A 72,089-nucleotide genomic window follows, 5' to 3' on the forward strand; every position below is an offset into this window, starting at 1 on the left:
GCTGCTGACCTTTTGGAAATCCTAGTAGTGGCCAGACTGGCTTGGCTTACAGCAACTGGATGTGATGGCTCTTTTAAAGGAAGGACTTTAAGAAGAGAAAGGGCCAGTGGCAGTGACATTTTTTTGTGTGTGGAAGCTGGGTAACAAGGGAGTTTGGAAGCTATCAGGGAAAGGAGAGGAAGGGAGAAGGGAAGTGTGGCTTTAACGCAGAACCAGAGCTTGTGTTATAAACAAACATCTCTTTTTCCAAAATCAGAACTTGGACAAGCAAAATAACTGTTCAGTTGTAATTAGCAACCATATTGATAATTCTGGGGTTTTATATCATTTCAGATTCTACCTGAGAGGAACATTCATATGTGATCAATTTTTGTGTGCATCTGTGCACACACACAGTGTTTATTCTAAATATTTGGAAATAACCCATATATAATAATATGAATATTTAGCCTATTAAAATTTTTAATTAACAATGATACCCCATTTTCCAACATTCTTTATAAACGAGAGTACATCTTCCTTGGGCTTGTTGCCTCCATCAAATGGACTTTTTTTTTTTTTTTTTTTAAACCATAATGTCAGCCAACTATAATTTCTCCCTTATTCTGATTTCCTGTAGTACTGTTACTTAATGTGCACTCCATGGGCCACCTGCATCAGAATCACTGATGATTGCAGGTTCCTGGGCCACGTTCTACAGGCAGTAGAGCAGAGTTTACTAGTTGGCTATCCCAACATCATTGTCCCTTTCCTCTTCAGTAACGTGATCCTAAGTTACTTGGGACTAGCAATACCCCTATTAAAATACTATATTTCCTGGCCATGTGAAGAAGTTCTGACCAATCAAATAAAAGGAGATATGTTGTGTAGGAATTTCGGGAAGATACCTAAAAAGGGAAGGAGTATACATTTCCTTTTCCCCTTTGTCTTGCTGACAGCCTGGAAGTGGATACCATGGCTAGAGAACAGAAGTCATTCTAGATTATGAGGTGTCTTTGTGGATGGAAGCCAGCCACCTAAGGTGGTGAAGCAGAAAGAAACAACTTTGGGTCCCTGTAGTGCCACCATATCAGGCTTGGACAGTCTGCCCCCAGAGCAAATAAGCTGCTAGCTTATTCAAGCAGTTCAAGTTATTTTAGATTTTTCTCTTGTACGCACATGACCTAATCCCACTTGCTAAATCTCCTGACTTAAAATCTCTGAGAGGATCTTGAAAATCTGCATTTTTGATAACTGCCTAGGATAATTCTTGGACACAATCTAATTTAGGAACAACTGCCATGGTGTACATGATCTATAAATAATTTTATAATTATTTCTTGGAGACAGAGCAGAGACACAGATTGTGTACATGATACCTCTGTATATATTCTCTAGGGTATAGTACCATAACAAATAGTAGGAAATATTCCATCAAAGCCTACAGAATGGATGAATTGGTAACAGAAGTCTTCTTCCCCTCCCCCCCCATTTTATTCCTTTAGCTACCAGACAAAATGTTTCTTAATTGTGGACAGCCTTGAGAAACACCTCAAGATAATTTTTCTATTACTTTGAAAGTTCTAAGTATATTCTGAACCACAACACGATGAGCAGCAGTTTGCAGTGACAGTATAGTTTCTCAAATGTGGTGGCTATTCTGTCTCTGGAGTCCTTTCCAGAGTTTGATACCAGAATAGCAGGTGGCGTACCCAGTCCTTCAATACTGCTAGCCTTGTGGGAAGTTAAACAAAATCTAGTCCTACACACAAAGCAATTAAATGCTCACCATATTGCTTTTATGATATCTTTTTTTATATATCAATGTATATTTCTGTAGAGAAATATGCACATACATTACTTTACAAACAAATAAGCTTCCAACTTCCTAGGTACTACATGTTTTTCAACATTATGGCCATTAATAACTGTGATAATTACACCAATAAAAATGCCAGTTACTTGAATGAGAAGTTGTTTGTGGTGCTCATTATCAAAAATGATACACGTTGATTATCTACGGGATTCTTACTATGAATTTTGGAAATAACCCACTTGCATAGTTCAGCACATTGGTTATCCAACATTTCCAATATGGAACTATCTTTTGTACCGCACAACATCTCCACCTAGTGATTCTTTAAGGATCCTACAGCAACTCTTAGAAATTGTTAGCTGTTTTAACTTTTCAGACGAATATATTAATTTGTAACACCATTGCAGCTAGCTCAACCTTAAACATATTTGTATTGTTAAATTAACTTTAGCCTAAAGCTGTCTTTCTCCTATTTTAAGTTCGGCCAAAAGGTTTCTGCTTACATAGTGAACTGTAACCTAACTGGATGTGGAAACAGACTGTAACCTACTCCTGTAACAAGCAGCCAAGTCTCAGCCAATCACAGCGGCCATACTTCAACCACTGACAGGTGGCCAACTGTTCAAACCCTGTTCAAATAAGGCTAACTCGGAGCTGTAACCAATCCGGCTGTTTCAGTACCTCACTTCCTTTTTCTGTATGTCACTTTCCTTTCTCTGTACACAAATTCTCGCCAACCACGTGGCAGCGAGGGACTTGCTCTAAACCTATTCTGGTTCTTGGCTCAATTAAACGCTGTTAAGTTTAACTTGTCCAAAAGTTTTTCTTTTAACAGTATTTAGAATTAATTACTGGGAAATGAGAAGGCACCAACACGAAGAAAGTAGGAAATCTTTTCTCAGAGAAAAGAGCAGCAACAAATAGTAATCAATATAACAATTACTGCTCTTGCAGTCGTGAGGCAGAGAACTGACGACCTGTCAAAAACAAACAAACAAAAATCTAGGTTTTCTAGTGGCTTTATTTTGAATGCAAACACCCTATGTAAAACAAGATTAGTATTCATTGATTGAAGGGCAGAGAGTTTAGGAAAGAGAATTTGTTGAGCTTCCAGTGTGCACCTAGTATTATGTCAACTGTTCTACTTGTTTCTGGACATATTTGGAGACAGTATAGCATAGCGGTTATGTCTTCAGGTTTCAGAGACAAACTGCAGCCACTCACTTGCTGTATAACTTTGCTCTGTGTCTCAGTTTCCCCATCTGTAAAGTGGAGCTAGTATCTTTGCTAAAGTTGCTGTGAGAATTAAACGAACTAATGTACAAAAATCCCTTACAATTGTTTCTGGCACATACAAGTGCTCAATATTTGCTAATATTATTTATCATTTAATCCTCACAATCCCCATTTTAAATGTGGGCTCAGAGAAGTTAAGTAATTTGCACAAGGTATCACAACCACAAAAATCATAAAGTAAGGATTTAAACCCAGGTCTGTCTGGCTCCAAAATTCCTGCTAATTCCTCACTGTTGGAATAGGTTTAAAAAAATATTTAATTTATTTAGTTTAACAAAGAAAATTTAAATTGGTAGACATTCATTAGTTCCTTGAACATATGGAGAAAACAAACCAACTGAAATCACAAGTTAATGTGGAAGAAATCACCTTGAGATAGAAAATAAGGGGACCTGTGTCACCCAGGTGATTATTCTGGGTGTCAAGTTCCTCGTTTGTTAAGGAAGTCACATGATGTAGGTTCTTCCCAGTTCTAATATTCTATTAGTCTATCTATGGCTAGATGATATTACACATAGATACAGAGTTGTCTCCTAAAGGCATTGTTTTCTTTATCTACATTTAATCCCTAGTTGTCTCCAAGGGAAACAAAATTCAGTACGTGTACACAATGACAAAAAATTGTATTCTTGGCCAGGCGTGGTGGCTCCTGCCTGTAATCCTAGCACTCTGGGAGGCCGAGGTGGGAGGATCGCTTGAGCTCAGGAGTTTGAGACCAGCCTCGGCAAGAGTGAGACCTCATCTCTAAAAAAACAGGAAAAATTAGCAGGTCGTGGTGGCGGGCTCCTGTAGTCCCGGCAACTGTATTGCTTAAGCCCAAGAGTTTGAGGTTGCTGTGAGCCCGGCTGACGCCAGGGCACTTTAGCCCAGGCAACAGAATGAGACTGTCTCAAAAAAAAAAAAAAAAAAAAAAAAAAAAAAAGGAAAGAAAAGAAAAGAGAATAAAATAAAATAAATTGTATTCTTGAAAGTTGGTTTTACATAAGCATAGACCCAGGATCAGTAGTTTCACCACCACTAAATTTCCCCCCAAGCTGGTTACCGGTAGAGTCAAGCCCATTATTAGTCTCCTAATTCAACCCATTCCCTTAGGCATTTAAACCATTTAACCTTTGTACTTCTATGCAAATCTGTCTTTTAGCTTTATAAGCTACTCCACCTCCTGACCTTGTTTTAAAAGGTCCGCAGTTAGGATATATGACTGTTTTGCGTCATTTTAACTTTAAAACTCTGTAAAATAAGAAAAAGAACCTTTACTATGCATTTATGTTTTTTCCGTAACAAATAAAAGAAGTTCAATTACAGCCCTTGTTTTTAAACGCCCTAACACAGAACGCAGTGCCTTCATTTAGTAGTGCTCCAAGACCATCCACACCCTAAAAATCGCTCTGCTTGCCTTAATTGGTTAAAGTGTCTGTCATTCCAAACGCTTTGACACTCCACCGCCAGCCAACTTTGGTTTTAAACTTTGGTCCCGCCCCCTCCCCATGGGCTCCTCCCCGGGGCTGATTACTGATTGGCCGAGGTGCCACTCCTCGTGGGGCTGTCTAGGCTGCCGCGCGCGGTGCCCACTGGGAGCCGAGCCCAGGCGCGAGGACCAGCGCGAGCTCCTCCAGGTGGGCTCCCCTCCCCCCTGCGGCGACCCCCTGCTCCGACTGACTGGTCCCCGAAACGGTGACGGCGGCGGTTTGTGGTCGTTGGTCGCAAGGATTTAGAACCAACATTTGAAGACCCAAAGGGGTGAGGATGGGTTGGGGGCAGAGGGGTCACTGCCAAACCGCCGCTAACGGCTGGAAACCCTGCCTCCTGGCCGAAAATAACCTTGTCTGGCTCGCTGTTAGGCCAAATACGCAGGGAGGACCCACGCCCCGCTGGAGGCGGTGTCTGCGGGGCTCGCCCCTCTTCTTTCCGCAGCTCCGTCTAACAGCGGGAGGGCAAGTGTCAGAGACGCAGCTTCCCGGCCCCAGGGAACATCTTTGTGACAGCGCCCTCGCCAGACCCCCTGGCCCCGCGTGGTCTCAGCCACTTGGCCCCAGCTGCCCGTCCCGTCGGGGGCCGGCTCTTTCCGCCCCGCGGCGCCCTGCCCTCTTTCCGTCTTATTTCCGCTCTTCCCCGCCGCCTTCCGGCCGCTTCCCACCTGTTGCCTTCCATGTTCTTTCCCTGACACTCTCTCGCCGTCGACTGCCACAGGTAAAAGGTCGCCCGCTGGCCTTCCGGCCCTCTGGCCGTTGTTGCGCCCTCGCATCCCCGCTAGAGGCTTTGGGACCATGCCTGGGGCGTCCCGACTGCTGGGTGAGATTGAGCAGGCTCAGGGTAGTTTGGTTGAGTTCTAGCTGGGTGAGATTTAGCAGTATCCTCGTCGTTTTTATTGAGTTCGAACCGGGGACGAGCCTCGAACTTTCCTCTGTCTTTGACTCCTCTCCTCTTTCTCCCCCACGTCCTGTCTTTTGTGTTGGGCTTTGAACAGTGGACGGCTGCGGATGCGCAGGAAAGATAACTGACCCTCGCTCCCCCGAGACACGAGGCAGGCTGCCATGGACGGTAATACACGCGGTGGTTCCATCTTTGTTTTCTGACGTCTGCTAGTTTTAATTGCTATTTTTAAAATGTTTCTTTGTGGTACTGGAAAGACCACAGACCACAGAACCTGGAGTCAGGAGACCCGGGATTTAATCCTGGCGTTGATACTTAACTCTGAGATGCTTTGTGAAGTCTCTTGATTTATTTGGCCAACAGTTTCCTCCTATGTAAATTTTGTTTAGCTAATATTGAAGTTCCTTCCAGCTTTACCGCTTTTTACAATACTGATAAATTCTCTGTAACCTATATATTGTATGGTAATTTCTAATGTGGGCTAATATCAAAGAGGCAGTATCAGTAGGAACTTTTAAATTCTTGTCTTCTCTTATGATTCTGTCCCATTTTGTGTTAGAGAATGGCGTTACTACCAGGAAACAGGGTATGCTGCATGTATAAGTAGACCGACATACAAAGAATATATTCACGGGTCGGTAGAATTTTGCTTATTTAAATAATGGGAAGATATTTTTTAGAATCACCATGATGTATAGTTGAGTTTGACAAACTTCCTTTTAGAGCCTTTCGGAATTAAATCTCCTTATGGGCTCTAATGATAGACTTGTTCCAGAGTACACATTTAAAACATTCTATTTTAAAATTTGTTTGCAACTGTGTGCCGTGTCAGACATAAAGATGACTATTACCGCTGTAATTGCAGAATATTAACAATGCCTCATTTTCTGCTTTAATTGCTAATTTTCACTTAAGAGGGTAGAGTATTGGACTTGATTATTGGACAAAAATTATAATACATATCAACACAAAATAAAAACGTATATTACTGGATATGAGGAAAGAATTAATAACAAGAACATACCCAAGGTATGGATTGAAATCAAGCCTCATATGTTTAATGGTGTTATTTTTGTTGTTAGGAAACTTAAATATTTCAGTTTAAGGAGGGTTGGTCAATACAAATCAAATAATTGGTGTGAAAATTGTCTAGATTTACATATTAATGCTGGATATTGTTTTCCATTTTATTTTACCTGATGGTTGATGAGACAAGAAAATGAAGGAAGAAAATGTGATCTCTATGTTCAAACTGATAATGGATTCCAAAAATAATAGTTTATAGAAGACCTTATGTCAGGAATAGTAGGGCACTTAACTTGGACAACAATATGTGGATATCTTATTCTAAATTGAAGGAGCATATATGCTTTTATGTTCAGAGCAATATTTAAAAAATTTATTAGTTGCACATTATTTTTCAAATCTTCAATTTTTAAGTCATTCTAAATTTAAACTTGCCCTCTAGAGCAATACTAGGTCAATACTAGGTGTGTTGAAACACCTAGTACTAAAATGTTATACATTATATATTTAACTTCTAGCAAAATGTGCTCTCATTTTTGGTAAAAATAATTTAAAAAGGAATTGAACTGATCTATCTATACACTTTTATTTTGAAATAGTTTTAGATATTCACACACTTTTGATTAATTCTTCTCATTTTGCAACCATGTTATTATAGTGCAGTCTGTCACTAAAATGAATTGCTGCTGAAAAACCTCCATTGACCTGGCAACCATGGTTTCATTGTACCATACTCAATAACAACTGAACTAACAAATCAGGAGTTTAATACCATGTAATTTAAGGAATGCCATAAAGATCTAATGTGCCTCTATAAAGGTATTTGATATCTTAAGATTTATTTTTTATTATTTTTAAAACCCATGGTAAAAATGACACAATGGTCACTTTCACAACTTTATATATTTTTATAATTTGGAAGATGAAGTTTCAATTAAAGTAATTTGAATACAGCTAAAACAAATTCTTTTTGATAAATGATGTTCACATATTTTGCTAAAATTGTGTTTGTCATTTTTTCATTAATATATTTTCTATTTTTGAAAGGCAAATACAAATTTGAAAATGTATATTTTTGTTAATTATTAAGGTATTTAAACTTAAAAGATAGCACTTAAAGGCTTGATTCAAATTGTTACTTGAATATCTATCCTGTGACTGGCTATGCTGTCTTGGCCTTTTATTTCATAGCTTAGTAAGGTTTTTGTATTCATTTGTTTATTTTTTTTTGAAACACCTAGAGAGGAATCTTTAAAAGTTCAAAGTTTAGGAAAAAAAATTTGTGAAAGCTAGAGTTAAATATGGTACAGGTTTTAATCTGTCATTCTTTTTGCGTAAACCATGTATGTCATTCTCATGGTCAGGACCTGTCCTTCTTTTAGTCTCTAGAATTCTTTTGGTCTTCTAGAAGGGTAAGGAAAAAATATAGATGTGATTTTTGGAATGTGATTCCACACCTGAAGGTGGCAGAGGACCAGCTGAGCCTGGAAGCCTTGGTGTGTTAGCTTTGTCATAATGTATAAGACTGCTGTGCTTCCTTGGACATTTAGTTAACTCTCAGATTGATTCTGGAATGTTTTAGAATGAGTATAATGTATGCTTATTTTAGATTTGATTATAATTCTCTAAGATTCTTGAATTCTGACTCTTTTGGAATTATACTTTGGTTAAATTAATATGTTAAAGTTAGGTATTTTTAAACTTTCTTAATTGCGAATTATACATGTGTATATGTTTGGAAGTGTTAAGAACACATTCTTGGCTGGGTGAAGTGGCTTACTCCTGTAATCCGAGCACTCTAGGATGCTGAGGTGGGAGGATAGCTTGAGTTCAGGAGTTCGAGACCAGCCTGAGCAAGAGCGAGACCCTGTCTCTACTGAAAATAGAAAAAATTAGCTGGGCAACAAAAAATAGAAATAAAAAATTAGCCAAGCAGGTGGTGAGCGCCTGCAGTCCCAGCTACTCAGGAGGCTGAGGCAGGAGGACCACTTGAGCCCAGCAGTTTGAGGTTGCTGTGAGCTAGGCTGACGCCCTGGCACTCTATCCAGGGTGACTGAGCGAGACTCTGTCTAAAAAAAAAAAAAAAAAAAAAAAACAAAACACAAAACAACACATTCCTTTCTAAAGAGAGTAAGGAATTGATGATTCTCTGGTGTGTCTTCTGTAATTTCAAGATTTTTTTTTTGTTTTGTTTTTTGTTTGTTTGTTTAAGACAGAATCTTGCTCTGTTGCACAGGCTAGAGTGCAGTGGCATGAACATAGCTCACTGCAGCCTCAAACTCCTGGGCTCAAGTGATCCTCCTGCCTTAGCCTCCCGAGTAGCTGGGGCTACAGGTGTGCACCCCTATGCCTGGCTAATTTTTTCTATCGTTTTTTTAGAGACAGGGTCTTGCTCAGGCTGGTCTTGAACTCCTGACCTCAAGCAATCCTCCCGCCTTGGCGTCCCAGAGTGCTAGGGTTATAGATGTGAGCCACTGTGCGTGGCCAAGTTTTTATAATATTTTGATTTCTTGAAATGTACAAAGTATAGCATATTGTTTCTAGTAATACCCTAGAGAAAACAGTCTTTTTTTTTTGTTTTTTTTGAGACAGAGTCTCGCTCTGTTGCCCGGGCTAGAGGTGCTATGGCATCAGCCTAGCTCACAGCAACCTCAGATTCCCAGGCTCAAGCAATCCTTCTGCCTCAGCCTCCCAAATAGTTGGGACTACAGGAATGTGCCACCATGCCTGGCTAATTTTTTCTATATATTTTTAGTTGTCCAGATAATTTCTTTCTATTTTTTTTTTTTTTTTTTAGTAGAGATGGGGGGGTCTTGCTCTTGCTCAGACTGGTCTCGAACTCCTGACCTCGAGTGATCCTCCCACCTCAGCATTCCAGAGTGCTAGGATTACAAAGAGTCCTTAATGTGTGGACTGGCCTATTATTTTAACATGAGACCCAAGGTAAGTTCTTTAAAAATAAATCTTTAGAGACATGGATTAACCCCCAAAATATGTCTGTCAGGTAATTCTAGGGTGGGTTGGGTTGCAGAAATCAGCTATTTAGAGCTAGCTATGAATTGTAGTAAAAAATAAAGTTGTTTATTCTACATTTTGGATAAAAGGGGAGCCTATTTGTTGCCTTTATAGGCAATAAGCAGCATATGTAAGGTACCGTATAAAACTACTCTTGTTTTTTTCTTTTTCTTGTAGCATATCAAAGAAATGTAAATCTCACCTTCCTTATTCTCCACATTGTATCAATGTGATCTTTAGTGTGGTGTGCCAATATGATGTCCTGTGGGATGCTGAGATCATCAAAGTCCCTCTAGACTGAATTATGGAAGGGAGCCATAATTTCTGAGGCAACGTGAGACTGCAGTGTTTGAGCCCCAGGTCTTTCCAATAACTAGTTTTGAGACTTTAAGGGAATCTCTGTCTTATTTGCTCTTGGTTTTCTCATGCACATTAATAGAGGTGGTTTAAGGTCCGCTTGAAGTCCTAATGTGGTGTTTTGTGGTTTTTTTTTTTTTTTTTTTTTTCACTACAAAATCTTCAGTGATGGTATAATAGCAAAACCTAGAGTAAAATCAATCTTGAATGGAGAAAGGGAGTTATATATGTAGTTTAAAATGCTTTTAACTTTAAAGGAATGCTAACAGAAAAACATAGCATTTTTTAAAAGACAAAATGCTGAAAGTTACTTTATCTTATTAAGGTTCTGGTGATCAAAAATTAACTTATTTCTTTTATCTATTAATAATACTTTGTTTTAGTTATTGGATTTGATGACACATAATTTAGATTTGTCTTTGAAGTATAGTGCAAGGTATACAGCTAGCTGGTAATACAGACTTAAGACTTTTCCCTTGATAAGAATTCTTTCCTATTTTCTAATTCTGCCATTTAATAACAGTGTGAGGCCAGTAAATTAGAAGAATCAAAAAATGATATAAAGAGAAGTGAGGTAATACCTGTCATGTTGAAATGAGCAAGAAAGGAGAAATTGAGGGAAAGTTGAATAGCGTTTTACCTTTTCTGGAGATGGGTCTTTATAATGTAGCTTTATTATTAGGTCATTAAATATGAAATGTCTGATTTCAAATAAAAAATTTAGTTTGTTATATCTCAGATAAAAAGCAGTATAATTAATCAAAATATGCACCTAAACTATCGACACAGTTTGGCCATTTTAACAGTAGCTTATGCCAGCAGTGAAGAAGCCTGGAGAGCGAGTCGCCATGAAGTCATGAAAAACGTTTTCCACAGCTTGTTGAGAAATGAGTATTTTTCCTTGTGGGAAGTGGTCTGAAGTCTGGAAGAAGTGGTAGTCAGCTGGTGCAAGGTCTGGTGAATATGGTGGATGACAGAGTGTTTCCAAGTTCAGCTTCTATAGTTTGAGCAGCATTGTTTTTTGTGGCATGTGGTCTTGTAATGGGATTGGCCTGTCTTTGTTGACCAATATCAGCTGCTTTATTGTAAGCATCCTCATCATTTCATCCCATTGGTTGCAGTAGACATCGCTATAATGGATTGACCAGATTTCATGAAGCTGTAGTAGATAATACCAGTGTTGTAGCACCGAACAGACACCATTAGTTTTTTTGATGAGTGTTTGGTTTTGGACTGTGTTTTGGCACTTCATCTTTATCCCACCATTGTGCTGAATGCTTGGGATTGTCAAAAAGAATCTATTTTCATCACATGTAACAGTATGCTATAGAGATGGTTTGCCTTTATGTTGTGACAGCAAAGAAGGGCAAGCTTCAAGATGATTTCGCTTCTGGTGCTTGTTTAATTCACGCAGTACCCATCTATCCAGCTTCTTTACCTTGCCCATTTGTTTCAAATGGTCCAATATTGTTGGAATAATGATATCAAACCTTGCTGCTAATTCTTGTGTAGATTGAGATGGATTCGCTTCCACTACAGCTTTCAGCTCATCATTATCCATCTTGGTCTCAAGTCACCCATATGGCTCATTTTCAAGATTAAAATCACCAGAACAGAACTTCTCAAACCATTGATGTACTGTGTGTTCATTAGCCACATCCTTCCCAAACACATCGTTGATCTTTTGAGCTGTCTGTACTGCCTTGGTTCGAGGACAGAACTCATATTCAAAAATAACACAAATTTTGGACTTACCCATGGTTTCACAAAAATTTCTCTAAAAAAAATTTGAAAGCTAATCACAAGCCAAAATATGTGTTTGAAAGAATGAGGATGTACCTTCACAGTAAAACAAAACAAAACAAAACAAAACAAGTGTCAAAGTGAAATATATCAGAGGTATCAACTGTCAAACTTAATACTTAAAGAAATCGGACATTCCATGCTTAGTAACCTAATATTTAAAAAATAGTTTCTTCAGAATATCACATAACACCTGTTCTTCAAATGTAAATACATTTTAAAATGAATTCCCAGGGCCCCAGTTGTATTGATGGGTGGATATTCTTTGTCATTACAAGGATGACAGAATGTTGACTCTTTTAGGCAATGCAGAATCCTATTAATACTCAGTGATCAGACTAGGTCAGTTTTTTAGGTGTTTTCTGGTTATATTTGGACAGATAGCTCTTAATTAAGTTTGCAAATATGAAAAGAAAAGTTCCATCTTGGAAATAAATTAGGCCATTTCATGGATTGGATGCAAGTGGGTAAAAGATCAGAGGGGAGGTACAAAGGACTGTCAGGTTGAATCTAATAAGATGAAATTCAGTTGATTCTAAAATCTAGTTGTGCTATATATATATAGGCCAGGGCAGATTTGGAGTTTTTGGTGACATTATGCTTAATTTGAACTAACAATATAATGCAGCTGTGTAGAACACTAATATGGTCTTTGTACTGGTAGACTTTTCAATTTTGGCCACTACACTTTTAGAGAAAAAAGAGACAGAATAGTGAGAGAACATGGAACTGTGTCATATAAGAAACAGTTAAAATAGCGTTTTCCAGACAGTTCTGTAGAAAGTTATAGGTATGCCAAGGAAAATTAGGGTAACGTGCTGAAATAAGTTTGGGGAACACTTGAGTTAAAGCTGGAAAGTGTGTGTGTGTGTGTGTGTGTGTGTGTATGTATGTGTTCGAGACAGGGTCTTGCTGTGTCTCCTAGGCTAGAGTGCAGTGGCATCATCATAGCTCACTGCCTCAAACTCCTGGGTTCAAGTGATCCTCCTGCCTCAGCTTCCCTAGTAGCTGGGACTACAGGTGCATACCACCATGCCTGGCTAATTTTTCTATTTTTTTATAGAGATAGAGTATGGAGTCTTGCTCTTGCTCAGAGCTGCTCTGGATCTCCTGGCCTCAAGTGATCCTCCTGCCTAGGTCTTCCAAAGTGCTAGGATTACAGGTGTGAGTCACTGCATCCAGCCAGAAAATTTTTTTAACTGAAACTTTTTCTGCCTTTAAATATGGTGATGTTCATTATAATACTTTTAAGGGAGAGGTATAGTGATTTTTCAGACATATGTAGACATGGAACACATTTTTGAGATTTGTTAATAGCTCCTCGAATAATGTTCTAAGGGATGCCAGTTTAAGAAATGTTGAGTTAAAGGAACTGGTAACATTTAACCTGGAAAAGAGGAGAACTATCTTTTGAATCATCTTTCAAATGTAATTATATGAAAGAAGCAGGTTCAGATTGGCCAGAAGGATAAAATCAGGATCAATAAGTGAAAGTTACTGGGAAAGAGATTGTGATGTATTATAAGAAAGAACTTAAAGATTTATCTAAAGATAAGTTGCTCTAGAGGATAGTGAGTTCTTTGTAAGAATTAAGAATAAGATGGATGCTGTTTTTCAGCAATGTTATAAATATCAAGTGAGTGGTTGAATTAGATGATTTTAAGGTCTCATAAATCTGAAATTATTTTTATTAAGGGTTTTCCAAAAAGTTTTTGTTGATAGACTTTCCCCTCTAACTTTTGGTTTGTTTTTTAATCATGGTATAGTTTTTCAAAAGAATCATGAATAATTGATTCTATGTTATATTTAAAAAAAAACTGTCGTGAAAGAAATCTGTATTCAGGGACTGATGTTGTTATTTATAAGTTACATGACCTCAGGTAAATCATATCATTTCTTGGAGATCTCAGTTTTTTAAATATGTAAAATGAGGATAATATAAAGTATAGGTTAGAAACCCAACCTTTGGGCAGACAGATCTCTGGTTTGACTATCTGTATCTACCTTATCAATTTATTAGCACTATGATTTTATCTCACTTAGTTTCAGTTTGTTTATTTTTAAAATGGAAAAGAATAATATACGATTATTATTCAAACCAAAAGCTAAAGACTAAATGAGATAATGTATATAAAGTGCTTGTCATTGTGTGTGGTATTTAATATACCAAATAAGTAAATGCAGAAATAAACATAAAATGGAATTCCACAAATTAGGAAAGTAAAGGTCAGAGTTGTAAAGTAATTTGTCAAAGGTCTCTTGACCAAGAACTAGAATTCAGGTCTTCTCTCACCCAGTTCTCTTACTTTTAGTTAAATCGTGATGTCCCTGTTTCCCTATCTCATTCATTGAACATTCATCATATGCTGGAGAGTCTACATGGTACTAGGGAGTCAGAAATAAAAGACTAGACTCTTCTCAGAGTTTGGGGTTGGGGAGGGAGGTGGAGGTGGAGGGGATTGACCATCATAGCACTCTGAGAGGGGTTCCATGATATTAGTACATACAAAGGAATACCTAATTTAGAATTGAGAGGGAGAATCAAGGAGGGTTTTCCTGGAGATAATTAGGAGTGGAAAAGGCCAAGAAACTAGGGAAGGACTGTGGGGACAATTTATGTAAAGTCTGGTGTATGAGAAAATGGCATATTTGAGAATTTTCAAATAGGTAAGTATTGTTGGCATATAATAGGAAATGAAGTTGGAGGGCCAGATCATGAAATGACCCTTAGGGCTTTCAAAAGATTTTAAGGACAGTGGGAAACCCTGAAAGAATTTTTTATTTTTAATGCAGGTAGCACATGCTCTTGATATTCAGAGAAAAGTGAGAAGTGAAGATTCTTTGACTCATCATTCCTACTCATCAATGATAACTGTTATTAAAGTTCCTTATAAATTGTTCCAAAATTTTTATATGCCTCTACAAACATCTATGAATGTGTACATATATATCAAAAACAATATGTACACAGTAGGTATGATAGTAAATGTATTGTTCTCTAGCTCGCTCTTTCTCATGATTGCTTGAAGGTTTTTTCCATATCAGTACACATGAATCTATGACATTCCTTAATAGCTGCTTAATATTCCATTGGATAGTTATACCATAATTTTTGATTCAGGCCTCTATTGGTGGACAATGAGATATTTTGAGATTGTTGCTTTTTATATACATTTCAGTGAACATGCAACTATATAGGTTAAATTATTAGTAATTGAATTATGAGGTATAATGTGCACTTTAGATTTTGATAACTTGTCAGATTTCCCTCTAAAAAGATATGCATACCTGCCAACACTGTATGAGGTCTTTAGTTTTTCCCGAGTTTTCTGTTGGTCTCTTTATCTAACAAATAATTATTGAGTGCCTACCATGTGTCAAGCACTGTGGCGGGTACCAGGGACAGTGTTCAAGTCAGAAGTTGTCTGTGCCCTCCTGCAGCCCAGAGTTTGAACGATAGGAAGTCTTCAGGTGTCTTGTTTGGTCAGTTGCATTTTTATAATATAATTGAATTAATTTTTATTTTTTAAATATTGAGAAATTTTACATAAAAATCTCTAGATTCCTGGCTTCCCTTGAAAAATTGGAAAATTTGGCATAATAGGACAAGGTGGATTTCTTTATGGTATTAGTTTGCTAGACTTGAGTAGCCACTGCCTTTTTCAGATGGTGCATTGGGCTTTCTATTAATGGAAAAGCACAGTTTATACCACTTCTGATGGTCTTGTACTTGGCCTCAACTCTTAACATTTCTTGTCAGGGTCTTGGAGGCATTTGAGTTGGTTTAGTAGATATTCAAACTTAACATGTCCCAAACTGAACTCTGATCCTACCCTGAAAACCTGTTCCACTCAGCCTTCCTCATCTCTCTTGTCATTGCTCAGGCCAAAGCTTTTGTATCATCCTTTACTTCTCTGTTTAGTTCATAATCCATATCCAATATGTCAGAAAATTCTGTTGGATATACCTTCAAAATATATCTCAAGGCAGACTACTTATCCCTTCCACCTCAACTTCTCTGGTCCATGCCACCCTCATCTGTCAACATGGATTCTCATAGTAGTCTTCTAGTTGGTCCCCCTGCTTCCACCTTTGCCCTACTGACCTCTCAACACAATAGCCAGACTATCCTTTCAAAGTGAAGGATCATATATTACTCCTGTGCTCAGAATCTATAATAGCTCCTTATTTAACAGAGAATAAAAACTAAAGTCCTTAAGTTACCTAATGTACAAGGTGCACCTTACACATGCCAAGTACACTTCATTCGTAAGGCTTTTGTCTTGGTTTTTCCATTTTTGTGTGTGGTTCTTCTCAGCTAGCTGCACGGACAGGTTCCTTAATTCTTTGTTCAAAGGTTACCTTCTCATTGAGGCCTACACTGACTATCCTGTTTAAAATTATACCCTGTCTTCTCCTGCCAAACCTGCTACTGTCCCAAGTGCCCTATGCCTGTCCCTTTTTTCCCCTATAGTACTCTTACCTTATTGCATTTTATATTAATATTATTTACTTATTATTACTCTTAAACCTACTCCATATCATATTATTTACTTATTTTTTATCACCAATTATTTTTTTCTTCACTAGAGTATAAACTGTGTAAAGGAGGAATTTTAGTGTTTTATTTACTAATGCATCCCAGACATCTCGAGGAATAGTGTCTTGGGACACAGTTGGTGCTTACTAAATATTGAACAAATGAATGAATTTCAGTTTGCAGTCCCTGCTCTGCAGTTTGTGTTTTTCTTACCGTTTCATTAGATATTAAATACATTTCTAGTGCTTATGTGTAAAGGACTGTGTTAAGCCCTTTATTCTGATCCTCTGGATCCTTGTACCTTGTGAGGTAGAAACTGCTATTATCCACTTGTAGACAAGTAAATGGAGTCATTGAAGGGTTAAATAATTTGCCCAACATCCCCGCTTAGTAAAGAGAAGAACTGGGATTCAGATTTAGCCAATCTGGTACATGAGTCTGCTCTAAACTATGACACTGTGCTACTCTTTTTATTTTAAGGAAATTAGCCTTTTATCCGATGTGCTACAGATTATTTTCCTCTGTTTATAATTTTTGACTTAGTTTTTAGCCTTCAAAAGTACTTTTTGTATAGTAAAAATATTTTCCTTTGAGACTTTTTAATTTAATTATTGGAAGGGCCTTCCAGATTTCAAGATTAAAAAAAATTTTTTACTCATTGTTTCACTTAGATTTGATTTAAAATAGAATTTTAAGATGATATGAAATATATGCATTTTTATATCACTTTGACAGCATTTTGGAGATTTTGTTTGTGGAGAACAAGACCAAAAGTTGAAATGACGTTTAGGAACCTAGCACTAATTCAAGTCAGAATTTTCTGAGAACAGGCTCTAGGATAGACAGGAAAAGACTGATTTCAAGAAATACTGAGGTATAATCTTCAGGTCTTTGTGACTGATTAGCTGTGAGTCAAAAGGTGGACTCTGGGATAACTCCCAGGTTTCTGATTGTGATAGTTTGAAGGAGAGAGGGATATGTTTGTTGTGCCATTTGTTGAATGGATGAATTGATTGAGAAGTTAAAACAGGAAGAAACAGATTTGGAAGATAAAATGGCATTTAGTTTTTGATATGCTGAGTTTGAGATGCCTCATGAACATCTCATTTTCAACACTTATGTTCATTAGGCACTTTGATAAATGAGTCTTAGCTTAGGAAAGAAAACTGGACTAGGGTTATTAAGTTTAGGGAAGTGAGGTAGAAGGCAAGTAGAAACTCTATGGGTGCATCAGCTATTTTCCTGCTTTTTTTTTTCCCCCGGAACTTACTCCATGGGATGCAATATAATAATAGCTTGGAAGCAGCTTTAAAAACTGTAAAAAGATTGCATGTGTGTGGTATATGATGGTTGTATTTGTATCTATATTCATCATCACTTAGAAAAATTCAGATATTTTAAAACTAGGAAGGATTTTTGAGGCCACCTAATTTAGCAGTATCAATGTATAATTTCTGAATATTTCATTTGCATGTAAAAGTCAACTTGTAATGGGGAGGTGGGTCTTCCTCGTTCTTCACGGAACTTTCAGGTGAAATTGTAGCAGAAGGTATGCCAAAATAATTTTCTTGGCAGGAAGGGATGTTTGATATCAAGCCAGACCTGTGTTTGAATTCTGTGTGACTTTCTGGCTCTGTGATCTTGGGTGGTATGGTTTCTCTGTTTAAGCCTCAGTTTCTTCGTCTGTTAAATGGAAATAATAATTTTCCTTTAGCAAGATTGATACTCCCAGTAGTTTAGAGGTTAGAGATAATGTGTAGAAATGTCTTGGCATTTATAATAGACCTACTAAGTAAACTGAACTTCTTATGATTGTTTTTCTCAGCCTGTTTCTATCTGGTGTCCCAGTTTTGTTTTGAAGCCAATTACTCTGAAGATAAATTGTATACCTGGATTGTAAGCTATAGTTATTTGTAGATATTTAATGATTTGAAAGGTTCCAATATATGCATAAAAATTAGTATTTGTGGATAATTTTTTTATTGTTTAAGGCCAAACAATGAACCCTAGAGGGTTTTTTAAAATACCAATTAACTGATTTATTATTCGTAAAAATTCCATGAGATAGGCATTATTTACATTATTATCTGCATATTGCAGATGAGGACATTGAGGTACAGAAGAAGTAAGTAATTTACTCAAAATTACAGCTAGTAATTAACTTAGTAGAAAGGATTTGCTTATGCTAAACTAAGTATTAGTGAGGATAACTTGCTTTTTTTTGGTGACATCTTTCCACTCCCACCTTCAGGGCAGAATCCATTGTACAGACACAGATATTCATCCCTAGGAATGTATGTACCACATCACACCCACACCTTAACCTTTGAGAAAAACGAAAGATGTTTCTGTAAAAAGCTTGCTGCCTGTGTCAGTAAGGGTACATTAAAAATCAGGATGCTCTGCTCTCTAGCATTTATCATATGTTTGATCCTTGTGGAATGTCAACAGCCCTTTTACATAACATTGTTTCATTTAATCTTAACAGCAACCTTGTGATAACTTGTACTTCCATTTTCAAATGAAGAGACTAAGGTGTGAAGAAATGAGTAAGTTGCCCAAGGCTGTACAACTAGGAAGTCTGAAATTGAGATGCTCAAAATTTCATACTTTTTAAAATGCTATGCCACAATGACTGACTTGTTTTCCATTTATGATTAGGAAGTTTCTATTGAAAGCCAAAATAGCTTTCCCAGTGCATTCTCTATACTGTGAATTTTAGTTTTTGCATTTTATTCATGGTAACACTATAAATTAGAGAGAGAGAAAATTAAGAAACAGAATAAATCACAATATTGATCTTTAGGAAAAAACCCTAAAGTACATGTTAATTTCATTTTTAAAAATTAAAATGTTATTACATATGGTGATCAACAGAGATCTCATCTCCTCCACCCTCATTCCTGCTTACCCATTGAAGTCATTGTCTTAAGTTGCTGCTAGTTAAAAATCCCAGTAGCTTCTGTTTCTGTTCAGATTACAAGTAGTTGTGCTTCCTGCTCTCTCTGGTAACTTCTTCCAGTAGATAGGAACAGTGGCTGATTTGAAGCTCTGTTTAATTATTCCAACCATCTGTTCAGTTTCTGATAACTGGTAAAGCTCTTGAGGATTGCTGACAGCATGAGCATTATTACCCTTAGGCCCATGGTATATCTGGCAAGTATAAGTCACTGAAAAATCCAGTTGGCCTGTATAATAAAATTATTAAACCTTGGGTTATATAGATTGGCAGTGATCATATATTCATTGATGGCAATATATTTTGTTACTCCTTTTGCTTTCCTTTTTCTTTGCTCCCTTTCACTTGCTTTTGTTTTTCCATTCTTTATTCCTTTCTGTTTCTCTTTTGCCTCCCTTACTTGTTACTTTAGGCCATCTAAAGGTACTACTTAATTGGTCAGTGACATTGAAAGAAGTTTCCAGTTTCCACTCTAGGAAGAGCTTTGGGGAAGAACCTGAAGAGGACAGTGAAGGGTAATCTCCAAACATGGCAACCACAACTGTCCTTGGTTTCTTGCAATCCAAACGATCCAAAGAAATCCTTTATGGATTCCTGGTACTTTATGTCATAAACACTGTTATTAAACTTTGTTTTAGGAATTGCAACCATGAATGAAGAAAATATAGATGGAATGAATGGATGCAGTAAAGTTCGAACTGGTACTCAGAATGAAGCAGCATTACTTGCTTTGATGGAAAAGACTGGTTATAACATGGTTCAAGAAAATGGGCAAAGGAAATTTGGTGGTCCTCCTCCAGGTATGGATTTGTTTATATTCTTTTAAATTAAATTTTTAATGTAGTCATTTAGATTAGGTATATGAGGGCTGTCTGGAGAGTATCCAGCCATTGTTAATATAGTTTTTCATAGTACATGGCTGGATACTTTCTGGACAGCCCCCGTATGGTCCCACAAGTGTCCCAAACAATAGCTCTTTCCTTGTAACTACTTTAAGACCTTATCAGGTCTTAAAGGTTGTGAGAGGAAACAGGTAGATTATAAATAGTATTCATGTCTTACTTTTATATATTTTCTAATCCTGCTCTGGGTCTAAGAAGCAGTTGAGAAAGAAGTTGGGCTGGGGTTGAGAAAGAAGTTGGGATTAAAGCAGTGGGGAAAAGGATACTGTAGGTATTAAAGAGAAGATTGTTTTGAGAGAAATCTGAAAGAGCAGTGAGTAGAAGAGTGGTGTTTATACTATTAATAGAAAACCAAATGTAAACAGGTGAACAGAACCAGTGTTTGACCTTCCTACCAATAGCCAGTTCCTTTGCTCAACACCCTCCAGTTAACTTTAAATTCTGGCTTCTAGTTTTCTTACTGGCTGTATTGCTTAACACTTTCCTCTTCCCTCAAGTACACTTCAGTTATACAGGCTTCCATATTCTATGTTGTTGCAACATCCAAAGCACTTGCTTTTTCTTCTTCGTGAATACCCTTCTTGGTGAATACCCTTCTCCCAGTTTCCCCTATAGGGAAGAGCTTTGGGGAAGAACCTAAAGAGGACAGTGAAGGGTAATCACCAAACATGGCAGCCACAACTGCCAGGTAATCCTCATGGCTCATTCTCTCATCTCATTCAGGTCTCTGCTTAAATTTCATGTACCTGGAAATTTACCTGACCACTCTATTGAAGATAGCACCCATTATGTGGCTTGATTTTTCTTCATAGCACTTATCACTCACTGATTTTCTACTTTCTGTATTGAATATAAGCTTCATGAGGGAAGGGGCTTTATTTTGTTTACTATTAATTCCCCAACACCTAGAATAGTGGGTGGCATGTAGGAGGCTCATAGCAAATTTATTGAATGGATAAGTGATTGAATAGTGAATATAAATATCTAATTAGAATTTGTGTCTGTTTATTTTTGTCTTTCAGGTTGGGAAGGTCCACCTCCACCTAGAGGCTGTGAAGTTTTTGTAGGAAAAATACCTCGTGATATGTATGAAGATGAGTTAGTTCCTGTGTTTGAAAGAGCTGGGAAGATATATGAATTTCGACTTATGATGGAATTTAGTGGTGAAAATCGAGGTTATGCTTTTGTGATGTATACTACAAAAGAAGAAGCCCAGCTAGCCATCAGAATTCTTAATAATTATGAGATTCGGCCAGGGAAGTTTATTGGTGTGTGTGTAAGTTTGGATAATTGCAGATTATTTATCGGAGCTATTCCCAAAGAAAAGAAGAAAGAAGAAATTTTGGATGAAATGAAGAAAGTTACAGAAGGAGTTGTAGATGTCATTGTTTATCCAAGTGCAACTGATAAGACCAAAAATCGTGGTTTTGCATTTGTTGAATATGAATCTCACAGAGCTGCTGCTATGGCGAGGAGGAAACTAATTCCAGGTAAACTGATTCTTTTAAAGGTCATTTTTTCCATATTAACCTTATTACAAATATGGAAAAATGACAGTACTTTGTAGAGCAGTATTATCGAAATATGTAATGCCAGTTAAAGAAGAATAAAGAACTGAGTAAAGAAGTAAAATATGTCAAATGATTCTAAAAGACAAGAAATTGTTCCTGTAATGTCATATTTATGATAATTTACTGATTTATTGAAAGTATACACTTTAATTGAAGTATTAATTATTGTTTTATAAAAAAGAGCAATACTTAATTCTGCTAATAAATGTCTGTCTTTGAAGTGTATTTGTTCTATTGATTCTTAAATTCCACCATGAATTCAAGTTAAGTTTGCTGTAGTAAAAACTTTTGTGTGAATAGGAAAGAAATGATTAACCAAATGCATTGATGTGTATTTGAATTTCTGTTTCTCTGGAGAAACAGTTTTACTTAAAACACTTTTAACTTTTATTATTTGTTTTAATTGTTTAAATTAATTCTTTTTTACAGGAACATTCCAACTATGGGGCCACACCATTCAGGTAGATTGGGCTGACCCAGAGAAAGAGGTTGATGAGGAAACCATGCAGAGAGTTAAAGTTCTCTATGTAAGAAATTTAATGATCTCAACTACAGAGGAAGCAATTAAAGCAGAATTCAATAAATTTAAGCCTGGTGCAGTGGAACGAGTAAAGAAACTTAGAGATTATGCTTTTGTTCACTTTTTTAACCGAGAAGATGCAGTGGCTGCTATGTCTGTTATGAATGGAAAATGCATTGATGGAGCAAGTATTGAGGTAACACTGGCAAAACCTGTAAATAAAGAAAACACTTGGAGACAGCATCTTAATGGTCAGATTAGCCCCAATTCCGAAAACCTGATTGTGTTTGTTAACAAAGAAGAGAGCCACCCCAAAACTCTAGGGAAGCCACCAACTCTTCCCACTCGTCTCAATGGTCAGCATAGCCCAAGCCCCCCTGAAGTTGAAAGATGCACTTATCCTTTTTTCCCTGGAACAAAGCTTACTCCAATTAGTATGTATTCTTTAAAATCCAATCATTTTAATTCTGCAGTAATGCATTTGGATTATTACTGCAACAAAAATAATTGGGCACCACCAGAATATTATTTATATTCAACAACAAGTCAAGATGGAAAAGTACTCTTGGTATATAAAATAATTATTCCTGCTGTCGCAAATGGATCCCAGAGTTACTTCATGCCAGACAAACTCTGTACTACGTTAGAAGATGCAAAGGAATTGGCAGCCCAGTTTACATTACTTCATTTGGGTAAGTTTAAAAAATGCTTTAAATAATATCATAGAATATGAAATTAGGAAATACTATTACAGATTATGAATTCATTAATTTTGAACGCTTAACTTTAGTAGTATTTAACATTAATTTTATCTCAGTTTTGCAAATTCATGATAAACTTTATTGAAACTTGGCTCCTGTGTAATCTTCCTACATTTAGCTTTTTAAGCATTACTTACATAGGGGAAAATTTGGTTTTGTTTTACTGTAGAGTTCATGACTCTATTGCATTAATTTATTGTTTTTATAATGACTGATCTCATTTGCAATAAAAATTTTTATATAAGATTTAGGATTTGTTAATTAGGCTAGTTTATAAGAGTGTTCCTGTATCTTTGGTGAAGTCTACACATTAATCTTTTGGGGGGAAGGGGTAGGGAAAATCAGAGGCATTTCAGGTGGGTAATGTGTAGACACAGACTTATGCTCACCAATCTGGAAATTTGTCATTATTACTCATAGAAGACAAAAAGCATCATTAAGAGATGTTTATGACCATTCTCTTCTTTAATGTCATACTTTTAGCAAAGTTAGTTTTCTCTAAGATCTTTGAGGGATAATTAAGGCTTTGGGAGTATAAAGATATGCTAACTAAATATTTGACATTGTAAACGAAGAGATATAATATCACTCTTGTGTTTTCCTACTTCCTGTTCTTATTGTTATGTTAGCCTTTTCCCCCCTATCAGTTTGTCTTATTTTTTAATGCAGCTATAGATTTTAGTTAGTGATTACTTTGTGCCCAAAATAATATTTATTAGAACAGTAGTGGTTTCTTGAGAGTCAGCAATAAAAGGGAAAGATCTACTGAGGATTATAATTTTCTTGATTATAATTGTCAGACTCTTAGCTTAAAATTGATTTTTTATATGGTTGCAGAACCACAGTACTGAAGCTTATATATATTTCAAATTGATACTCTCAAGTTTAAGAGAAGGCAGTATAAAAGGAAAAACATTTTCAAAAGGGAGAGTCATTTTTGTATATTCTGTATAGACTTGCTTATCTACTGTAGCCAGTTTCATGGTATTATGAATATTTTTAGGAGATTATGATTTGGAGATACCATCAAAATTTTAGTGTTGAAGGTAGGATTTCCTTCTAAGAAACTTTTCAGTAGTGTCCTCAGTTATTAGTTTGGAGATATTTGGGAATTTAACAATCATCTAAGTTAATAAATTTTTAGGTATGATTTCTATTGATGCACAAAATAGAGTCCTTCCATTTCTCTTTTAAGAAAGACAATCTAAGTTAAAGATAAAATTAGGTGGATTGCAAATAATTCCAATTAGGGTTCTTTGAGAAAAACAGGTTAAAATATTCTTTTTGAATGGGTTATAGGTAATTAGTTGCTGAGCAAGGTTTTCCCAGAATACTTGTGTCTGATCTACCATGGTAATGCGGAAACATTTTTTATTTCTATCCCCACTCATTCCCTTACAGATTTAACTTAAACTTCGAAGATTCTTGTAACATAGTCATCTTAGTCTATTAAATGGCAGATTTTATGTAGACATAGTTTGCCCATCTGGTTATCCCATATGGAAGATCAGATTCTATATGGAACCAGAGGTTTTTCATCACCTTTTAACTCCCTTATTAAGATGCATTTTACTTGAGTCCAAGGGCCATAGTTAACCACTACTGACCACTAATTCCCTAAGAAAACCCCTGATCAGGTACAGTATTACCAACTTGATTATGGTTAATTAGTGATAAAATTAGCTTCGATGAATGAAATCCTTAGAGGGCAGGTGCAGTTTGCTTTAGTCATCTATTTCAGATTTTATTAAGCTTGTATCAAAGCTAATTTTAATAAAAAGTTGAACAGTTTGTGTTGTATGTATTTTCTCAGGCTATATTGACCATCAGAGAGAAGAGCTAATAAAATGTAAGCAAGATTCAAATCTAAACAAAAATTAAACCCTAGAGCCTATTTGAGTGCAGTGCACAAGGACTGAGGACTTGTCTACCAACAGTGATAGAAAAATCCTATGGAGCTTGACTAGAAATACAAGTGAAGGTTGTTGAGTTACAGGCAGTAATACAATTAGGCAACTGAGGAAAAAGCGTGAACTCAGGGAAACAGAAGAGCCAGAGATCAGGGGCCTAGGAAACTTTGATCAGAAAACAAATGTCAGACCTTCAGGGGCCATTAAAGTAGGGGCAGGGGCAGGGGCAGGAGGTTCCATGTTGCCACATGGCAGGTTAATATTAGATTGAGTATTGCTATAGCAGTGTTCTGGCTCACTCCCCCCCACCCCTCGTTAATATTGGAGCCTCTGGGGGGTGGGGAGAAAAAAAATATTGGAGCCTCTGGGCTTTAAAGGGTTAATGTCTTTTTAGGTACACCTTGCTTTAGGTAAAGGCTGTAGGATTTTGACGGATTCAGGATTGAGATCAGTTGTTGGTACTGGTGTGTTACTGATATCCTGCTAAATATTTTCATGTTTCAGTGATTGAATTTTTCTGAGGTCTTGAGAGGTTGTTATTGGAGGTCTTTTCATATTAAGTCATCTTTTGGTTATTTTTCTTAAAGAATTCAATAAATCTAATTTCCTAAATAGTGCTTTTGACTACTTTTTTTTCCCTTATGTAATTGAAGATTTTTTTCTAAATTTCAGATTATTACAGGGGTACAAATGTTTTGGTTACATAAATTGCTTTTGTACTGTTTGAGTCAAAGTTATAAGTGTGCCCCTGTCTCCGATAGTATGCATTGTATCCATTAGGTGTGAATTTACCCATCCCTTCCTCCCCCTTCCGTCCTGCTTGATTTCCAATGAATGTTATTTCCTAACTACTATTTTTAAGATATTTTCTTTGGGGATAGGAATTAAAAAAAAATCGCCTTAATATTCTTATTTTAACCCCTCAGTTTGATGTTATTCCAGGTATTATTATGCTATCTTAACCTTGATGATTTTTGTGATACGTGATTAATATGTGATATAAACAGTCATTTACCTTTTTATTTGGAGATTAGGATAGATAGGTCCTACACTAAATGTTTGGTATATAGAGACATTTTGTGTCATTCTGTATCACTTCTGTTTAAGTCTTTTCTAGTTCATAATTTTGTTATCTGTTTATCAATGGGTTAGACTATCAATACTAATAATCCTGCTTTTCCTTAAAGTTTGACTCTGTGCCTTCCAGTATTGCCACTGCTTTTCTCTAGAGGATTCTTTGTCATGTAGGAGTGGATTAAGCAGAATCAAGGAGATAAAGAAAAGTCTTAGAGAGTTACAATTTTGAAGAAGAAAGTCCTGGAGAATACTTAGTGGAAGGAGAAAGTTCGTAGTCTCATGTGTATTGATAATTCACCTTGTTAAATAATTTATCAACAAATAATTGTAGACAAGGTATCTGTTCTCTTGTTTTTATGTTTGTTTAGTACTCACTGATGCAAGTGCTATTTTGTTCTTACTTGTATGACCAACTAAAGCTTTTTAAAAAAAGGGATGAGGAACCTCTGTCACAAACTAGCTTGTGCCATTGATTTAGTTTCATGTGACTTGTGTACTGTTGTTCTGGCCGTGATTGATGAAGTTTTATCAAAGAATCAGATCTTTTTTGAAAGCTTCTTATGTACTAAGTGTACTTTCCTAAGCATTCTGGAACTAAAGATAAATTCCTTTTCTCTCAAGGAATCAGTCTAGTGAACAAGGCAAATACACAAATTCTGTTCATACAGGGAAAGGAGGTACACCTCCCACTTGATCTGAGTTGTAAACATTTGTGGACAGAGAGGGGCACAGCAGGAGTAAACTCCTATTAGAAAAACAGCATGAGGCCGGGGGGCGTGGTGGCTCACCCCTGTAATCCTAGCACTCTGGGAGGCGGAGTCAGGAGTCAGGAGTCAGGAGTTCGAAACCAGCCAGAGCAAGAGCGAGACCCCGTCTCTACTAAAAATAGAAAAATTAGCCGGGTGTGGTGGCGTGTGCCTGTAGTCCCAGCTACTAAAGAGGCTGAGGCAGGAGCAATCGCTTGAGCCCAGGGATTTGAGGGTGCAGTGAGCTAGGCTGACGCCATGGTACTAGCCAGGGCGACAAAGTGAGGCTCTGTCTCAAAAAAGAAAAGAAAAAAAAAAAAACAGCATGGTAGTGGGTTAATGGCAAGCAGTTCTGTGTAGTGTTTGCTGTGGTGATTTCAGTCAGATTTTAAGAGGAATTAAGATATTGAAAAGAGTAGACTTAATAAGTTACTTGAAATTTCATTAGTCCTGCTTTTTAAAACTTCGCAGGTATATATTTTTTTAAAATAAAACTGCATTGGATGTACTTGCTTTTCCTCTGAGCAAGTAATTTTTTCCTAGATGAATTCATCCTGATTTGTGTGGACCATTTTATGTGTGAATATTTATCTTTTTAATATCTTTTGTACTTTATTCAGTACTAATTTTGTGGCTGACTTGTGTATTGTTTCTCATATGCAACTTTAAAATGACATCCATCATTAGAATCTTTAATTTTTTTCAAGTCATTGAGTGGTATTTAGTATATGTATAAATAGTAAGCATGATAGTCATTATGTTTGCTATCCCTTTAATAGCACTGAAATTTGGTTTTGATTTCTGTTACTACTTGTAACTTTATTGGAAGACAGGGACTTCTATGCTATTATGAGAAGCTTTAATCTGAAAAATGATTGGTGCTTTTTTTCTTGTGAGCTATCATTATTTCCAGATTGATGGGCAGAAATGCAGTAATAAAAAAATAGAATTTTAGATTTAAGAAATTTGGCAATAAATTGCTTAGAAATAAAGAGAAACTTTCTCCAGGTTTTTTTTTTTTAATTTAAGAAATAATTTTAGTGGACACTTATGCTAGATATAAAATGATTATATCATATTATAATGGAATTTTTATTATAAATAGAAGAATAATACTTTCAGAAAGATATACTTTCCAGTTTTAATGATAGCTCTAACTTTGATGATACTATTTCAAACTGATATTTTAAAGCACAAAGGTAATTTGCTGGATTTGCTTTAAAATGTACCTAGTTAAATGAGAAGAAGGCATCAGCATCAACAATTTACATATTTATTTGTTTTCATATGATCAAATGGTGAGACCAAAATTCCATTAACTCAACTATGTGTCTTTGACCCTCCAAGAGGGCCCAGTCCTGATGAAAATGTATTTGTACTCCTCTTGAAGTTTACCATTATTTTTTGAAAGACCCTTTGAATGATCATCTAGTGTTATTCATAATTCTTATCTTATTAACACTTGCATTAATGGACTGTAAATACTACCATAGAGTTAGTACTGTGAGAGAAACAGCTTGATAAAGTAATGAGTAGTAAAATAAAACTACAGGAATCCTGTAATCTCAGCCATTAACAAAATGTGACCTTGGAATGGCAAATGAATCAATCTTTGGACCTCAATGCCCTCACCTCTAAAATGTCAGGATTTTATTTGGTGAGCTCTAGGGACTCTTTTATCTCAAAAATCCATGGTTTTATGTAAAAAGTGGTAAAAAAAAAAAAAAATCTTATTTAGGGCCAAAAATAATATTTTAAAACATTTTATATGTGCCAGGATACATATTTGAGTTCAAATAGTTTAAAACCAAGAGCTGCTTTTATAAAAATTAAACCTTCATCAGTTTAATATCTCTTAGTTTATGGAATTCAAAGCTTATGTCTGTCTACTTTGCAGAACAACTGGAGAAAAAAAATAAAAAGATTCAGTTAGTCAACTCCTCATTTGCACAATGACAAGTAATTGCTTTTTGGTTATTTTCTTATTTGAATTTGCAGATTGCTATAGTCAAAATCAAGACTTTAGAAAACCAATTAATTACTTAAAAGTTTGAAAACTAGTTTCCTTTTTGTAACAGAGGATTTAGGAAAATAATGATATGTAGTAAAACATATCATGTGGCCAATATTTATTTCATAGTTGTATTAACTGATTAAATTGATCTTTGTGATTTTATTTACTTTATAAAATTATTCATGCTTGATCTTTTACCCTATAATTTCTTAGTATCTTTGGTTAATACATTCTTAAAGTACTTGTTCAAATAGTTTTTGTAGGAGCTACTGTTGTATTAATAAATACAATGTCTAATTTATCATTTAATTCACATTTAAAAACATGGTTTTAAAATTTTCCCTTCATGTGAAATGCCATAATAAATTTTGTATATGTGTTCCATTTCTAGGTGTCAGCAGCAATTCACAATTTTGCCACATGGTGTCGCCTAAATATATTTTTTAATGAGGCTTTAAAAGTAATTTTAATGTTATATTGATTTTTAGGATCTCTGTGTCTTTTTTTGTATGTTTTTTTTGTTTGTTTGTTTTAGAATCAGGAAAATCTCTGTGAGAAGCTGCACTTAGTCTTCAGCCTATCGTGCCCTTATCTCTGCTTCCTAGTTAACATTTAGTAGACAATAATTATTTATGCTATGGCAGTATAATTAAGTGAATGGACTAGTGAATGAGAAGGCAGATGTTTTAGAATAATGGTTTCACTGTGAATTTACTTTGTGCTTTTAACTACTTTAAAGTTATTCAGTGTCTGTTGCTTCTGGGCCTTTTGGTTAAAATCAAACATACTATCTATCCTTACTAGTTAATACCTGATATATCCTCAATCCTAGAGCATTCATCCTGTCTTAGGGTAATATATCCTCTAACGAGACCTGGTAGTATCTTACCTCTAAGAATGATACATTTTTCCTGTGAGGAATCAAAACAAAAGAAAACCAAATTAAAAACTTTAATATCCCTAACCAATTAGAAGCTTTAAGTCACCAGAATATTAATAACTACTCAGATTTTCTTGCTCCTTATAGTGATAGTATTTAGTTAAATATCTTTTAATCCCATATGGGCCATTATTTGTTTCATAACAAAAGTGAGACTAGAATTATAAACATAATCAGAAAAATGTCTTGTATATGTATTTTTATATACATACACACAATAGTTCATATTTTAAGAAAATAATTTGGGTAACTAAATAAATTTGTTTGCATCTGCATTGCTTTTGGTTTAGTAAATGTGATCTTTATACCACACTGATAGTATAATGATTTCTACTATATTTCTGTCTATAACTTTAGGCTAAAAGTATATAGGAGTGCAATTATTAGAAAACATTGATCTGACCTGATAATGTGGTGAGTGTACTCTGGAACCACTCTTGTTGTGTGTTCAAACAGTATAACTTGACTTTTATATACAAGTTAATTCAAGGGATTGACACTTGAACAAATAAACTTGAATAAATAAAAATGTAAACCATGATAGAAAACTCTAACTTGAATGGCTATATTGCCTTATACTTTACTATTTCTATTGCACATTTTGATTGTCCTTCATTATGTTTTCTGAGGATGTTAGTAGGCATACTTTTTTTAAAATCCTGTTTTGCATGTGGATTGTTGTAAGACTGCAAGCCCATTAGCTTAATATTTTTCATGTTAACTTTGTTTCAGCAATACACATTCCAGTCTGCTTGTTTACTGGCCAGATTATGGAGTAAATGAGTATCCATAAAATTTGCAGCTGTATGTGCCATATATGTGGATGGCTTTTTTTCCTTCTGCTGCCCTGTTCATTTTTGCTCCAAGGGTGACCAAATCTGTAGTTGCAGATTTATGAAAGTATTGGATTATTTTGGGCACAGAATTTATAAGGTTCCAGGTGATCCATTATGAATCTTTGGAAAACAAGTTTAAATTTGTATTCTGTACTTTTTATTAAAAGCAAAAAATAAATAATTCAAGCAGGATAGTATTTATTAATTTAAAGGAGTCTCACCTATGTATATTATGTGTCTACATGTGTTTCTTCATGAGATTAAGAATCCCTAAGGGATTCCTGGCTGTAAAATTAGGTATATCAAGTATAGAAATAGGGATGATACCAGAACATTGGAAAATATTTTCTTTTCCCTTAAGAATTAAAGAGAAAGAGGAGATACTAAGCAAAACTATGATTTACTTTCACTGTGCAAAGCTCTCAGATTCTTAGGGGGATTTAAAATATGATTAGGTAGTCATGATTTTCCTTTTATTCTTAATTTTCCCCTTACAATTTACTTAGTAGACTTAAGATTTTTAAATTCTTGTATTAAAATATAGGTAGGTATCTGTGACTCTTCTACTTCTCATTTATGTACCAGCATTTTGAAAAAACTCACTTTTCTTGATTTTTAAAAGTCTTTACATTTTAAATTAATTTATTTATTTTTATTGTTTATGCTACAAGCAGGGAGTTGCTCCATTAGCTAACATGGCTTGGGAGGGGAATGGATAGGCTTTCGTCAGTCCTCTGAGGCCTTGGTAATATCAGGTACTCTTTCTTTTCAATTGATAAATTGGGGAATTATTTCATTGCTTTAAGATTTCATAGGAAATTTTATGTAATAATGATTTTTATTTTCAGTTTTTTCAGTCTGAAATTCTATGTTATCATATTTCTGTGCAAGAAAATTTCCCTGGTCAACTCAATAAATACAACAAATATTTATTTTTAGAAATGAAGCATGAGGCTGGGCACAGTGGCTTATGCCTGTAATCCTAGCACTCTGGGAGGCCGAGGTGGCAGGATCGCTTGAGGTCAGGAGTTTGAGATCAGCCTGAGCAAGAGCGATACCCTGTCTCTACTAAAAATAGAAAAAATTATATAGGTGTGGTGGTACGTGCCTGTAGTCCCATTGACTGGGGAGGCTGAGGCAGGAGGATCGCTTGAGCCCAGGAGTTTGAGGTTGCTTTTGAGCTAGGCTGATGCCACGGCACTCACCCGGGCAACAGAGGGAGACTCTTTCTGAAAGTAAAAAGAGGCATGAATAGATTGAAACTAAATAATCCAAATATTGGGTTATTTTTTAAATTATATTTATTTATTTATCGTGAGAGGCTCTTTAAACATATGGTATATTGATTCAGGGAATTTACACAAATTAAAAAGCCCTATTATTATAGCTAACCTAGGAAAAGATGGAAAGGGGTTCAATTTTCCCTCAGCCCTATTTTTTACTCTTACTGGGGATAGATGGCATTGTCTCATTGATGCAGCACACTCATATAAGTAAAATGTTAATCTGCCCTCTTTCTTTTCTCTATCCTTTTTGGATGGATTATTCACTTTCATCCTTGCCTCATTTCATAGAAGACTTGAGGTGCTTATTAAAAACATGTAAAATATAAAAGGATGCAATTTTTAAATAGAAAGAATTGAGACAATGGGAAATTATGATTAGGAAAATAAATCCAAGCAAAACTAAACAACATATTGTTTAGGTATATATGAATATATAATTAAACCATTAAGAAAAGCTAGAGAATGATTAACAGTTAAAAACTAGGATTGTGATTATAAGGGTTAGAGGAAGAAAGTGGAAAGGATGCAAAAGGGATTTCTAAGGTATTGCTAATTTTCTATTTGTAAACCTGGGTGGATGAGTACTTGTCTTTATTTTTAAAATTATGTAATCTGTATATCTAAATCGTATATATTCCTTTGTATATTTTATTATTAAACAAATAAGCTGGCAAAGAATGAAAGTTAGCCAGCCAAGAGTAAGAACTTGTATTATTTTGTCAAAACCAGAATAAGAATCATTCTACACTAGAGATTCTCAGATTAATATATAATTCAAGGCAAAATAGGAAAGTTACATAGTGTTAAGACCAAATAATTTTATTCTGGTCAGAATATATTTGGAATGTTTTATTTGCTTTTGGGCACCACAGTTTAATTCAACCTTGGCAGCTAGGGAGAGCCTGAAAACTCCATAATATGAAGTAGGATAGTGAACAAGTGAAATACTAATATTTGGGGCTGTTTAGTCTGTAAATACTGTTGTTTACAGGGGGAATATGATTACTGTCTTTAAATGTTTGAAGTGCTGGCATATGAAGAAAAACTTAAAAATTTATCTTTGAAGCTGTAGGAAATGGAATTAAGTCTAATAGAAGAAAATTTGGGGGAGATCGATTATGACTTAATATAACCCAGAACCGTCAAAGCCTTTAAACTCTATATCCCTCAGTAAAAAACAAACACAAATCCTTTAATTTTTTTAACATTTATTTTAAATATGTTTATATTTGTTAAATATATGGGGGAAGGAAAGAGTGTCCACTAGACTATTGTAACTCAGAATTATCTTCCCTAACACCACTTGGAGTATAATGCCTTGCCATTTTGAAGCCTTCTGAAAAATTTACCTTTCTAAACTAAGCAAGTTTGATTTGGGCATCCTTACTTTTCTCATGTGAATATCTCTTTTGCTTATTCATTCCTTTAGGCTTTCCATTCTCATTTTCAGTTTATTAACTGGCAGCAGGGTGATTGTTAAATCTTGTTAAAATCCATTCCTTCAACAAATACTATTGAATTGAACACTGTGCTTTGTATAAAGTCCTGAGGATCACTATAGTGAATCAGACACAGTTGCTGCCTTAACTATAATAGAGTTTACAGTCTATTGAGGTAGACTGCTATTCAGTTACAGTTCTGATAAATGCTCTGAAGAAGTGTAGGGTATTATGAGAACATATGACTGAATGACCTGATCTAATCTGGGATGAGGATCAGGAAATGGTACACTGCACTTATTTTTTTTTCAGCAAAAGAAAATTCAGCAAAAATAATTTCAGCAAAAGGAAATTTAGTACATTAAATTTAATATTAACATGGCATATCGGCAATGTAGAACAAAAGAACATGGCATTTGGAACCATATTTTCTGGGTTCACAATCCAGCTTCATTACTTACTTGGAAAAGTTATTAAACTTCTCAGCCCTTCAATTTCCTCATCTGTAAAATAGGAATGATAACACTATTTATCTCATGATAATTATATGTATTACATGAGTTAAAATTATAAAGGGCTTAGAACAGTGCCTTTTACATATTAAGTTCCACGTAAATACTGAAGAATAATAATTTTCAGAAAACAAACTGCAGACACCAGAGTTTCCTATCATGTGTAATAATAAATACTAGTAGTAATAATGGTTAAGATTCTTTGAGCATTTACTGCATGTTAGGCATTATACTGAATACCTTTACATAATACATTATTTTCACAATTCTTTGAGGTAGATATTTTAATGTTGATACTTTTCACTTTTTTTAACAAATGAAGAAACTGAGGCTTCAGTAGGTTAAATAATTTGCCCAAGATCCCAGTTAGCCAAGAGGCTGTGCCCTCAATTGCTATTCTTTATAACTACACATGATTCTAGTGAAAAACTGGCCTTTGTTCACTGTTAAACATCTGGTAACTGTGGACTTGTGGAATACTATTGACAAGTTATTCTTCTAAAAGTTAAAATATAATGCGACGGGCTTTTGGTCCATACCTTACCTCCTGTTCAGAGACAATTTTGGCTTTACCAGTCCTCAAAGCCCTTACACCAGACCACTCCAGTATAGTGTGGATCTTGGGACATCTGGCTGAGTCCTAATTGAATTATTCTAAGTTAGAAAGATCTTGTGAACATACCTTGTTTAAAAGGTAGATTTGGGATTTTTAAGTTTACTCCAGGATAAGCTTTGCCAACTGATGGCATATGTATCAAGGTGGCAGATGATGTGGGTCTTTTCTCTCATCCAGATCCTAGACAGAATTTCAAATGGGCAAAGTTTGTTCATAATCTATTTCCTGCTCCCCTGTTACTTGGTACTCTCATTTTACTCTCTGATTGTATTCAAAACATCTCAACACGTAGTTCCGCCATATGATTTATCAGTTCAAATATGTTAAACTATACATTTTCATTGTTATTTCTTGTGCAGGAACCTATAATGGCTTGCTGTTGCAGTATAATCAAGTACTCTGAACTCCACATTCTCCTGTTCAGAATACTCTATTGTTTGGCCCCACTTTACCTAACCGTAGACATATACCTCCTGCTAAATTTTCCATGCTCATTGGTATAGTTCTAGGCCTTTCTTAGTGCTGCTCACTCTACTTGAATATTACACCAGTCCTCATCTGCTTATCACTTGCTTCTATGGGATATAGTAACCCAAAATGATTTTATAATATTACTCAAAAATTTAGTAACTTTTATATGACTTTTATTTACTATTATATAATTTTTTATCCATCAAGATTTAAAAGCTAAGGGACTTTGTACATGTATGGTTTGTTGTTTTGCCCTGCATTTATATAGGTGAGTACTATCTCCTTCTTTAGTAATCAGCATATCGTGTTTTCAAATAATTTAAAGTGATCTACATACTGTAAGGTTAAAAGATAAAGAGTCCGAGAAAAGATAAATTTTGACTACTTTGAGCAGAAAGAAGAAAAGATTGAGAAAGATACATCTGAGATACGGAGTTGGCAGGTACAGCCACAGGAACAATTAAATTATGAATGGTGGTTAATGGAATGAGATATCTCCATGTATGTTTCACTGAGGTAGAAATTATCAGTAGGTAATTTTTAAAATGCTCATGAAATGGGGGTTTCAAATAGTAGAAACTCTTGAAATACAGTCTGGGGTATATGGATTATTTTATATTGGATTTATCATATATGTAAAAATTTGTATAGTGGAAGGATATTAAGGTTGTAATTTTTAAACTGTATAGCAACAGTATAATATAGAACATAATGGATCATATATACACATTTTTATGATTTCTTAAATTCATTATATAATCCACAGTTATATCTAGTGTCATCTATAACATTTGATTAAGGCTTCCCAAATAGGAAATAATTGGCAGTAGCTTATTGTATATTATTTAAAATCTTGGTGTATACTAGCATTGCTTTTCTTTTTTATTCTCCTACACAGGTACAGACTGAAAAGATGGTATTGTTCCTTTCAGTTTAGTTTCCTAAAGGCATAAAATTCCCTGGTAATTCAGGGTGCATAGCAGGCTTATTTGGAATACACTGGAATCCTGTGCATTCAGTTGTTTTCTGTCTTCAAGAGAAGATATAGCCTGAGAGTCTGAAAAACAATTTTTCATCTTTCATATCAGTTACTTGAAAATTTATGGGATTTTTTTCCTCAAACTAAAGACCAGTAGAATCATCTTCAGAGATACAGAATATGCTTGTACAATTAGTTTTCAGTGACTTTTAAAATTTTTCATCACATCTTTATAGAACAAGTCATATCTACAGTGTTTTATCTTACTAAAATTAATGAAAATCAGGATCCTGATTAGTAGGATTTTTACCTTGTTTATCCTTCTTTTGGCTCTTATTCTTACATAACAGAAAAGTAAACATAACACTTATAATGATTCCTATTTTACAAAGAGCAGGTAAAGATCCTTTCTCTGATCTTTGAAGATTAATTTATCCTATTCTTTTTTTTTTTTTTTTTTTTTTTTGAGACAGAGTCTCACTCTGTTGCCCGGGCTAGAGTGAGTGCCGTGGCGTCAGTCTAGCTCACAGCAACCTCAAACTCCTGGGCTTAAGCGATCCTACTGCCTCAGCCTCCCGAGTAGCTGGGACTACAGGCATGCGCCACCATGCCCGGCTAATTTTTTGTATATATGTATTTTAGTTGTCCATATAATTTCTTTCTATTTTTAGTAGAGACGAGGTCTCACTCTTGCTCAGGCTGGTCTCGAACTCCTGACCTCGAGCGATCCACCCGCCTCGGCCTCCCAGAGTGCTAGGATTACAGGCGTGAGCCACCGCGCCCGGCCAATTTATCCTATTCTTTTTCTTGACTTTTCAGCATGCCTTTTCTTTTCCCTAGTCTCTTTCTTATTGTCTTGGTTACTGAATAATTAATTTTGAAATAATTTCTCAGAATATATCTGTTAACAATTGCTGCTTTTAGAAAAAGAATGACACTAATAAAATGGCAAATTAAATTGTGCTAAAGCACCAGTAAGTAGTAACCTTGTGTTTTACACTAAATTCTACTGATAATTTGCTTTTGCTCTGAGAATTACCATCTATTCTATATGTTAAGGAAATTTAATTGTCAGAATTGATGATTTAAACCTCATCATTTTTCCTGTTAAATCTGATTTCATTCAAGTTAAAAATTAACAAAAAACTAATTCCAAAACTCCAAGTGGTAGGTAGCAAAGGCATTATGAACAGAAGGCTTGTTTGATATTTAATAGTATTTCCATGTAGTATCTGTACTGAAAATCACCTTTATAGTTTATAAATTAGTCTGTCATTCTTATATGTTCTATTTTGATAGTAACTGTATTTTATCATAATTATACATTATCAACTTCACCTTTATGCATATTACTAGCAGGTGTTTTATCTGCTCCCCGCCCATCCCTTTCACTTCTTAAGTTATAAAATTTCATACAAACAGAACACTGTGCAAATCATGAGTGTAAGTTTGGTGAATTGCCATAAAGGACCACATCTGTGTAACCTACCACCTAGGTTATGATGAAATAGCAACACTCCAGAAGGCTCTCTTGCATTTTCTCCAGACATTACCCTCCCTCCTTCACAGGTAAAGCCACTCTTCTGACTTGTTATTTCTATGTGTTTTTGAAATTTGTATAATATTTTATGTACTCTTACCTGGCTTCTTTCCAACATAATGTTTGTGAGATTTATCGATGGTGCTTCATGTAACAGTATATTCATTTGCTCTCATTGATGCAAGTATTTCATTGAAATGATACAATTTATTTGCTATTTCTATTTTTGATGGAAATGAGTAACTTTCAGTTTGGGGATATTTGAATAATGATGCTATGAAGATTTCTTGTGCATAGCTCTTTGGTGCTCATTTGCATACATTTTCTGTCGAATACATAGGAGTGAAAGTGGTGGGTCATATTTTTAAAACTTTAGAGGATAGTACCAGTTTTCCAAAGTGATTACATGAATTTATACTTACCAGTACATGGGAGTTCCAGTTGTTGCATATTCTTGTCAACACTTAGTTATCCATCTTTTTGATTTTGGACATTCTAGTTAGTATACATTTCTATCTCATTGAGATTATAATTTTTATATTACTGTTAACTAATGATACTGAGCATCCTTTAGTAGGATTATAGAGTGTTAGGTTATTCTCTTGATTAAGTTATCTTTCTTAAGTCTTGTCCCTTTATTCTATTGATTTGTTTTGTTTTTTTACTTTATTACTTAACATAAAAGCCCTTTAGTGGATATATATTTTGCAAATACTGTCTTCTAACTGTGTGATTTACCTTTTTATTCTCTTCATGGTACATTTTGAAAAAGACAATTGTTAATTTTAATGACTGAATTTATCAGTCTTTTAAAGTTAGTGCCATTTATGTCCTGCTTAAGAAATCTTTACTCAAAAAAAAAAAAAAATCTTACCTCAGGGTCATGAAATATTCTCCTATATTATTTTTTAGAAATCTTTTTTAATCTTCTAAATTTAGTAAAGGTATGAAGTAAGTACCAGTGTCATCCCCATCCCCACAATATGGATATTCACTTACCCAACACCATTTGTTGAAGAGTGCCCTTTTCCCATGGCTCTGCAATGCCACTTAGCATAAATCTCACCCTCCTTCCATATACACAAGCATAAATACAGACCTTATTCTGGATTTTTTATTCTATTCCATTGATCCTATGTCTGCTTGCACCAATACCACATTGTCTTAATTGCATAACTTTATGAGAAGTCTTGGTGTTTGGTAGAGAATATCCACTTATTTTCTCTTTTTCTTAATTATCTTGGCTCTTCTTAGCCCTTGCATTTCCATATGAATTTTACCATCAACTTGTAAATTTATACCAAAAACTAAACTCTTACGGGGATTTTGATTAGAATTGAATCTGTAGATCAATTTGGAAGTTAGTATTATTTTTGGTAGTATTAGGCCTTCTGACTCATGAACATGATATATCTCTTCATTTAGGTTTTCTTTAATATCTCTCAAATATTCTGTAGTTTACTGTATAAATATCTCTGACATCTTTCATCAGATTTATTCATAGGCGTTTAATGTTTTTGGTCCCATTGTAAAAGATGCCTTCTTTTGATTTTGATTTCTAATTGTTATTATTTTCTGTAAATACAATTTATTTTTTAATACATTGGAAAAAACCTACTTATTTGATTCTAATGGTTTGACTCTACAGTACTTTAATTTTTCTACATACAGAGTCATGTCAACTGCATATAACGAGATTTTTCTTCCTTTCCATCCTTACACTTTTCTTTTTTCTCTTGTCTTTCTCTGCTGGCTAGAACTGGTTATCTAGTATCGAATACACATGATGATAGAAGCCATCCTTGTAAACTTTCAGTGTTTCTCCATTAAGGTATTACGTTTGTTGTAGCTTTTACTATAGAAGCCCTTTATCTCTTAAGGACGTTTCTTTCTATTCCTGTTTTGCTAAGAGTTTTTATCATGAATGGATTATGAATTTTATCATACTTTTCTGCATCTATTTAGATAATTATCATTTTTGTCATTTATTTTTTTAACATGACAAGTGGCATTGGTGTTTAAATTTTATGTCAACTTTGTTTCTGAAGTAAACCCACTTTGAGCATGCATGGTACATTATCTTTTTTATATATTTCTAAATTTTATTTTTGATGTTTTCTTTAGGGTTTCTGTATCTATGTTCATTAGTGAGATTGTCCCATACTTTTCCTAGTAAAACCAGTTGGGAATTTTTTTCTTTTACTGTTCTCTGGAAGAATTTTTGTAAGTTTGATATTATACCTTTTTTGAATATGTGGAATATCATTTAAGAAGCCATCTTAGGTTTATTGATTTTTCAGCCGTTCTTTTATATATGTTTTATAAATTTCCCTCTTAAATATGGTTAGAGCTATATCCTATACATTTTAATGTATTGTATTTTTAATCATTTGTTTCAAAACATTTTCTGTTTTCTGTTTTGACTTCTTTTTGATCTGTTTGTATTGATATCTAAACATAGGGAAATTTTTGTAGTAACTTTTTTGTTACTCATTTTACTGTGATGTATACTGTATTATTTTAGTCCTTTGTTTTCTAATGACCTAATTAAATATTTCAGTGCTGCTTAAAAAAATGTGTTCGTAGTTGTTAACTGCAATGTATTAGTTTCATAGGGCTGCGGTGGTAGAGTACCACAAACTGGGTGGAGTACAAACAGGGTTGCTTAAACAACAGAAATTTATTACTCCATATTCTGGAGTCAGAATCAAGTGTCAGCAGGGCCATGCTCCCTCTGAAGCTTGTTGGGGAGAGTCCTTCCTTGCCTTTTGTAGCTTCTAGTATTTGTCAGCAATTCTTGGAGTTTCTTGGTTTGTAGATGCATCACTCCAATCTCTGTCTGTCATAACGTGGATGTCTTTTCCTTGTGTATTTGTGTCTTCACATGGCATTCTCTTCTATTTCTCTATTGTAAAGATACCAGTCACATTAGATTAAGGGTCCACCCTACTCTAGTGTGTCCTTTCTTAATTACTTACATCTGCAATGACCTTTCAATAAGGCCACATTCTGAGGTACTAGGGGTTCAGAATTCAACGTATCTTTTGCGAGGGACACAATTCAACCCATAACACCATATATGTCATCAATTAGGTCAAGTTTGTTAATCATACTGTTAAATCTCTATATCTTTTATGATTTTTTTGGTCTGTGTATTCTGTCATTTACTGAGAGAGAGTTATGAAAATCACCCATTGTAATTATAAACTTACCTTATTCTCGTCTGTCAATTTTTAAAGCTTTATATATTAAAAAGTTTTGTATTCGGTGCATAGAAATTTAGAATTGTTATGTTTTTGTCTGGTGAATTGATCCTTTTATTATTTTACTCCATTACTCTGTCTTCTCCCTAATGCATTTCTGCTTAAAGTCTACTCTGTCTGATACTAACATAAACGAAAAAGCTTTCTGTTGACTAGAGTTTGTATGTTATACATTTTTCCATCTTTTACTTTTAGTTTTCTTGCTTCTTAGCCTTCAGATGGGCCTAATATATAGTTAGGGTGTTTTGTTGTTGTTCTTTTTTGGTTTTGTTCAAAGTCTATCTCTAGAGTTTTTGCTTAGCTTGCATTTAATGTACTTACTGATATAGTTGGGAGTAAGTCTCACATCTTGCCATTTGCTTTCTATTTTTTCTGCCTATTCTATTTTGCTTTCCTCATTTCTTGCCTTCAGATAGTTTCTTTGCCTGTTTTTCTTTTCAGTTGTGTTAGTTATACAGTGTTGATTATCCTGTGAACTCCTACATGCATGCTTACCTTACTGAATCCAATATTAATTAGTATTTTATCACATCCCAGACACAGTACAGTGCTCATGACAAATTGTTTCAGTTTTTGTTAGTCTGAATATATTTTTAATTCACCTGCCCCTTGGAAAAAAGGTATTTTTTCTAGGTTAGCCCTTTGCAATAATAATTCCACTGTCTTCTGGCTTCCATTGTTTCTGTATAGAGGTCAGTTGTCAATCAACTTGTTATTCCTTTGAACATAAACTGGAAGTCATCATCCCCTGCCTTCAAATACTCTTAGTGTTTCTCTTTATCTGTGATTTTCAGAAGTTTTACTAAGTTGGACTTAAGTGTGGTCTTCTGAGTTTTTATCTTGCTTGGGACTGTTACTACTTCTAAAATCTGGATCAATGTTTTTCATTTGTTCTAGAAAGCTCTAAGTTACTCTGTTTTCAGATATTGTTTTTGTTCCATTTTCTCTCTTTTCTTTATGGGAATCCAGTTACACATGTTTGACCTTTTTTACTGTGTCTCATATATCAATTATATTCTTGCTTTATTTTCTGTCCTTTTGTATGTTTAGTCTGTATATTTTCTTACCTGTCTTTTGGTTCATGATTTTTTATCTGTGTCTAATAAGCTGATAATACCATTCATTTGGATTTATATCTCAGTTTTAGAAGTACGTTTGTCTTCTTTATGATTTGTTTTCTTCCCAAAATTTTAGTCTTTTTTTTTTCCTTGACCATAGTAGGCGTAGTTGTTTTATAGATCTATTACTGTTGACTGCTGTTTCTGTTGGTTTTAGGTGATACTATTTTATTTCCTTGTATGACCGGTTACTTTTAATTGAATGCCAGATACTGTATATGAAAAACTGTAGCAATAATTTGAAGGCTAGCATGATATTATCTCTATTCAGAGAGGATTTATTTTGGCTTCAGAAAGGTGGTCAAAGGATTGGCAAACCCAGATTGTCTTAATCCAGGTGGGGACTGAGAAGATTAGAAGTTGAATTTAGTCTCTGTTAAAATTGGTTTACTTCTGGCTCATTTTTACTCAGGCTGCCAGTCATGCCTCATCAGTAGCTCCTGAGCTCTAGTTTTTGTCCTCCTAGTCTCAGAAATTTGTGTATCTCTTGTCACCTTCCCTATCCTCCTGTCTCTTATTTGGAAATTGGCCAACCCTTCTAGAGGAAATGCAACTCCCAAAGAGGTGCACATCTCTTTGGGTTTTTTTTTCTTGTTTATGATCATGGCCCCATAATCTGTCACTGTCTTGATTATTCTTAATGCTTTCAGACATATTTTTTTGTTCTTAATAATTTTTTACATTTTCTAGTTCTCACTGGGAGGGTTTCCTAGTTCATCATGTAAAAACAGAAGATATTGTGACTGTTTTCTTTTCTATTGAGTTGTAATTTTTAGATAGTTATTTAAAAATCTACAGTTTTCTGTAGATCATCAAACATTTTTCATTTGTTTATACTTTTCTGAATAGTTTCTTAGCATAGAGTTGGATATACATCCTTAATAGAAAGCTTTAAAACATATAAAGACATAACCACCAAAATGGACAGATGCCCACAGTTGTATAATATGTGGTTAAGTTAGGTTTTAAGTAGATAAAGTTTAGCTGTTAGCAATCAAAGGTTTTTTGTGGTTTTTTTTTAAGTTTAGTATTATTTTGGCCATCTCTCTTTTTAAGACAGAAAGAAAATGCTGTTTCATATGTAAAATAACTACACCTTCTACAACATCTGTATTTTCCAGATTTGCTTAGTTTCTTTGGCACTTTGTTTGTTAGAAATTGGGTGATCTCATTTATTTTTAAAATCTTTTCTTAGTAAGGTAGTACTTTTTAAAAGAAAAACTAATAACTTCATTTATTTAGAAAGATAAATATGTTTTTTTCAGATAATGTATTAACTCATAATTTTCATTCAGATATCAAAATGCTATTCTCTTTGTTCAACTTTGCAGAACTTAAGATAACTATTTGCCACTTACTTCTTTTTCTCTAAATTTACTTTTTAATTTGCTGAACAAAAGGTTTTTAACTAAAGTTATCAAGGATTCCATGCACTTCCAAAATAGCGATAACCTCAATCTAAAGACTCAATTCTTTTCTGTCTTCACTGCTTACAGACAGGGAACACAATCTCTTCAGCCTGGACCTGTGTAGAAGAATTTGGAGAAAATAAACAGGTAAGAAAAAATCTCTTAGGAAAATTAAGTGATATATTTAGTTTTCAGAAAGCCAGTTATAAATTATGATTCTTAGGACTCTAAGAAGAAATATGAAATGTTTAAAATTGTCCAGTGAAACCTTGTGAAGTATTTTGATTATAATAATAGCTTTGTTAATTATAGATGCAAAGCAAATTTTTTAAAGAGTTAAACTGGTTTCTGTAATTCAGGTCTTCTCAAAACTTAACATGCTAGTGTACCTTGAACCCCCAAGATGGTAAACAGTGTGATAAATTAGATATAGTGAAGTGTGTTATTTGTAGATCATCCAGTATTTCTCAAACTTACCTGAAAATGGGACTCATTTTTTTCAATCTTCTTAAATGAAAATCTTATTGGAATAATTTAGAACAAAAGTTATATTTACTAGAACTCATTGTTTAATTATTTTGCTTAGGTACTGAGAAAGGTAAACTCTAATAGGAAGTTAAAGGTAGTTTATGATTTGAGTAAAGATTATTACGTTCCAAACTCCTTTTTACTTGGTAGAGGCAAAAAGCATGTCGTGATTCCATTGGAAGCAATCCATATACAGTTCTGTGCCCTTCAGTAAGTTACTTCGCCTTTTCGTGCCTAAGTTTCCTCTTTGACAAGGAGGATAATAATAGTACTTATAAGGCTGTTACAAGGATTCAGTTGTACTGCTCTTGTATGGTTATTTTTAGCACTTAGTAATGCTTAATAATATTAGCTGTTGCTCCATAGATACAAAGAGAAATATATTTATTATACTTGAGACTTATATTTTATTATTACAGATTTTAATCTTAGCATAAAAATTCAGTTATGTGATGCTAGTCTTAGAACTATCTCCTTCACAATTTTATAGTTTAAATTTTGAATTATGAGGACCGATTTTACTGATAGAAATGAAACCGAAAGTTGCTATCTTTTCTAAGACTTTTTTCTTCTCTTCAGTTTTTTGCCCAGTTTATCTAGTGAGCTATAATTTTTATCCATACCAAAACCTAGATTGCTGTAGCTCTGATCATAATTTTTTCTCTCATCAGCTAATGTTCTATTACGCTCTTTCTAAATGGTTTAGAAACTAGCATTAAAAGGAATTTGACATAATTATCTTTTAATACAAAGGTAGCAAACTGGAAACTCTGGATATGGTTTGTTTTGTCTCAGTTTTTTGGAAGAAAAGCGAGGAGGCTTAATTTCAATACAAATAGGCATCGATTGTTTTACATTTGATCATCTTTTTGTTCTTGTTTTATTTGTGTGTTAAGTCTTGCCTCTGAAGGCATTTGAGTTTGTATTTGCCGTGTTTAGCATATTTAAAGCTTTTTTTCTATTTTGTTTTTAATATTTTCCCATTATGCATTAACCCCATTAAATGCTCTTCCCAAGCTGATGTTCAGAGTTGTTCCATGAAATAACTGTTTTTAAGGTTAAACAAGTTTGGGGAAAACTATACTATATACTCCTCTTGGAAAATCATAATGCACATTAGCAAACTAAATAATTGAGGTAGCAATCTGTTTAACTTTTAAACCTATCTTTCTTAAACTTTTCTTGAGATTATTTGGCTGTGGGATTTGTGTTTTGAGGGGTGCTTGCACTTTAACTGTATGGGATGTAGTTTGGAAAACACTGAAACTAACCCAAAGAAACACTTAGTTTGTATGTCTGTAACTTCATTGAGGTATAATTAAAATACAATAAAATGCACATATTTTTTCTTCTTTTTTCTTTCTTTTTGCCCCAATTGTGTTCACAGGAAAAATGCACATATTTTTAAAGTGTACAATTTGGTCTGTTTTGATTTATGTATACATCTGTGAAATGACACCACAATTCAGAAAACAAACATTTCCATCACTCCCAGAAATTGCCTTATGCACCTTGCAATCTGTCTTCCTTCCTTTCCTCCCACTCTCTTTCCCAGGCAACTGCTCTAGTTTGCATTTTCTAGAATTTCAAACCCTTGCTTTTGAAGGTTAAAATTGTAATCCTTAGATGATTTAGAATGAAACAGGTATAATTTCTTTAAATAAAGATACACAATCTGACAAATTTATATGTTTATGGTAATTGTTATATATCGTAAAGGTTTCACAGCAAGAATTTTAAACCCAAATCAGATTTGGGAAAGCATACTGTAAATTGAAAAATGATTTGAATTTAGAAACAAAAGCTGATGATTTTGCTCCCAAAACTGAATTTGAAAAATTATAATTAGGTAAAAATAAACAGACACTAACCAATCAGAACTTTATAAGGAAGCAGTTATAGGCAGTAACTTTCTTTCTAACTTAGCCATCCATTACTAAAATAAACATATTCAAAGCCTCCTTTAAAATCGTCTTAATCAGAAATGTAAGCTCCTCTGTGGAGGAGAAATATTTCCTCTGCTTTACAGTTAGCTCTTGATTTTTTGTACTAAGATGGAAAGTACAAAATAATAAGTGACAAATATTATTTATGTTCCAATATATATGGTTTTTTTATTTCTGTATTTGAGCCCAGCCATACTTTCATGTTCTGGGAATGTATAGTATAGTAAAACAACTAAGTTTTTCTGCAGATGAAATTCAGTGTTTCAGTGAAAGTTATCGAGATAGTTATTTCAATTCTGATTATTGTATGTTAGAAATTAAAATAATATTTAGGTCAAATGAATTTTTCCAAAACTTTCAATAATGATCCCACAGAAATCTTAAGGAAATGCTTAACATATGTATTAAAGGCCTGGGAAATGTATTTCATTGATCAAAAGGTCAGGTGTTTCATTCTCATGCATTTCTGGTGAGAGTATAAAATGGCATAGCCTTAGCCACCTTGGGAAACAATTGGGCAGTTCTTCAATAAGTTAAACTTAGAGTTACCGCATGACCCAGCAATTCCATTCCTAGATATTTACTCAAGAGAATTAAAAACATAGGTCCAAACAAAACCTTGAACACAACATTATTATCAGCAGCATTCATAATAGCCAAAGCGTAGAAACAATCCAAATATCTGATGAATGGGTAACAAAATGTAGTCTAGCCACACAATGAATATTATTCAGTCAGAAAAAGGGATGAAGTTCTCATAGATACACATTGAAAACATTTTGCTAAGAAGTCAGTTCCAGAAGACCACATAAATTATATACTTCCATTTATATGAAAAGCCCAGCATAGACAAGTGTACAGAAAGAAATTAATGGCTGGGGCTGGGAGAAGAAGGAATGGGGAGTGACTGTTAATGGGTACAGAGTTTCCATTTAGGATGATGAAAATGTTCTGGAATTGTATGTTGATGTTAGTTGTATAACCTTGTGAGTACACTGAAACTCACGGCATTAAAGTGCATCAAAAAGGTAGAACTCAGATGTGGTAGAACTCAGCCAACAAGGAGAAAAAACAATTTTGAGAAATACACTTTTTAATGGAAATTTAATCTAAAGAATGGTCAGAAACAAACTAAAAAAAATACTAAAAATTAATGAGAAGACGTTTTTTCACTGAACTCACTTTAAAGTTTCTATTAAGGATTTTCTCCTCCTTTATTTAAGACAGAAAAGCAGCTAGGGATCTAGTGGTATTTGGTCAAGATGTATAAGATAGAAGTAGAAACAAAACAAGAAACAAAGTCAGTGAAACAGTATATCCATTGCTTACATTTTCACTGAAAAACATATTGGTTGTATTCACTACCACATTGTCTCTGTGTTGGACAGAGAAAGGTAGTAGACCAAATTATAGTAGCTGTGAACTAGTACTGACAAGCGTATGGTGTGTGTGCTGCCAGTCTCTACATTGCTCCTTTGTCGGATGTGGCACAGCAATCATTACTTATTTTCCTGCTCATTCCAGATACACCCATTGGAATCTTTCTGAATCCAGGGTTCCTATTAGCCATTACCGCTTGATTAGAATTGGCACTTGGTGTTAAGCCTATTTGCTGCTCTTTGTGTAGATCAAATTTGTTCTATGAAAATATTTGTAATTATTTCGTATATAAATATGAAATTGTAGAAAATTTGATCAAAATGTTTTCTTTAATAATCCATTATATTAGAGCAGTTCTTACACTTTTTTTGTTTTTTTGCAAAAGAATCTTTTCAAATTAAATATTCCTTAAAAGTTTAGCATATAAAATAAGGTGCATGGGGTGAAATGGGAAGTGTGGTAATGGGTGGGTGCAAGCAAAAGCCAGGTAGCTTAGAGCTCTACTTTAGTTCTATCCCCCTACCCATAAAAACCTCTTTGGACACTTTCTTTCAACCCTGTTTGAGAAGATTTCCAGAGTGAAAAAGCTTAGTCACGTGGAGATAATACATACTTTTATAGTAATCAGGAGGCCTGATTTTGAACTTGTGTGTCTATTTAGCTGTGGGAGTATGGATCAGTCACCTAGTCAACCATCTTTTGTCTCTGTCATTCATTAGTGAGAGAGGTCATTTGAATTAGAGACTTCTAAGATCTCAACCTGTTCCTGGTTTGTGATTTTGAATTAGAGGACTTTATTAGTCAAAACCTTTATTAGTATCAACAATAAAAAGACAAAGCAATAAAAAAATCAGCAAGACACTTGAACAGATTCTTTACTAAGGATATTTAAAGGGTCAATGAACATATTATTAGTCATAAAGGGAATCAGTTAAAACCCCAATGAGATGTAATTTTACATTCACTGGAACAGCTATGATTAAACCACTGGCAATACCAAATATTTGTGAGGATATGGAGAAACTGGAGGTCTCATATTTTACTGGTGTGAATATAAAATAGTCACGCTGGAGAACTCTTAAGCAGTATGGGTCATCTGTCCTGTTACCCAGCAGTCCCATTCCCAGGTATTGACTCAAAAGAATTGAAAACATATTTTGACAAAAATATTTATATAAGAATGTTCATAGCAGCTTTGTTCATAATAGTCAAAACTTAGAAACCCAAATATTCATCAACAGGTGACTAGATAAAGAAATTGTGGTATATTCATACAATGGAATAATACTCAATAAAAAGGAACACACCACTGAAATACACACCATGAGTGAATTGTAGAAATTATGTTAAGAGAAAGAAGCTAGATACAAAAAATCCTTAAAAATAGATATAATATGAGGTCCAAGAACAGGCAAAACTAATCTATGGTGATAGAAATCAGAAAGTGGTTGCCTCCAGCAGAAGGGCTATTGACGGGAAAGGGGCACAGGAAACTTCTGAATTGGTGATTAGGTTTTATGTCTTGTTTTGGGTGTGAAGTACAATAGATTTATACAATTATCAAAACTCAGCTAAACGAACACATAGGGTGTATGCAGTTTATTGTATGTAAATTGTACCTCAATTTTAAAAGTGTAAAGACAGTTGAATAACACCTGGTGTAAAACTTAAAATTCTGAAATTGGCTCTGTGTCATTCCTTAAGAAGGGGAAAGGGGAGTACAGATTCCAGTGTGAGGCAGAAACAGTGAGATTAAAGAGCTTAGGATGTTCATTGGGAAGAAGAACCAGGGGTGGGCAAGTAAGTATATGCTAGGAGTTTAACTCATTTATTAATTTATTATTTCCTAAAAATTAATGAGAACTTCTGATTTTTATTTTCTATGATATGTAAATCATATGTTAGATCTAAGGAAAACAATTAATTATACTTCTAGGTTTATCTCACCAATTAAGTATTTTCAGCTTGCATTTCATTCATTAAGTTTGATCTGCATCGTGTTTTCTTTTTTTTTTTTTGTTGGGACAGAGTCTCATTTTGTTGCCCGGGCTAGAGTGAGTGCCGTGGCGTCAGCTTAGCTCACAGCAACCTCAGACTCCTCGGCTTAAGCGATCCTACTGCCTTAGCCTCCCGAGTAGCTGGGACTACAGGCATGCGCCACTATGCCCGGCTATTTTTTTCTATATAGATTTTTAGTTGGCCAGATAATGTCTTTCTATTTTTAGTAGAGACGGGGTCTCGCTCTTGCTTAGGCTGGTCTCGAACTCCTGACCTCGAGCGATCCACCCGCCTCGGCCTCCCAGAGTGCTAGGATTACAGGCGTGAGCCACCGCGCCTGGCCTGTGTTTTCTAACTGCCCAGATGTTTTCCTGAATATATTTGGATTTTTAGTGATTTTAGTAATAAAATTTATTCTTGAAATACTTGTAAAATCTCACAAATATCTGAAGCTTTTTGTTTCCTGATCTTTGTAGTATTTGTGGGAAATATTTTTCTCTTGATTGTTCCTATTAAATAAAGTCGTCATAACCAGATTTTAATTTTGTATTTAATTTATTCTCCTTAAAAATCTGAGAATAAACACTCGATTAGTAAGTGTTTAAATTAAAGGTTTATAGTAGGGACTATCGGAAATGCTGATATGCTGAAGCATTATGCTACTAGCCAACTGTTTGGCTAGCTTCTTTTGAAAACGTCCCCTGAACAAACCTATATCCACATTTCATGAATAGGTTCTATTACTTCTTGAGTAGATATAAACTCAAAGCAAAACTAATTTCTCTTTGAAAACTACATTTCCCCTACCTGCAGAAGTCTGCTCTTCTAAATTATGGTGTCGATGACCACATTGTTAAAATTTAAAGAGCTAGGTGTGTTGTAGGTAAGTGGCTAATAACGAATTGACTATATTTGCATAATAACTCTTCTGGAAAGAGTCAGACCTTTTTTTTAAGCAGTTATTTGGAACTATGCAGGAGCACTAATGTTTCAGTTTATACTCAACAGATACTGTAACCCTTCGGGTGAAGTGGATCCTTTAAAAGAAAAAAATTCTATGATACCTGGAGTCATCCTATTTGGATTTTAGAAAAGCAGATAGTATCAAAGTAATTTCTCATCCAATTTCAAAATACTGAAAATACTTAGAACTGGTTACTTTAAATATATTTATATCTTCCTGGAACAAACTGCTATATTGATTTTATGGTACCATTTATAAAAATAAAGAAGTTGTAAAATTATTCTAATTAGACTTTTACATGCTAGAAATTAAAACTATGTTTAACTGATTTTTATTTTTTCCATTTTTTGTCTTAACTAGGTCCTTTCTGATGTTGCTTGAGCTTATTCTCCTGCAGTTGATCTCATTCCTGTTGGCTAAACATTAAGTCCCATGGCAACATTAAGTTAATGCTCATATGTTTTAGGCCTCATTTGTAGTACCAGAGAACAATATTATAGAAAAAAACTACCTGTACAGTAGATGACCTGATTCCTTTTCTTGCATTCCTAGAAACACCATGCCTTTTATAAATCATAATTTTATAGTCATTGTCACACCCTTGGCTTATTCTACACTGACGAACATAGTTGAGTTTTTGGAAAGTACAGGATTTACAAATTTGGTCTTTAATATACATATATATTACAATTAATGAAACAGGAAATTATTGATGCATAAGATGAATGTTTATTGTGGAACAGTACTATTTCAAATATAATTGTTTTTTAATAATTTGGTTTAATTTTTGGATATTTTTCTATACTATAAGTTGATAATGGTTTCTTGAAGTTTATTTCTTAAAGGTAACTCATTTTATTGTTTTATGGTATCAGTAGGACTCTAATGTTAAATTGGTGTGTTGAGTTATATAAATGTTTATATTAGCATTTAAATAATGAAATATTGGACAGTTTGTTTACACCAAATGTTTCTACAGTCCAGGGGTGAATGTTTCTGCTGGTTTGATGCCTAATACACTTTCAGGGAAAAAAAGAGCAAATATGAATTCACTGTTTTTATCTTTCCTTCATGGACCACCCCTTAGTGTCAGAACCAAATTTAAAAGAAGCTTCTTTGTGGAGCTAGAGAAATCAGAGATTCTCTTTTTCTGTAATCAAAAAAAATAAAAATAAAAAAATATCCGAGAATGTATTCTAGTAAGACCTCTGAAGCATTGTGTCAGTGAAGGGAATGTAAAACTGACTGATAAAATTCTTAGGATTTGCAGTGCAGTGAATGCTGCAATAGTCTTTACCAGCAATATAAATAGTATCATCAGGATTTTGAGTGTTAGAACATTATGTTAAAATGTGATTATAGTTTTAGTGCTTTGTGTCTTTGAATTAAATTTGTATCCATAAAGATGTGCAGCATAATTGTTCATGTATTTATTTACAGACTACAATTTCCGTCGCAGCTCAATAAATAGTCTTTCCCCTGTTAGTGCTACCCTCTCTTCTGGGACTCCCAGCGTGCTTCCTTATACTTCAAGGCCTTATTCTTATCCAAGCTATCCCTTGTCACCAACAATATCACTTGCTAATGGCAGCCATGTTGGACAACGACTATATATCTCCAATCAGGCCTCATTCTTCTGAAGAAAATATTGTAAACATTAGTATGAAAATTTCTTTGTGTAAAATATGCAAATTAAATACTGTTTTATTTTAGAATCGGGTTTGCACATTTGGTTTTAAAAAGATATTTATTCCAACATACTAAACATCAGCTATAATGCAGAATAACATAGAGTTATAGAATATAAAAATGCAAAGTTTAAAAAGTTATTCAGTGGTTTCTCTTGATAAAGGTATAGCAAACTACTATTCTTTTTAAACTTTTGAGATTTTCTTCTAATTCCTCAGTGGGCAGTATAACCCAGTAGTTTTTGTTAATGTTTTGTATAATAACTTTGCTGAATAGCATTTCACAAATATGAAAGCAATTGAAGACAATGGTTATACTAGATTTGATTATCACTATCTGTATTGGAGATTAGAACAATTACATAACCATAAGCATGTAACTATTATGTGGAAAGAAATGATGAGACAAAAAGATTAAGATGGCAGATTTTATGCAGTACTAAAGAAAAAACAGTCTACCATTGTCCTTGAAAATAACACAGATATTACAGTTAACAATTACTTGTTACAATTAATTATAATTTTGCTGTTACTATATTTAAGGTTTTTATAGTTATGCTTCATTTGTGTTTTTGATATTCATTGTATTGTTGTTTGAATAAGAAGTGTTACAGTTTTTAAGTGTTGAAATCATGTGTTGTTTAATTTTTGTACTTGAATTCAGATTTTTGACATTAAATATATGATGCTTCTAATATGTGTGTTTTATTTTTATTAGAATGCCAAAAAATTTGCCTTTTAAAATCACTTTGACCTTTTCTTGAGGACAGTTTTCCTTAGTAGATCTGAGCCTAGAATTATAGTCATGGGCTTAGTGTCTTCATAAGACCAAAGCAAAGGATGTTGTAGCCAAAACATTGTTAGTTTTGTAAAGTAGTAAGAAAAATCATTTTCAGGAACCAATAGAAATATTTTGTTGTTAGACCCACTGAAGTTTCCCCCTTTGACTTATGAATAATTAATGAATCCAGGTCATTTTGACTATTTAATAGTTTAGTAGTGCACATTTATAACAATTTGTGATGATTTTTATAATTGATACCACAGACAAAAATCTTTCAGATACCAAACCTTACCTTTGTTGATCAGCTCATTATGCAGCTGTAATGGGACATAGAAATTAGAAACAATTTGAAATGGTTGCAGACATTTTTTCTATTAACTTGAGTTTCAAGCAGAAGTTAAATGAAGATTAAATTAATCTTAGTTTTTTTTTTCAGACTGTAAAGAAGTTTCATTCCATATAAGTCATATGCAATACTTACTTACCTTTCTAGTTTACTGCCTTAGATTTTCCAATTTAAATGAGCATGGACACTAAACCAACGTTTTTTCCTGATCTGTGTTTGAATTCTGTAGATTTAATTGCCATGTATATGTGGCTCACACGTGCATCTCACTCATTCAGCAAACCTTAGTGTTCATTTTGTTAGCTACTGTGATAATACTCCAGGATACAGAAGTGACTCAGGCTTCAAGCCAGAAGAAAAACAGACACATTTAGTTTTTCATAGAAATGTTTGAAATGGCCTAACTCACAATAATTACAAGTTTCTGAATAGCTTTTTAACTTTGGAAAAAAGAAATCTCAAATAATTGAGAGAGCTTACCAGCCATGCAATGTATTTGGAGACCTGTGGTGATAAGATCGGAAACACATAAGCTTTGGTATCAGATTTGATTACCACTTCTGCCAAGTAACAGCTCTTGGAACTTGGATGAGTTTTTAGCCTTTCGAAGCCATTCTTTTCACCTCTGTAAAATGGTGATAAATTTAAATACCTGGCCAATGGAAGGCATTTAAAAGTGGTAGCTGATATTGTTTGAGTATAATTATATGAGGAGTGTAGTACTCATTTCTTTGTAGTTTTTTTCATCCCTTCTCCCTTTAACCAGAAAATTAGAAATCAGTACATCCTTGTCAAACACTGTCCTTTTCTGTGATGTTATGGATGACCAGTTAATCTTGTTCATACTGAATAAAATTTTAGTTGACTTATGAACATAGCTAGTACATATTCGCTGCTTTAATTCTTATAGGCTGTGTAAGGCATTTGCTCCGAATGAGAGTTTGCTTATTAAGTTGCTCACAAACTGTTGATAAATCTTAGCCATATGATACAACTCATTGAGCAGGGAAACAGTTCTAAAGACAGACCTTATCAAATTTTGTGTGCAGCTTTGTTCAGAGAACCATTCCTTAGACATGGCAGCATGTTGAAGAGATTTCCACATTTATGTTCATCGCAGCATTATTCACAATTACCAAGAAGTAGAAGCAAACCAAATGTCCAGAAACAAATAGATCAAGAAAATGTGGTATACACATACCATGGAGTATTATGCAGCCTTAAAAATAAAGGAAATTCTATTACATTTATAACATATGAACCATCCTTGAGGACATTATGCTAAGAAAAATAAGCCAGTCAAAGGACAAAAATTGTACGATTCCATTCATGAACTTTCTAAAGTTGTCAAAATCATAGAAACAGAAAGTAGAAAGGTAGTTGCCAAGGGCTGGTGGGAGAGAGTTGAGGGAATTAGTGTTTAGTGGGTGTTGGCAAGCAGTGTTGGCAAGAGGAGAAAGTTGTAGAGATCTGTTGCACAAAATTGACATACTTAACACTACTGAACTGTACATTTAAAAATGGTTACCATTGTAAATTTAATGTTATATATATATTTTTACCACAATAAAAAACTTTTTCCACCCTACCAAAAAAAAAAAAAAGAAAATCCATTACAAAATCTGTACTACATTGAGAATAGAGGGCATTCTTGAATTTGGAATCTTATGAATGACACAAAACTGCCAATCCTATATGTGGAATAAGTAGACAAAGCAGTTTTCTTTACAGATCATTATTAAAAGAAAACAGAAATAAGAAAATATTTCAGCTGATGAAAATTTCCTCCAAAAAAACCACTAAATCGGAGAAAACATTTTCACAACACTTGAAACTGGAATATCCTCAAACAAGCATTTGGCAACATGAAAACAAAACATCTTGTAAAAACTCAGGGACTTTGTTTTTACATTACTGAGATACTTCACTTAGGATAATGGTCTCCACTTCCATCCAAGTTGCTGCGAAAGCTCTCACTAACAAGTGGAAGCTAAATGATGGGTATACATCACCACAAAGAGATGTAAAGGACATTGAAAAGCAAGAAGAGGGGAGGCTGGGAGGGAGGTGAGTGACACAAACTTACCCATCAGATGCAATGAACACTATACTGGCCATGGGCACACTAAAAGCTCTACAATGTATTCATGTAACAAAAACATTTGTACTCCCTTAATATTTTGAAATTAAAAAAAGTGGAAAGACAGCTCACAGAATGGGAGAAAATATTTGCAAGTTATATAACTAGAAAAGGACTTATATCCAGAATATATAAAGAACACTTAAAAAGGCAAATAATTAAAAAATGGGCAAAAGATTTGAATAGACATTTCCTCCAGAGAAGATACGCGAATGGCCAATGTGCATGAAAAGATGCTCAACATCCTGAGTCATTAGGGAAATGCAAGTCAATACCACATGAGATACCCCTTCACCACCATTAGGATGACTATAATTTAAAAATAAAAGAAAACAGGCCAGGCGCGGTGGCTCACGCCTGGAATCCTAGCACTCTGGGAGGCCGAGGTGGGTGGATCGCTCGAGGTCAGGAGTTCGAGACCAGCCTGAGCAAGAGCGAGACCCCGTCTCTACTAAAAATAGAAATGATCTGGCCAACTAAAAATACATACAGAAAAAATTAGCCGGGCATGGTGGCACATGCCTGTAGTCCCAGCTACTCGGGAGGCTGAGACAGGAGGATCGCTTAAGCCCAAGAGTTTGAGGTTGCTGTGAGCTAGGCTGACGCCACGGCACTCACTCTAGCCTGGGCAACAGAGAGAGACTCTGTCTCAAAAAAAAAAAAAAAAAGAAAAAAGAAAAGAAAACAGAAAATAAGTGTCGACAAGGATATAGAAAAATTGGGATCCTCATACATTGCTGGTGAGTATGTAAAATGCTGTGAAAAAATTTGTCAGTTTCTCAAAAAGTTAAACATAAAGTTATCATATATTCTAGAAATTCTAGTTTTACACCCAAAAGAACTGAAAACATATGTCCACAAAAAACCTTGTACATGTTCATAGCAGCATTACTCATAGCAGCCAGAAAGTAGAAACAACCCAAATGTTAATCAACTGATGAATTGATAAAATTCAGTATATCCATACAATGAAATATTAGTGATAAAAAGAATGAAGTGCCAATACATGTTATAACATGGATAAACATGGAAAACAATTTGTTGATTGAAAGAAGCCAGGCACAACTGTCCACATGTTGTATGATTCCATTTATATGAAATATCCAATAGGAAAATCTATAGAGACAGAAAATAAATTGGTGGTTACCAGGAGTTGTGGGGAGGGGGAAACTGGGAGTAACCGCTATCATGCATAGGGTTTCTTTTTGGGGTGATGGAAATGTCCTAGAATTCTGTAGTGGTGATAGTTTTACAACTTTCTGAATACGCTAAAAACCACTGAATTATACATTTTAAAATGGTGAATTTTATGTCATGTGAAATTTTATATTATGTGAATTATATCTCAGTAAAGAATACATTTATTACATCTAAAAGATTGACTATCCCTAATCTGAAAATCCAAAACCCAAAATGTTCCAAAATCTGAAACTTTTGAGTGCCAACACAATACTCAAAGGAAATACTCATTGGAGCACTTTGGAGTTCAGATTTTTGGATTAGGGATGCTCAACCAATAAGTATAATATAAACATTCCAAAATCAGAAAGAAAATCCGAAACTTGAAAAACTTCTGGTCCCAAGTATCGAATGAGAGATACTCAACCTGTATCATTTTAACATGTAATCAGTATAAAAAGCTATTAATGAGATAATTTACATTTTTTATGAGATAATTTACATTTTTTATGCCAAGTCTTTGAAATTTTATGTATATTTTACACTTACCACATGTAAATTTGAATATTACATTTTCTTCTGAAATATTGTATTTAGATTTCAAAAAATTTACAATAAAAAGGCGGACTCACAAACCTAAGTTGTCCCATGCATGCTTGAGTTTTCCAATAACAGAATCAAGTATCAGTATTAAATTTTTAGTTTGAATTAAAATTAAATAAAATTAAAATTTTGGCTCATAAGAAAACCAAAAAACCCTCAGGGACTATCATCCTCTTATGGCTTCTTGAGGAATCTACAGATAATTAGGGAAATTTTAGCAAGAGCAATGACTGTGAGTATTTAATATATTTAATTGTGGATTAAGGCTAACAGGTGGACCTAAGGGTGGGGATATCATACATTAATGTTATATGTTGTGACAAAGTAAAAATAATACAACTAAAAATAGGAGAAGAGAAAGGGAAAGAGGAAGGTGGAATAGCTCTTTGTTTTGTGGATAACAGGTAGCCATCAGATAATGCCATTAATAACCAGCAAGTCAGATTACAAAATGGCACATAAGAAAACAGGAACTAAAAGCCTTATAAAAAATGTAAGTAAAAAGATAACCACTCGAGCAAAAATACAAACCTTCTGAAATATTCAAGAACAAAGAAAACTCATCCTTGTAGAGAAAAACACAGTAAATATAACAATACCCATAATTATATCCTAAAATAATACGATGGTTATGAATGGGCTTACCCTAAGATCCAACTCTGCTCTATATAAGAAACAGAGCTAAATCAAAGTGATTTATAAAGGCAAAATATAAAGGGGTTACAAATTTATATCAGTATACCAAAAATAAAAATACATATGTACAATTAGATTTGTGGCACCATAATTTGTAACTGCAAATGATGACAAACAACCCAAATGTTCATACATGGAAAATTGGTAGAATAAATTGGCACAGCCACATCATGGAGTGCTACACAACTGTAAGGAATGAGAAAGAAAACCCTGTGAGGTGATATTGAGTGGTTTCCAGAATATATTGTAAGTGAAAAAGCAAAGCAGAAGAAAGTGTAACATATGCTACCTTTTATAGATGAAGAAAGAAAAAGAAAATGTACATCTAACTGCTTTTTATTTTAAAAGAAGGTGGGGGAGGGGGCCCAGGAATGATAAACCAGAAACCTGTGAGGTGGGTGGGAATGGGTTGGAAGAGATTGGGGAGGGGACAGTGACAAATATCTATCCTTTTTGTATGGTTTAGAATTATGGAACCATTTAAATTGTAAAACTGATAAACACAAGAAGAAAAAATTGAACCTGATTGTATTTCAAAAGAATTTAGGTACCCTAAAGGGGAGAAAAGGAGCTAATCCAGGTGACTTTTGAATCCAGTATTTTGTCCATATAACCCTGAGTGAGAATGGTTAGGAAAAAAATTAAGCAGTTAGGTTTATTTTATACATCAATGTGAGTTTGTGGTTCTGAACCGGTGTCTGTGTTTTATAGGAATGGGCAAATGCATCAGCACCTCGAGGATACTGGGATGTGAGGAGCCAGGCTTTTCACTGTGGGAGAAGGGTGTGAGTAACATGGCACGGGGGAAGCCTAGAAAGGACCCTACGGTGTTTGATGATTTTACTTAGAACTATCAGTATAAACTTACATTTTTTAATAGATAGAAATCTAGATATGGTTATGTAGATATGTTTATTTTAAAAACCATGAGATTTCCCAGCTGTGTCTGCTGAAAGGACCTTGACACAAAGCAGCCTAGTAGACATAAGCGTAGCTTGCACCCAGATAATCGTTTCTAAATACCATTTCTCAATAAAATGAACCAAGGCTTCTGGATGGTTCTCAGTCTAGGGCAGGGAAAATACAAGATGAGCCTGGAGAATCTTTTATGCTAGAGTGTAAGGAAGTGCTCAAAAATGATGGAGACATGTTAAAAGTACACTAGAGCTAGCTTAAAGGGCTCCTTCTGGCCAATTCTGAGGCATTTTGATTATCAAATATAATAATAATGAAGTATAATTTCTTGCATAAAATAAGAGTCTGTATATTCATACTGACATAAATAAAAAATAATAAATAAGGGAGATAAGCTCTTCCTTACAATAAGATGCCAACTAATGTGGAAAAAATGGTGCAGTTGGAAAATCACCATTTTGTAAGCTACATAGCAAGGCTTGATCATCCAGGCAAGAATCATCAGTGTATGCTAAAACTAGAGAGCGAATGTTTGATGAGTAACAAGATGTTTTCATATTCTCAGAGTATCTCCCCATAAATTAATTATTAATTACAAAGAGGAGATTGTATTGCCAGATTCTTTTTTCCTCCCTTACTTATCAGGCTTCACTGTATCCTTTCCTGAAATCTGATCTCTGTTGGGACAACTTCAGTTCCTCCTACTTTTGTATATAACTGAACCCTGGTGATGTGACAGTTCGTGTGTCTTCTTTCCTATGAGATTTCGCAGCCCCTTTGTGAACCAGTGATTTATATCTACTCCCGAATTCACTTTCCACAAGCGTCTAGCCCCAGCTCCTGCTTAGCCAAGACATGGCATTATATAAGGTTAGAGAGAATTAAACCGAGGGCCAAGCTTACAAAGTAATCTTGCTGTGCCAAGATCTTAGACCAAAAAAGACCTCTAATAGATAAAACACAAATGAAAGTCATAATTGCTTTATTATTTCAATAATGCAGAGGCTTTATGACTATTGGAAAGAGTATCATCTGGGCTAATGACTCAAGTGAGAATTATCTATATTCGATTCGGTAAGCATTTATTGAACACATACTGTACATCCTATGTACTGTGTTCTGTAAAGATGCATATGAATATGGCCCCTAACCTCAAGGACATCACAGTACTGTAAAGGAGATAAACATATAAACAAAGAAAATAGAACGTGATGTTGCCAGCAAATTGTAAGAAGAATCTGCATAGAAGTTCCTGGAATTAGAATTCCAGGATTATGTAGTAAACACAGAGATTACTCTTTGTCCAGAAAAGAATCATAAGAAAATTTATGGTTCTTCTGTTGCCCAGTATGTCATAAGTGTAGATGACAATGTATTTTAGACCAATATAAGGTTTTAAAAAATGTTTATATAACCTAAGCCTCTCTCCACATTTAAACATTCTTCATATTCCCCTTTCATACCCCAACACTGACATTCCAGAATAAGCAATAGGAACAATTCTCAAGAAAGATAGGAACAGTAAGGTACAAGTTACCTCTCACCCCTAATTTGAAAGGTTTCATCCCTGACGATCTCATGTATTCAATCTGCAGACCCCTTATATTCATGCATTCAGCATATATTTAATTTGTGCCTGTGACATGCCTGTCGTAATTAGTGTTGAATATACGGTGGTGAGACTACACTGTCCCTCTTCTCTTGGGGAGCAGTACTGATCAATCAATATATTAATATAAAATCCCCCTCTAGATCAAAGCTTCTATATTTCTTGGTAACAGGGATATTACTAAGAACCATGAGTGTCCACACCAATGTCTAGTCCTCAATAGATACAGTGAACATCAAGATTACAAGAAATCCTATAAAGCACAAAAGTTAAGATAAATTACTTTGGCTCAGGTTATATTAATAGAACTATGTACCCATTCCAAACAGGCTCTTTAGAATGTTTTTCAACAATGAGTAATGCCTAAAAGGCCATATTCAGAGAACACTGGACAGAGGAATGAAAACCAAAATGTCATCTGCTGAAGGATCTTTGACCCTTGAACTGGATGTCTAGTTTATCTTACCCCAATTTCATTGAGTGCCAGCTCCTTGGCCTTTTAAATTGCCCAATGCAATCACTGATGTAGTACACAATGATTAACTATCTTCGATGTCAGTAAATAATTCTGGATCATATGCTGTGTAAACTGGGAAAAAATAGTTCTCTAAGCAGAGAAGGGGATATAATATTTCAGGTAGAAGAATAATATATGCAAGATGACACTGTGAGACAGCATAACACGAGAAGAGAATTAGAAGAAGTTTGGAATGGATGGAGCATAAACTGCAGGATTAGAAGAGTGGAGAGAATGCAGAGAGAATCAGACACGAGCCTGGTGAGGAAGGCAGAGATCAGGCATGAAGAACCTGGTATGCCACACTGAGGAGCTTGTATTTTGTCCTGTAGTTCATGGGAAACAAGATAGCAGACTTAAACGGAGCAAAGAAGTAATCTTATTTGAATTATCGAAAGTCACTTTAGTTTCTAAGACAAGTTTTAGGAGACTTTTAGAAGACAAGTTGGTGATGGGTGAGGCCTTGAGGAAGAGCGTGTAGTCAGGAAGCTTTTAGTAATCTAGGCGATAGATGAACAGTCTGAAACATGGCAATTGAGCTAGAGTCATCAGGAGGATAAATTCAAATGACATAGGGGAAGGGATTGGAGGTAGAAGTTGGGGAAGAGAGACTAATCCAGGGGAAGCTTTAGTTTTCTCACTTGTAAGATGAAGTGGCATGCTGAGGATGATATATTGGCAATTAGCTTAATTTCTGCTCTTCTTTATTCCCCCCTGTATTGTAAGGGCAGGAAGGCTGAAAACTACATTTTCCAGCTTCCTCTGCAGCTATGATTCTGGGTTTGATGTAGGTAGTGCTAATGAAATGCGCTCACATGAGGTTTGGAATTTGGAGGTGAGGTAGAAGCCGTCTTCCTACTGCCGTGCTGGCTGGTGAGGGAAGTTGGATAGATGTGAGTGTTTTCAGTGGCACATGGCAATTCCCAGTGTCTAGTCGGCAGCTCTGTGGCTGTGAGGCAGTTGCGGTGGGAGCAGCACCAGCAGATGCCAATGTCTGAGCTGCCACCGGTGGCAGGGGGCACTGTGTGCGTGTGTGTGTGTGTGTGTGTGTATATGTGTGTGTGTGTGTGTGAGAGACCCTGAAATCTAAATTGTCCAGTGATGGGCTCCTCACTTATGTTTTTGTTCAGCAGTTTTTTTAAGCACCCAATTTTCTGTGCTACGTTCCCTTCTGTGTGAAATATCTAGCATGGCTTCTGTCTGCAGCCCTGAAGCCTGACTGACAGGGCTGGGAAGTTTTTTATCTCATGCTGTCTTTGATATGGGGCGGCTCTCTAGCAAGTTACTGTTACATACATCACTCACTGAGTATCTGAAATTTTAATCTTTGTGGAAAAGTAAGCTGAAAGATTGACACCCGTGTATGTCAATGTAGGTGTAATGTCAAATATGTTAGGAAAATGCTTCCAAAATTTAGAAAATAAATACCATTACATCCTTACCTTGCATGATCCATCAAAAACAAAAAACCCAAATGTATGAACAAATAAAATGTTACAAATTAAATGCAAAAACATATGCACTCCAAGATGGGAGAATAATCTTGGTGAAACCATCCTTTACAAAGTAATAAAGGGGTGCAAGGTGAGAACTGTGGTAAGGGCCTAAACTTTGCAAAGGCACAGGCATAGCTAAAAATGATGATAATAACCAGCCACTGTCCCCTAGTTTGCTTTCCTATAATTGCTACTCAGGAGTCACATACCTGATGGTCATAAATATACTTAACTTTCTCCATAGAGAATATCACTTTTTTGAAACCTAACGATAGTTTCTGAGATATCTTCCAGGCCCACATTCCAGTGGATTGGCTGACCCACCCAGACCAGCGGCCCATACCAAGAAACTGACTCAACTGGAATTGTGACCCCAACCCAGGAACCGACTCAACACAAGAAGATGATTTCTATACCACTGTGATTTTGTCCCAAACCTAGCCAATTAGCAACCCAATTGCCTAATCCTTTGCCCACCAAACTATCTTTCTCCCAAATTCTTCGGGAGGCGGATTTGAGAAATTCCTGCTGTCTCCCCACTTAGCACTCTGCAGAATTAAACCCTTTGTCCAGTGCAACCCTGACTGCCTCAGTGTATTGGTTCTTCTTTGTGCAGTGGGAAATACCTGGTTCAGCGGCAACATCGGGACACAAAATGAGCCTCAGATTGTCACAGCATTATAGGAAACAGTCATAAGTCAGCCTACCTTCTCAGCCATCTCCTTGCATATTCTCATTCTATAATTCTAAGTGTGTATAATCGGAGAACCCATGGCTAGTCTAAAGGCAGACCAGAGGAGGAAATTTCATGCTTTATGTTTCTTTTTTGTTTGAGGTTTATGGGAAGGAGAAAACAATGAGTATATCTTCTTCTCCCAGATTTGTCAAAATGTATGCAAAAGAATGCACTTCAGCAGCCATTTCTTCCAAGCGGCCTTTTCTCAGAAGCCCCATAAAGAGGAAGGACCAATGTTTTTTTTCCCCCTAGCAAGAATAATGACCAGAGTCACCACCGCGGGCCCCCCCCCCCCCCCGCCCCCGCCCTGCCCCGTCCCAGAAATATCTTTCTATAACAGCTTGTGAAATGACCTGAGTTCTCCTGCAGGGGGAAACATCCTCCAATTTATGAGAGAAAAAAGATATTAAACCCTGCAATATCAGCAACTTGGCTTAGTAAAGATTTGTAAGTGCTTTTTAAAAATAAAAATTGGAACATGTATGTGTGTGCTTGATTCCTGTTCTATTTTTCTTGGGTGAAGAATAATTCTATCCTTATTTTTTTTTAATAAAGAAAAATGACTTTAAGAGAATATGTGTTACCTTAAGTAAGTCTTAATTTACTGTTGTATAATATTTATTGCCTGTACAGTTCTTGAACGGCCTGCATCATCTAAGAGCATGACTGGCTACCTACTATGATTTGTTTGTATATTTGTAGAGCTAGAAGAGCTACTAGAATAAGAAATAAAGGCTAAAGGAATATTCAGAACAGAATACTCTTCTATCATTTCCCCTCAAAGCTTTCATGGCCCACCCAGGTCTAAATCTTATTGTCACTACACCTATTTTTCCAGTTGTCTTTGACAGGGATCACTCAGTTATAAGACACTTAAATTCACAAAAACCAGTTTAATTTGAAAGGGTATTTATTTTGAAAGGTTACAGGTGCAGACATCTCCATATAATTCAAAGGCATGAAAAATAAAAATAAAATCCTAAGCCCCCTAACCGACTAAACAAACCCCCTCTTGGCCTAAGACACCCCAGAGAAACCTTAAAAACTGAAATCCTGCCATGATGGGTTGGGAGATCAGACAGCCGCCGTTACACCCCGACCCTCGCTAACTGCCATTAGGATTTCTTCCCCAAGGTTAAACAGAACCTGCCCTTTGCTCCACTGATGATTTCAACCAGCACCTGATACCGTTCCTCCCTTTTGCAGTTTTGACACAACTTCCTGATAAGAGACCACTGACCCTGGAGTTGTGAACTAAAATAAAATCTTAAGGCTCCCTCACCGGCTGACTGAATGGACCCCCTCTTGGCCAAGGGGATGTACTAAAACTAAATTGCCTGCCAGGAGGAGGGAGGTCAGACACACCTCATCATGCCCCCCTCCCTTGGAGATATCCTTTGTAACCCATTAACAGGCCCGAAGGTATGTAAGACAAACCTGCAGATCCTCATTTTGCACGACAAATATATGTCTGGCGGTTGTCTCTGATTATCGGAGCTCCTTGCCTTAAAACATTCCAAGCCTTTAGACAGCTTCATGTCTTCATTCTTCACCTCTGTGGGCAGGTTTTCATTAATTAATTAATTCAGTAATATCTTATAGAGAATAATATGTTCTGGGTACTGTCCTACACTGTTCTAGATACAGGTAAACAGCAAAGTCCCTGCCTTCATAGAGCTTATGATCTAGTTGGGGAGAGACATAACTAACAATCATAAAAATATACTGTCAGGTAACTGCTATGAAGAAAAAAGGGATAAAGGAAAGTGAGTGAAAGGCCATTTTACATAGGGGAGAGGGTGACATTTCAGAAGATAATGAAGTAAGGGAGCACTGAGATACAGTGATTGATCATGGCTTAACGCTGTGATCACTACCATTACAGTTGCACTGGCAGGTCAAAGTTCAGATCCCCAAAACTTCGGGCACCCTGCGGGACCTTTTTATCTCCCTTCCAGGCAGGCATTTATTCATAAGATGACTTGGGCACAAACCTGGTTGGCCCCGGGCCCCCTGGGATGTATGGTTACCCTCTTTATTGAGGGGCATAGCTTTAGTATATATAGAACAAATAGCATGTTGCAACCACCACATTTTGGGCGTAAGGATTGTAGGAAAACAAAGTGAAAGGATCATAGGAGCAATGTCTCTACTACCATTTGCATCCCATAAATATTCTCTTCTTGTTAACATTATGCTGAGACTTCATGAATGCAGATATAGGATTAATTATTTGGGTTTCTTTAGAATAAATCAAGTCATAATCATGTATTATTGTTTTTCAGTAAGCTGTGAAAATACATTAGAAAAAGAAGTTTTAATTAGAAAGGAGCAGCAGGTTGTATATTAAACATTTTCCTTGTGGCAGGGCTCAGTTCCTGAAGATTATGTCACCATGTTACCCACATAGAGACAATGCCTAGTTGCTGTCAGGAGCATTAACAGGAACTATAAGAATCTGTGGATAATCTTTTTTTTTTTTTCAGACTCTTGCCACATCTGTCTGAGAGAATCTGTGGATAATCTACTTGGTGCAGCAATGGGTTCTGAGGATAGTAATTAGCCCAATTAACAAATATCTAATTTTATATTTATTACTTGCCTACTATGTGTCAGGCAGGAGAAGATAACCTCATGAAAAGATAGGAAATCTCATCTGAAAGACATTTCTTGTGCATATTCCTAAATGTACTTTTACCTAATTGAAATCAGAATGTACATATTCTTGCGTTCTACTACTTTTTCTTGATTTATTTATGGATGGAGTTCAAAAGTTATTTTTAAAACAGTATATTGCATTTGATGCTATTATGCCCCTATGTTTTCACCCTCCCTTCCATTGCAGACCATGCCCAACAACTATCACATGGGCACAAAAACTGGCTCTCTTGCATTAAGGAGGGGTCATCCCTGTGGTCTCCAGGCGAGATCACATCACAGCTTAGTTTTCCTCACTTGCCTTAGTCTGCTTCCCTCACTTTGGAACAGGTTCCTCCTGAGAGCGCTCCCGCTATAAATACAGATAATAAGTTGAAAAAATTAACAACACATACACACACATTTCCAAGGAAAGATTTTTGTATATATATTTCTGACATATCAAGACAACCCTGTTTTGTTACTCTTGCTTTTGTCTAAATTGAAGAGTATTTGCCTCTGAGGATTAAGCCCAAAATATTTGTGGTAGAAAGGTACTCAACTGTTGAATCATGGTTTTCTGTTGTCTGTGATTCTAGGCATCCTAATCTCTCCCACAGACATAGATTTCAATTAGATTGGGGAATTATTGAGAAATGAGTTTTTAATTTTGGAAAGGACTTATTTTGGTATTTCTGGCCAGAGGTTCAAGCTACTCTTGGTATGATGGATATGTCTCTAACCTACTTGAACAGTTTCTTCATTGATTGTCTTCCCTTTCTGACATCCCCTGGCTCCGGAGCGAGGACACTGATGAAGTGGCTTCCATCTGAGACTACAGAAATGCACACCTTAAAGTCAGAGTCCTCCTCTCCCCGCCCCTTGTGGATTATTAGGGCTACATTTTGCTGATTTTCTTTACTGTTCCCCTTATTAGGAATAGCTCCTCTTTTCATTGTAAGTGATTTTATCTTTTTCCCTTTCCTTTATTGCATGTGGAGCAAGGCAGTAGAATGAAGTTACGAAGAATGCCTGCTCTGGGGTCTGTCTGCCCGGGTTGGATGGTGCTCCCAACACTACTAGCTCAGGGCCTTACAGCAGTTATTGCATTGCTCTATGCTTTGGTTTCCTTATCCGTAAAAACCCTTGTTTCATAGTGCTGTTGAGAGGATTCAGTGCATTAATACATGTACAGCATTTAGAATAGTGCCTGGCACACTGTAAATGCTCATGAGTGTTAATAGTTATTAACAGCCCTGAATTTGGAGGGGATCTCACTTGTCCACTCCTCTTCTCTGCCTCTGTGTCTCATGCTGTCACCCCACCTTCATCTGAGGAAGAGGCTGTCAAAAAGCTCATGACACTGACTGAGAGTTCAGGACCTGCCTGGGACTGCTGGTTGTCCTTGCTGTGATTGACGTGTTCTGTGAGGCATGTTCTTCACCGGCCTCCCCACCCCTGCCTGCCCCACCACCCTGGACCCTTTGGCTCTCCCTGTATGGATGCAGAGACCCCTCAATCCAGACAAATCCTCTTTCCTTGTTCAGGCCAAATAAATTGAAAGGAGTTTGTCCTGACTAGTGATGTTTACTAAACTCTTAAGGTACCCAATTATTTTCAGGTTGGATGCTTTCCTTCATCCTTAATTTTAGTCTAAATTGAAGCATGATTTACCTCCATTTTTCTTAAATTGAGAAAACTTTTTTAAGAAATACAAAATATCCCATAATAGAAAAGAACCAGAATGCGGATGGCATTTCAATTAACATATTCTATATGAAAAAGAATACTTCATAGCTGATACACAAAACAGGTCCTTCTTCACCTCCCTCCCCTTCTCTTTTTCTGATGATAGAAGCTGTGCATGGACATTGAAGGCAATTTAGAAAACAGAGTAAACAAAAGGAACAAATCACCATATGCAGTGAGACACTTGTAATGTTTCAGTAACCTGTTTCTGGGCTTTTATTTTTTTCAGACAAAAAGCCTGAAATTAAAAAAAATGCTATAACTGCATTCCTTTTTTGAACATCTGTTGTGATATATTTTATTCCCATTATTTTTATTGCTTCAAAATGTATCTCCTCCACAGTGTGCAAAGAACTTAAATTTAATATTTTTTCAGAGATGGGAGTGATTACTAAATACAAATCAAGATGCTTCTAAGGTTTTTCTTTCTGGAAGGAAGGAAAAACAATAAGGGACAATGGACAATTTCTCTTGGAATCCTTCCAATCAAATGTAGAATTATAATATTTTGGAGCAGAGCAAGACTGTCAAATTCACTCACTCCATCCTCTTACTTTGACAATGAGGAAACAGAGACCCAGGGAATTTCTGTGCCCTGTCCAAGGTCACTCTCTGTCTTAGTTCACTTGTTGAATTTCCCTGTCAGTGTCTCCATAATTGCCCCTCTGTTTTTAACCACCCGGGTAAGGTACACAGGTTCTGATCTTTCTGACAGTCATGTAAGTAGAAGGTTTTTCCTGGAAATGTGACGTGAGTCTTCTGCCCTCTTTGTAATATACATATTTTTAGGTCAACTCTGTCAATATCCATTCTGTCTTGATTTTTTTTTTCTGAGAATTTGGCATTGTCTAGTATGATCAAAACTGATAGGTGCATTTAGAACTATAATTTTCAAACACATCCTGGGGATATTCATACTCAGGCAGTTTTCTTTGTGAAAGGCTTTCTGGCATTGCTGGCCCCCAGCCAAGATTAGATGGCTTAGTATGCATCAGATTAAATAAACTCTCAATTGAAGAGTGAGCATTTAATTGAATTAGTGAAACAGTATTGATTGTTGAGAAATATATTGGTCACTCCAAAAACATTGACATAATCTCTGAACAGAATTCAGGAAGCTTCAAAATACTCCATAATTTCTGAAGTCAATTAGACAAAATACTATGGTCTTGGATTCAGCTCAGTACTGCAAAATCCAGGAGTTATTATTAATAAAGTTTTATATGTGAAAATATTGATATAGTTCCTGCATTTCAGCTCTTGCTTTACTACTGCCATCTTCTTTCTTAGCTGCTTTCTCTTCTCTTGTTCCTTCACCTCCAAATCCAAGCTTGAAAGGAAGGAAGTTGAGTTACCCACAGTCTACAATAGCCCATTGGTGATTTCTTTCTAGTGTATCTTGCTGTTTCTGTGCATCTGTACAGAATGCATAATTGTTAGGAGTAAATTGTTTCTGAAGTAAAGAGAGACCTCTAGATCTTTGAAAATCCCTGAAAATCCAAACATCCATGTATATAATTTTGGCTAGGGACAAAACTTTAGAAAGAAAAATAGTCTTAAAACTTTCATTTTGTCCTTATGAAGGCTTTAAACCAAGGATGTTTTCTTTTCTAACTGAAAATACTATTTTCACAAGCTCCAGAGGTAGTACGGCTCCCCGGCAGCCTGTGATTATGGTTAAGGCTCTATTGCAAATAGATTTCCAGGAACAGAGAGCAGAGAAAAGGTGGAAGTAGCAAGAAGATGATAGGGGGTCAAGGCTTTTTAAAGATGGAGTTGTTATAGCATATTTGATGCTGGTGGAAATAATAGAGAATCTAACTTTTGAGCACCCCCAGCTTTCATTTCACCACTTTGGGGTGTGCACTGGACTTGTAATACATTCTTCTCAAACAAAAATGCCCTCCTTTGTGTTTGATGGCATTAAGCTGAAAGGGTCCTTAGGGCTTATCTAGTCCAGCTCCTGTCTTTTATAGATAAGAGAGCTAAAGTGCAGAGAGGGCCATCATCATCTCTTTCCTAGACTGCTGTTGTCACTTCCCAACTGGGCTTCTACACTCTCTGCCCCGCCAAGTCATTCTCCACGCCGAAGCCAGTGATTTTTTCAAAATGCAGAGCTGCCATTGTGTCACTGCTACCTCCAGTGCTCTTGCACCTGGGGGCCAGGTCTTTAGACATCAAGTTCCAAGGACCAATTATTCTATTAGATTGAATCAATAGGTGATTTTTGCTGTATATAGAAATAAAGTTATAGTTTAATAATTGGTAAATGTTAACTTGGTTGAAAAGAAAAACATGCATGATCCAATATAGTGGTTCTTAGTGGTTCTAGAAACTTGTACATTAGAATCACCCAAGAAGCTTTTAAAAATTCCAATGCCTGTTCCCAGAGTCCCCATCAGATTTGGCTCCTGTCTCCCTCTGCAGTCCCCTCTCTCACCCTCACTCTTGCTCTCTGCACTTAGTCACTGGGTCCTCTTTCTGTTTCAGGAACACACCATGCTTCCGTCTGCTCTTAGAGCCTTCTCATTTGCTGGTTACCTCTGCCCAGATTTTTCTTCCCTTTTCTCTCCACTTCAGCCTGACTCTGCAGAGAGCTCTCTTCTCATTGCTTGAGTTACCTTTCCTTAACCCTAAAGAAAACATCAGGACCCTTTGTTTTGTGCTTTTCTAGGGCTATCTCACTGTCTTTAACTGCAGTGACTGCGGAATTATGTGCTCACTCCTTTTGGCGATTAACGCTCCTCTACCCCACTGGACTGAGAGGTGCTTGAGTACAGGTGAGGCGCTGTTCTTGCACTTGTAACCTCACTGCTTGGCAGAATTACTTTCTAGCCTCTCCATAAATACTTGTTAGGTAATGAAGGAGTAATGAGTTGCCATGGAGAGGTCTGAGCCATTTCTGCAAGGCAGACCGGATGTGAAGGAAACAATGCATTGATCTGAGGATTATTTCCCAGTGTAGCCTTTATTTTTCTTTTCCCTCAAGTCTCCTACAAGATTCACCAGGGAATTGACTATTGTTAGGCAGAAATGTCTAGTGATGTTGGGAGAACTTAACATGAGCTTTGGCATGAAAAATATATCCAATTTGTACTTTACTTTGTTAAAAATCCTTTATACTCAGGGCATAGAGCAAATATTTCAGTTTGTATTTCCTCTGGGAGCAATGATCTGTCCGATATGTCTAATGAGAATATTATAACTGTTTGTTAGGATAATTCCCATGGTCTCTTATTTTCCTAGTCATTGTTCTGATATAATGGTTTTTCTCTGTGATATTAATGTTGTATCAATATTTCAGAAAAAATAGAATTACAAGGTCCTTATTGAAGACGTGTGTTGCACATTAGTGTGTATCACTAGATTTTTATCTTGAGCATTGTCTTAGTGTTGCTATCTCTTCATATTTCTTTTGTCCTTGTATGTCATTATTAGTTCATTTTGTGTTTTTTTTTTCTTCTTTGAGTCACATTCTGTAGGTAGTTAGGTGTCACACATCTGTTAAGCCCCTGGGTATAAGGAGTTATTAAATCTCGTTAAGTAGAAGGGTTTTTTTTTTTTTTGGCACTGTCTGTCACTTGACCCTTTTTGACGAAGAATAAAATGTGTCAACCGCTTTCTACTCTTTTCCCCGAGATAAAACACTCTTGATAGTTTTGATTACATTGATAGCTGATATCCCCACAGAATTTTAAGGCTCCAGGAGACTGTGGAGAGCACCATGATGTGAGCAGCGTGAGCCTGGAGGTGAGGGTCTGCCAGGCCAGGTCTCTAGTTATGTGGCCTTGGAACGTTGCTCCATGTTCTGATTCCAGTCTTTTCATCTATGATAATGGGATAGTCCCACAATCGAGTGTGGGGTAAACGAGACGATACTTCACAGTACTGGAAGAACATACCTGCATCTCAGTAAATCTTACTTTCTTCTTTTTGTATTACAGCTGAGGAGGCCCAGACCCAGAAAAGCTTGAGGGTTTTTCGAGCCTGTATAGATACACCCACAGAGCTGAGGCCCAGATCTTTTAGGCTCCGTGTTTCAATTCTAACTATTTCATGGATAAGTATTTAATTAAATAATTTTTATTTTTGCTTTTAATAAAAATAAAATTATAAAATATGTTGATAAATACTATGTTGATTAGAAAAACCCCTATGATCTAATGTAATGACTTTTACTGGTGCTCACTATACTTTAGAATCTTCTGGGAAGCTTAAAAAAAAAAAAACCCTAATGCTTAGGCCATACCCATTCTAGTTAAATCATAAAATCTCAGGGTTTGGCCCAGGCGTGAATGTTTTTTTATAACTCCTACGTGATTTTGATGTGATCTCATGCACAGTTTGCTGACACTCTATTGAGATATCTTAAACCATCTCTAGGATAGTTTTAAAGGTTTGTTCTTTTGTCAATAGATCATGCATCTTGGGAAATATTGTTTTCCTTAAGTCTTTTTTTTTTGAGGAGGGAGGGGGTTTATTTCTTGCCCTCCAATGAAATCAGCTGTCCAGGGAGTCTGAGAAATGTAGTTGGCAGAGGCAAGCCCCTTATCACAGAGCAGAATATAAAAGGAAGGCCCGGACTGGAGCTAGGGACAATAAGCAAAATCAAGTGAGGTCAGCTTGCCAGTGAGGTCCTTGCTTAGTCCTCTCAGTGACAGCCAAATGTCAGGAGCATCTCCCCGAGAAACAAGGGAGGCTTTGGGGAGCCTTAGCCACTCATGTATGTTCTCAATAGTTTGTGTGTTTTGCACTGTTTGTTTACTGGTGTAGTCGTGTCAAAGTAAAAAACCACCTTAAACATCATCCGTGTGACAGTTTTGCCAATCTTTGCATCTGGGTCACCTTTTGTGGGCTAGATCATTTTCTCACTCAACTCTGGGGGCTTTAGGAGCAGGCACAGTCCTTATAAGCTTTTGTATGCTCAGAATCTAGCGCAGTGCCTGCTACATAATCATCCCTTACTAATTTTTTTTAGATGAATGAAAAAGCTTGCTACATAGAAAAACAGAAGAGATATATGTAAGTTTATGTAACAGTTTGGTACCATATGACTCTGGGGAAATCGTTTGCCTGACCAAAATATTGACTGCTCCAGGTGGTA

The 72,089-nt window shown here is 35.4% G+C and overlaps 1 protein-coding gene across 2 annotated transcripts; it reads left to right on the top strand.

Annotated features, from left to right (window-relative positions):
* The first annotated feature begins 4,664 nt into the window (after nucleotides 1-4,664).
* Nucleotides 4,665-52,272, top strand: RBM46 (RNA binding motif protein 46). 2 transcript variants are annotated; one of them, XM_069493396.1, is made up of 5 exons: nucleotides 4,665-4,831; nucleotides 19,803-19,964; nucleotides 21,089-21,556; nucleotides 22,067-22,849; nucleotides 51,331-52,272. In XM_069493396.1, exons 2-5 carry the CDS (start codon nucleotides 19,814-19,816, stop codon nucleotides 51,528-51,530), a joined length of 1,602 nt encoding a protein of 533 aa, XP_069349497.1. In that variant the 5' UTR covers nucleotides 4,665-4,831; nucleotides 19,803-19,813; the 3' UTR covers nucleotides 51,531-52,272. The 2 variants fall into 2 exon arrangements, with proteins under 2 accessions (XP_069349497.1, XP_069349498.1); XM_069493397.1 differs by lacking the exons at nucleotides 4,665-4,831; nucleotides 51,331-52,272 and adding an exon at nucleotides 43,162-43,217 and having other exon boundaries at nucleotides 19,814-19,964.
* The last annotated feature ends 19,817 nt before the right edge of the window (nucleotides 52,273-72,089 follow it).

This window comes from Eulemur rufifrons, chromosome 18 (assembly GCF_041146395.1).
Source record: "Eulemur rufifrons isolate Redbay chromosome 18, OSU_ERuf_1, whole genome shotgun sequence".
Taxonomy (NCBI): Eukaryota; Metazoa; Chordata; class Mammalia; order Primates; family Lemuridae; genus Eulemur; species Eulemur rufifrons.

Coding starts and splice junctions, on each gene's coding strand:
- RBM46 (XM_069493396.1), top strand. CDS start 19,814: ATGAATGAAGAAAATATAGATGGAATGAATGGATGCAGTAAAGTTCGA. Junction 21,557..22,066: donor GAGGAGGAAACTAATTCCAG/GTAAACTGATTC, acceptor TCTTTTTTACAG/GAACATTCCAACTATGGGGC. Junction 22,850..51,330: donor GTTTACATTACTTCATTTGG/GTAAGTTTAAAA, acceptor ATTTATTTACAG/ACTACAATTTCCGTCGCAGC.